This window comes from Balaenoptera borealis, assembly GCF_965194805.1.
Source record: "Balaenoptera borealis genome assembly, chromosome: X".
In the NCBI taxonomy this organism is placed as follows: Eukaryota; Metazoa; Chordata; class Mammalia; order Artiodactyla; family Balaenopteridae; genus Balaenoptera; species Balaenoptera borealis.
Window position 1 is genome coordinate 128,425,704 of NC_138881.1, and position 70,170 is coordinate 128,495,873.

General features: G+C 49.7%; 4 protein-coding genes and 3 long non-coding RNA genes across 8 annotated transcripts in view; 4 read left to right on the forward strand and 3 right to left on the reverse strand.

Annotated features, from left to right (window-relative positions):
- LOC309620191 (olfactory receptor 3A3-like) overlaps positions 1-4,421 on the reverse strand; it is a gene marked incomplete at its 5' end in the record, with an annotated part of 5,905 nt that extends 1,484 nt beyond the window's left edge. Inside the window, one exon of the mRNA XM_082376242.1 lies at positions 1-4,421. This exon is cut by the window's left edge and continues 1,484 nt beyond it. Coding sequence (XP_082232368.1) covers positions 3,495-4,421 — 927 coding nt within the window.
- Positions 4,422-10,697: 6,276 nt separating this feature from the next.
- Positions 10,698-11,721, forward strand: LOC309621236. 2 transcript variants are annotated; one of them, XR_014239843.1, is made up of 3 exons: positions 10,698-10,736; positions 11,057-11,185; positions 11,377-11,721. It is a non-coding gene; the product is annotated as an uncharacterized lncRNA (long non-coding RNA). The 2 variants fall into 2 exon arrangements; XR_014239842.1 differs by having other exon boundaries at positions 11,057-11,721.
- Positions 11,722-15,438: 3,717 nt separating this feature from the next.
- On the reverse strand, positions 15,439-20,362 carry LOC309621237. The gene is made up of 2 exons (XR_014239844.1): positions 17,554-20,362; positions 15,439-16,005 (listed from the first exon to the last, which is right to left on the reverse strand). It is a non-coding gene; the product is annotated as an uncharacterized lncRNA (long non-coding RNA).
- A 5,801-nt stretch (positions 20,363-26,163) lies between these two features.
- LOC309620192 (uncharacterized protein) lies at positions 26,164-29,021 on the forward strand (the record flags this gene model as incomplete). The annotated part of the gene is made up of 8 exons (XM_082376243.1): positions 26,164-26,167; positions 26,262-26,269; positions 26,621-26,771; positions 26,972-27,029; positions 27,135-27,195; positions 27,288-28,036; positions 28,357-28,485; positions 28,677-29,021. 8 exons carry the CDS (start codon positions 26,164-26,166, stop codon positions 28,786-28,788), a joined length of 1,272 nt encoding a protein of 423 aa, XP_082232369.1. The 3' UTR covers positions 28,789-29,021.
- A 10,570-nt stretch (positions 29,022-39,591) lies between these two features.
- Positions 39,592-46,306, forward strand: LOC309620193 (uncharacterized protein; the record flags this gene model as incomplete). Its single annotated transcript, XM_082376244.1, has 6 exons — positions 39,592-39,657; positions 43,547-43,554; positions 44,257-44,314; positions 44,573-45,321; positions 45,642-45,770; positions 45,962-46,306. 6 exons carry the CDS (start codon positions 39,592-39,594, stop codon positions 46,071-46,073), a joined length of 1,122 nt encoding a protein of 373 aa, XP_082232370.1. The 3' UTR covers positions 46,074-46,306.
- Positions 46,307-50,024: 3,718 nt separating this feature from the next.
- LOC309620141 lies at positions 50,025-54,948 on the reverse strand. The gene is made up of 2 exons (XR_014239443.1): positions 52,140-54,948; positions 50,025-50,591 (listed from the first exon to the last, which is right to left on the reverse strand). It is a non-coding gene; the product is annotated as an uncharacterized lncRNA (long non-coding RNA).
- Positions 54,949-56,892: 1,944 nt separating this feature from the next.
- On the forward strand, positions 56,893-61,730 carry LOC309620194 (uncharacterized protein; the record flags this gene model as incomplete). Its single annotated transcript, XM_082376245.1, has 6 exons — positions 56,893-56,958; positions 58,971-58,978; positions 59,681-59,738; positions 59,997-60,745; positions 61,066-61,194; positions 61,386-61,730. The coding sequence occupies 6 exons, from the start codon at positions 56,893-56,895 to the stop codon at positions 61,495-61,497; spliced, it is 1,122 nt and encodes a 373-aa protein (XP_082232371.1). The 3' UTR covers positions 61,498-61,730.
- Positions 61,731-70,170: the final 8,440 nt, after the last annotated feature.

Sequence of the window (70,170 nt, forward strand, 5' to 3'; positions counted from 1 at the left end):
GACAGACAGACATTTGATTGGTTCAGCTTAAGTTGCCTTCCCAAGAATGCAGGGAGAAACGTGAGGACAAGAAGGGGATGAGAGAGAGGAGATTAAAGCATCAATGGATTAGAGGACTGTTGAGTTGGGGATACTTGAACATTTGAGTTTTTCTATTTTTTACTATTATAAATAATGTTGCTGTGAATATTTTGTTTAAAAGGGTTGCATACACACATATGTGTAAATATACACAGTCCTAATTTTAGTGATGAGAGAGTTTTCAGGTTGAGTTCATAATTTTGCAAGAACTATGCATTCCCGCATGACATATTTATCCAGGTCTCTGTAATTATAGCATATTACCTGGTTAGGGAATGAGGGAACATTACTCTACCATGTAGTAGAGTGAAGGATATGTGGAGAAAGGCCAAGATATGTGTCTGCAAAATTGATGTGCAAAATAAAAAACAAGTTCCATATTCTCACGGAAAGGTAGGGTTTATCAGCCAGGATGCCAGCAGTTGTGTCTAAGGGACCAAGCCAGAGATGTGACTGGAGAGAAAATGTAAAATTAAGAGTCAGAAGTCAGAGTAAAACCGAAATTGAAAGAGTACATAAAGAACAATGGTGAAATTACTTGGATTACACAAGTCAGAAGAAAGCTGGTCTAGATTTTACTTTTTACAGAAAAATTAATTTCCAAAAGAATTAAACTTGAAATGGGAAAAAATGAAAGCATACAATTAAGTAGAAAATATGAAACCGTAAAAATGAAAGGAGAAAACATTGATGAAGACATTTATGCATGATACAAAACCCCAAAGCCATTCATGAATAAATATGAATCAATGTCTGAACACAAAGAAATGTGAAACGCATTTATGGCAGAAAACACCGTGAAAGCATCAAATTGGGAATCAATTGGGATAATTCTTTATAAATCAGATAGTAAAAAAAGCAGGATACAAAGTGCAGAAGGCAAAAAAATAAAATAAAATCAATGTCTAATTACACAAAAATGTTAAACTCTGTTATGGAACAAAACACCATAAATAAGATGAAAATACAAACAAGTTAGGAAAAAATCAGTGATACAAATAGTAAACTAAAGAAAATATCTTTAAAATGTAAAAAAAAAAAAACAAAAAACTCTTAGAAATCAGTACATAAAAGACAAACAATCCAATAGGGAATTGTACAAATGACAAGAACATGGCATTCATGGAATAAGAATTATAAACAGCCAAATTGGTACTTGATATGATCTTATTTATGTAAAAAAAATATTGTAAATGCAGGTTAGCATATCCTAGGAAAAAATCTAGAAGAATACACATAAAACTGCTCATAGTGGTTAGTGCAGAGACATTATGAGAAAAAAATTTTTAAAATATATTTATTATTTATTTATTTTTGGCTGCGTTTGGTCTTCATTGCTGTGCATTGCGCGAGCAGGGGCCACTCTTCGTTGTGGTGCACGGGCTTATTGCGGTGGCTTCTCTTGTTGCAGAGCATGGGCTCTAGGCACGCGGGCTCAGTAGTTGTGGCACACGGGCTCAGTAGTTGTGGCTCACAGGCTTCAGTAGTTGTGGCTCACGGGCTCTAGAGCGCAGGCTCAGCAGTTGTGGCACACGGGCTTAGTTGCTCCGCGGCATGTGGAATCTTCCCAGACCAGGGCTCAAAGCCGTGTCCCCTGCATTGGCAGGCAGACTCTCAACCATTGTGCCACCAGGGAAGCTCCCTATGAGAAATTTTAACTTTCTAATAATGCACCTTTATGTAAAGCATAAATGATTTTATTTCATTAAAATTTTTTTTAACCATTTAAAAAATTGAAGTATAGTTCGTTTACAGTGTTGTGTTAGTTTCAGGTGTATAGCAAAGTGATTCCATTACACACACACACACACATTGCTATATATATATATATATATATATATATATATATATATATATATATATATATATATTCTTTTCCAGATTCTTTTCCACTATAGGTTATTACAAGATATTGAATATAGTTCCCTGTACTATACAGTAGGTCCTTGTTTATCTACTTTATATATAGTAGTGTGTACAAGTTAATCCCAAACTCCTAATTTATCTCTCCCCCTCTCCCTCTGCTATCCTCTTTGGTAACCATAAGTTTGTCTTTTATGGCTGTGAGTCCATTTCTGTTTTGTAAATAAGTTCATTTATATCATTTTTTTAAAGACTCCACATACAATTGATATCATATGATATTTGTCTTTCTCTGTGTTACGTCACTTAGTATGCTAATCTGTAGGTCCATCCATGTTGCTGCAAATGGCATTATTTCATTTTTTTATGGCTGAGTAATATTCCATTGTATATATTACCACATCTTCTTTATCTGTCAATGGACAGTTAGGTCGTTTCCATGTCTTGGCTACTGTGAACAGTGCTGCTCTGAACATAGGGGTGCATGTATCTTTTTGAATCATAGTTTTGCCTGGACATATGCCCAGGAGTGGGATTGCTGGATCATATGGTAGTTCAATTTTTAGTTTTTTAAGGAACCTCCATACTGTTCTCCATAGTGGCTGCACCAATTTACATTCCCACCAACAGTGTAGGAGGGTTCCTTTTTCTCCACACCCTCTCCAGCATTTATTATTTGTAGACTTTTTTTGGCTGCATTGGGTCTCCATTGCTGTGCGTGGGCTTTCTCTAGTTGCGGTGAGCGGGGCTACTCTTCGCTGCAGCGCATGGGCTTCTCATTGAGGTGGCTTCTCTTGTTGCGGAGCACAGGCTCTAGGCGCACAGGCTTCAGTAGTTGTGGCACGCGGGCTCAGTAGTTGTGGTTCGCGGGCTTGGTTGCTCTGTGGCATGTGGGATCTTTCCGGACCAGTGATTGAACCCGTGTCCCCTGCATTGGCAGGCGGAGTCTCAACCACTGCGCCACTGGGGAAGTCTCTATTATTTGTAGACTTTTTAATGATGGCCATTCTGACCGGTGTGAGGTGATACCTCATTGTAGTTTTGATTTGCATTTCTCTAGTAATTAGCGATATTGAGCATCTTTTCATGTGCCTGTTGGCCATCTGCATGTCTTCTTTGGAGAAATGTCTACCTAAATGATTTTATAATAAGCATATATTGTAGTTGAAAAAAATAAAAAATCTCTAAATGTCCAAAACTGTAAATACACAGTGATTCCAGTTTTGTTTCCCTGCTTTAAATACACATGCACATACATTTGTAGTTCAAAAAGAAACCTGAAGGAAACCATGAAAATGTTCACAGTGGTTCTCTGTAGGTGGTGAGATTGTGAAGGGTATTTTTTTTTGTCATTTTATGAGCTTCTGTAACTGCACAACTTATCCAGTGACAGTGTTTTATTTCTATAAATACAAAAAACAATGTTTTAGAATAAAAAAATGCAACAGAAATATTTGATCTTTGCTAGAATGGAGGAAAACCTGGCACACAAAATAGGATTCACCAAATGGACCATCTACACTAAATTTCAGACTCCTATGTAGTTGGATTCACTCCCAAAGCATCAGGTATGTGCCAGCTGCACTGGAGGAGTGTGGCCTTGTTTCGCATATGCCGTAGACGATGGGGTTGAGCATGGGAGCGAGGACCACATACAGCACAGAAAGAACCCAGTCTCTCAAGCCAGAGTGTGCAGAGCTGGGAAGGATGCAGCGGAGGACTGAAGTGATGTAGAAAATACAGACCATGGTGATGTGAGCGCCACGGGTAGAAAAGGCTTTTCTTCGGCCCTCAGCAGAGTGAATCCTGAAAACCGCAGCGACAACATGTATATAGGAGATCACAACCAGGGCACAGGGTGCAAGAGCCACCAGAAAACTGAAGAAGAACAGGGCAAGTTCATTGGCCCACGTGGTGGAGCAAGAGAGTTTGAGCAGTGGAGGGAGGTCACAAAAGTAGTGGGTGATAAGGCAGGGTCCACAGAACTTGAGTAGAGCTGCAAGGATGGTGTGGGTGAGTGCATTGGTCAAAGCAAGCAGGCAGGAGATTGAAGGCAGTCCTGTCCGGGTCCTTTGGCCCATGAGGACTAGGTAGTGCAGTGGCTGGCAGATGGCTGCGTAGTGGTCATAGGCCATGGCTGTGAGCAGGAAGCACTCCCAGGGAGCCAGGAAGTGGAGAAAGAATATCCGGGTAAGACAAGCATGACAGGGCATGACCCGCACTGGTGCCAGCAGATGTACTAGAATCTGAGGCACCGTGTTGGACATATAGGCAGTATCCAGCAGTGAGAGGTTGGCCAGGAAGAAATACATGGGGGTGTGGAGTCGGAAGTTCCCAGCCACAGCCACTAGGTAGACCAGCAGAAAGATGGTGAAGAGCAAATGCCTCAACTCCTCAGTGTCCCATTCCCCAGCTGCATGAAACCACGCACAGAAACTTGCACCTGTAGAGTCCAACTCAGAGTCAGATGAGGGTTTAAGTTTGGAGTTTCAATTTACAAAAGGGAGTGGTGGTGAGGGACAGAGAAAAAGAAGGCAGGTTTCAGGCTTAAGGGAATAAAACTCAGAATTGGAAGAATGAAATTAGGCTCAGGAGACCAGTGGTAAAGTAGAGGCCAGGAGAATGGAAACCCCATCAGCCCTCACACCAAGAGGAGGTGCACAGACCTTGAAGTCACAGTGCATGCACATCCTATGAGAATATCAAAGTCAGTCCCTCAGAAACTTCTACCTGAATAAGTGGCCCTGCACCTTGTAATTACCTGAAATTGCCCCATCACCAACCCAACAGAACCCCTACTCAGGATCAGTGATGAGGTCAAGATCAGGTCCCTCCTTCTCTTGTGCTGAACCTTTCAGTGCCTCCCATCTCACTCAGAGTCAAAGCCAAAGTCCTCCTCATGGGCTAGCAGGCCCTCTGTGATATGCCCTCTCCTTTCCTCTCTGATCATCAGACAAGAGTTTCATCAGCATCTTGTCCCATGTCACATCTTCAGACCTACCTACAGCAGCAAACATCCTTACCTATTTCCTGCCTTGGCGGAAGAGGGCTCTGCCTTTCTATCCAAGGCTAACTTCTCCAGCTGCTCTTCATCTCAGTACTTGGCAATCCTTTTACATGTGAGTGTACTAAATGCCGCTAAATTGTTTACTTTAAAAGGGTTTATTTTATGGTATGTCAATTTTGCCACAATAAAGAAGAAAGCAAATTAAAGACTTTTTTCAGACATATAAAAGCTGAATTATTGTCAGCAGAAAACCTGCACTACAAGAAATGTTAAAGACAGTTCTCCTCAAGGAAGGATGACACCAGATGGAAATTTGGATCTACATGAATAAATGACGAGTTCCAGAAATGGAAAATATGTAGGTAAATATAAATTTTTCGCATTTTAATATCTCTTTCAATCATAGCAAACCGTTTAAGCAAAAATATTAACAGCATAATGTGCGGTTTATAACCAATGTAGAAATAAAATGTATGACAACAATAGTACAAAGGACATGAGTGGGTAATTGGAAGTATATTGTTGTAATGTTCTTACATGATATGTGGAATGATTTTAAACCATTTGAAGGTAGTCAATAATAAGGTAAAATGTGTATTAGAAACCCTAGATCTAAAAAAAGATATAGTGAGGATAAGATTGAATGCTAAAATTTATTCAATCTAAAAGAAGTCATGAAAAGATGGAACGAGGAATACAGAACACATGGGACAAACAGAAAATAAAGTGCAGGATGGTAGATTTAAACTGAACCATATCACTAATTACATTAATGGTAAATGGTCTTCAGTTAAAAAAATGCTTCAGTTAAAAAGCAGAGATTGTCAAAGTGGATAAAAAGGCAAAACAAAACATATGCTAAGCATAAGAAACCCACTTTAAACATAAAGATATACGTCTGGTAACAGTAAAAAGATGTCTGAAGACATACCATGCAAACTCAAATAATAAGAAAGTTTGAGTAGCTATATTAATAGCAGGCAGAGTAGACTTTACGATAAGGAATATGATGGGATGGAGGACATTTGCTAATGATAAAGGGATTATTTCATGAAGAAGTCATAATAACAAAGCTTCAAAATGTATGAAACAAAACTCACAGAAAAGAAAGGAGAAGTAAAGTAGCAATCAAGAGGAAACTTAAGTAACAGAACGATATTGCAGAAAATCAGACATAGAAGAGCAAATTTTAATTTTAAATTTAACCTAAATAAGCAGTAGGAAAGAAATAATGAAGAGCAGATATGAATAAAATGTAAAATGAACAAATAAATGATAGAGAAAAATCCATGAAACTGAAAGCTTTTAAAAATACCAATAAAACTGATAAAAACTGTAACCAGGGAATGTTAGGAAAAATATTTGTGAATAAATTTGCCAATTTAGATGAGATGGACAAATTCCTTGAATGACACAAATCACCAAAACTAACTCAAGAAGAAGTGGAAAACCTGAATATCCCTAAATCTATGAAAGAAATGGAACAGAAAACTCCAGGCCCCTATGACTTTACTAGTGGCACACAATCTTATACAAACTCTTTCAGAAAGTAGAGGAGGGGAAACACTTCTCAAATCATTTTATGAGGCCAGCATTACAAAATACCCAAACCAGATGAAGACATTGCAAGAAAAGAAAACCATAGACCAATATCCTTCATTAACTTACACACAAAAAACTTAATTAAATATTAGCAAGTTTAATCCAGCAATATATAAAGAGGACGATCCATTATGACCAAGTGAGATTTATCCCAAGAATGAAAGATTGGGTTTGCATTGAAAAATCAATCAAGAGTTATTCATCATATTAACAAAATAAAGGAGAAAAACCATGTGATCATTTCAATAGATGCAGAAAAAGCATTTGACAACATTCAACAACCACTATGATAAAAACTCTCAGAAAACTAGGACTAGAAAGAAACTTTCTTAATCTGATAAAGGCAATCTACAAAAATCCTACAGCTAAAATGGTAATGGAGGAAAATATAATTCCCCTCCCCTGAATTTGAGAATAAGGTATGGATGTTCACCACTTATATTAAGTATTGTCCTGGAAATCCTAGGCAGTGCACTAGACAAGAAAGAGAAATAAAAGTTATACAGATTGGAAAAAATAGAATTCTCTTTATTCAGAGATGACATGTTTGTGTATGTAGAAAATCCTAAGCAATCTACAAAGAAAGAAACGTGAAATTTAAAAATCACTATCATTTATAATAGTATCCTAAAACATGAAATACTTAGTGATGCATTTAATAAAATACATGCAAAACATTTACAGTGAAAACTAAAACCTATTAATAAGAGAACTTAAAACCTATATTAATGGAGAAATGTATCATGTTCATGGATTGGAAGACCCAGTATTTTTTTTTTTTTTTTTGCTCACAAAAATTTAACGTTTGAAGATTTCCATCAAAAAGCAAGATTACACATAGACAAAAATTAGGAAAGCAAACAAATAGAAAATTTGTGAGCAGAGGAAAGAAAAGTAGTACATATGGCAAAATATTCAATCCCACAAGTTACTTATAAAATGATAATTAAAATAGCAAGTAAATAAAATTTTATAACTAGTAAATTAGATGTACTAAAATTAACAGCCGGGCTTCCCTGGTGGCGCAGTGGTTGAGAGTCTGCCTGCTAATGCAGGGGAAACGGGTTCGAGCCCTGGTCCGGGAAGATCCCACATGCCGCGGAGCAACCAGGCCCGTGAGCCACAATTACTGAGCCTGCGCGTCTGGAGCCCGAGCTCCGCAACAAGAGAGGCCGCGATAGAGAGAGGCCCGCGCACCACGATGAAGAGTGGCCCCCACTTGCCGCAACTAGAGAAAGCCCTCGCACAGAAACAAAGACCCAACACAGTCATAAATAAATAAATAAATAAATAAATAAAAATTTTAAAAATGTACTGATAATATGCTTTAAAAGAAAAAAATTAACACCCAGTGCTGACTAGGTTGTAGTCAATGGGTATACTATATTGGTGACAGTGTGAACTGATGTAATTCTTTTTGGCAAAAAATTTGCAATACATTTGAAAAGAAACATACATCTATTGCATGGGATACTGGACATCCTGTAACTCAGCATCTACAGCTTTGTCTCCCTCTCCTCCGACACTGGACAGAAATAATTCCATATTCAATCTTTCCAGGGTGCCCCACAGTATCAGTTACCTGGGTGTTATCTGACATCCTCAGATACATATGAGGATGAAGGATGAGAAATATTAAACCCAGACCCAGGAAGTATGAGCATATGTTAGGAAAAGGATACTACAAAGGAACGAAGACTCAAGTATTAAGAAGAAATTTGGGGGCTTCCCTGGTGGCGCAGTGGTTAAGAAGCCGGCTGCCAATGCAGGGGACACGGGTTCGAGCCCTGGTCCGGGAAGATCCCACGTGCCGCGGAGCAACTAAGCCCGTGCGCCACAACTGCTGAGCCTGCGTGTCACAACTACTGAAGCCCGCGAGCCACAACTACTGAAGCCCTTGCGCCTAGAGCCCGTGCTCCGCAACAAGAGAAACCACCGCAATGAGAAGCCCGTGCACTGCAACGAAGAGTAGCCCCCGCTCGCCGCAACTAGAGAAAGCCCGCGCACAGCAACGAAGACCCAACGCAGCCAAAAAGAAATTAATTAATTTTTAAAAAGGAATATGTTTTTAAAATATCCTGCTGGTCATCAAGAAGATAACAGCAATACCAATGTTTTTGGAAATGGGCGAAGGATATGAATAGGCTAGTTACAGGAAAGGAAATCCCCAAAGGTCGCAAGAATATAGTAGGAGTGCAGAACGGGTACAGCCATAGCAGAGAGCAGCGTGGCGCGACTGAATCCAATGACGGCTGCCCATCCCTAAAGCCCAGCAATTCTGCTCCTGGGAACTTGCCACTGGTCCCCTTAATGGGTATGTATGAGGATGTCCATCAGGTATTTTTCGCGGAGGCGGGAGTCAGAGCCCCCTAGACGTCCCACTGACCCTCCTTCTGCCCTTATTTCAGACCCTCAGGTGGGTCTGGTTAATTCATGAGCTTCCTCTTGTGATATGGACGACAGCAGAAGCCAACATGCTAGACCCTTGCTCAGTACGTTCTCTGGGCTTTTCCCGCACACGTCCAACCAGTGTCCACGCCTACTCACTACCTACCCATGTGAGTCCGGTTCTGCACTGATGGTTTTTTTTTCTTTTTCCAGTGATGATGATTAAAACCTATTTGCTAAACCTAAAACTAAAAAACTATAAGAATGTCTGCTCATGGCTGCCCCTCTGCAACTCCCACAGGGGAACCTGGGACAGAGAGCTCATTGAGTCTTCCGTAAGTGACTGTGAGGCTTTAATTCCCACTTGGCTTTCGTACAGGACCGCGGCTCGGCCTCCCTAGTCAGTCGGCTGTGGTGGGAGTGGGTACAGCGTGGAGATCAGCAGATGCAGGGCCCCTGCTGCGTCTGGAGAGCCAGTGTTAAAGCTTCACCAGTGCAGCACTGGCAGCCCGGGCGAGGGCGCCTGCTGAGTGAGCGCCCACCTCGGGGCAGCCTCTGGGGCCGAGGGCAGGGCTGCGGAAGGACGGTGACCAGCCCAGCAGGTGGAGGAGTGGCCTGCAAACAGCCGAGAGGAAGCCAGACCGGCCCGTGTCACCTCCTGGCCCTGGGACGCGAGGGGCCGGGCCGGCCCAGGGGGGACCTGTGAGGCCTTGGCTGGCGCATCTCTCAGGACAGCTGACGTGGATCAGCTCTCCGGCAGGAAAGATGCTGTTTCTGGGTTCGGTCAGGTAAGTCAGTGGCTCCCCGCTAAGAGTACGCACGGGAACCTAGCCCGGGTTAGCTGAGCAGCGCTGGCCTATGGCCTGAGCGTCCAGTCCCTCCCCCTCCCCCAGCTCACCCATGGAAGCCCTAACCCCCCCCACGGGATGGACTCTGGAGGCGGGCCTTTGGGAGGTAATAGGGCCTGGACGAGGTCATGCGGGTGGCACCTCCATGATGGGGTCAGTGAAGACGCCCACCAGCCCTGACCTCCCCGCTCGGCGGAGACCCCGCTGCTTGGAGGTCCTACGCTTCCCTTGCTGTTTGCGGTTTACTCTGGGCTTTACCGGGGGGCAGGGTCGGAGGGCTATGGGGGTGCGTGGGTGGCCCTTATTGCCTGGAGCAGATGGTTTGGGAGACGGGGCAAGGCCTCGGGAACGGAAAGGCGGCGTTCCCGGCTCGGTGGTGACTCCGTGGGCACTCGGCGCCCGCCCCACGCCGCCCGGCCCCGGACAGGAGGGGCCGGTCTGCGCAGGCGCATCCGGGGCACCCGAAAGGAGCGGGGCTTCACGCCGGAGCTGAGTCTGTGCAGCCCGACGGGGCCTCCGGGGCGGCCTGCGGGGGGCAGGGTGGCAGCCAATCCGGAGCCGGGAGGCGTCGTCAGGGGTGTCTGCGCAGGCGCCCTGGGCGTCCCGGGGCCGAAGGGGCGGGGCCGCGTGAGGCGCGCAGGCTCTCCTCGGCTCTCAGAGGGACGCGCGGCGGCCATGCAGGCCCCGGGGGACGGCAGCGCGGCAGGCGCAGGGGGCCGAGGTGGCCAGCAAAGCTCCGGGACTCCTGGTTGCCAGAGAAGATCAGGTAGCCCTGAAGGCGAGGGTGGTCCCCGGCGCCCGGAAGCCCGGCGTGGGCCTGGCCGAGGAGGAGCAGCGATGAGAGGCCCTGCTGCAGGCCGTCAGGGTGGGCGGGCGTCACGTGCCCTAAGACGTGGTGGAGGTGCAGTGCTCGTGGCTGACAGGCCTGGAAGAAGACAGCTGGTGCTGTATCCTTTCCGTGGAGCCTCCCTGGGCTGGGGCAGCGCTGCGGTGGCCGGGTACGTGGCGGCCGCCTGCGGAGGGGGCGGAGGGGACGGAGGGGAGCGCAGGGCGCAGTCAGGGGCAGCAGGGGCGGGCAGCCTGGCAGGAAAGGGGATTGTCAATGCCTGAGGAGCCTGGAGCCTGGAGGGTGGGGAAGGACCGAAGGGTTAGGGAGGCGGCTCCGGGCGGTCTCATCCTGGGGTAAAAACGGGCCTCTGAGGTGTGGGCAAGCCCGAGATACCAGCAGATTCAGTAGCGGGTGGTGCCTTAACCACGTCTCCCCCAGCAACCTCACAGTGCCTTTCCGATCCCTCCTGGAGGCACACACGGCCCACAGAGCTCTGATCGCAGGTGCCCAGCGTGACCCAGGCGTGATTCGGGAGGAATATACAGTGGATGGCAGTGCCCTAACTATGTGAGTTCTAGAAGAGTCTGCCGTGGGCGGGGGTCGGTGGCAGGTGCTGGGATCTGATCTCTGTCTTAAGAGTGCTGTGATGGGGCCGCCCATATACGGGCTTGGTATAAGGAGGGGGCTGGGGGCTGGTGCCCTGGACCTACGTGAGCGATCTCCCCTTTAACCTGATTTCCCTTTTCCCTCACTTGTAGTAGATGGACTGCTGAAGACCTTGATCTCTTCCGAATTTCCATCGACTCCATCTTCGATCAGCTTTCCCGGGTGATTGGGAATATTCAGCACCTTTGGCTCCCGCCTCCCTAAAGGCTACGCGAAGGAAAGGGGGCTGAGGGCTAACCTTGTGTCCCCTACTAGGCAAGGCTTAGGGAATTCAAACTTGAGTAATCACCACTTTGTTATTTGGGTTTAATGTTTTGCCAGTACTGGCCCTTGGTATCTCTTGGTTCACTTGTTTGGTTTCCCTGCGGCTCGAGGAGTGGGATGCTTCAATGTGTATTACTGCAGAAAATAAAACTAGGCTACTGTTTTGTGTCACAGTTTCTTTTCAGCTGATGCATTTCTGGATTTTTTATCTTTGTCCTCGTGTTGGAGGGAAGGTTCTGGAATTCAGATATTCCAGTAGTACAAGGTAATTGAAGACAGTTTAGGAAAATGAAAATCAAGCCCGATGTTCAGCACTAACTACTGTCAACATTTTAGAACTATTTTTTGAGTTGTACTTGCACGCTAAATGTATAACGGTATGCGATGTAGAAGTCATCAAGTTTAGCATTCAATTTTTTCCTGACTTTTTTTCATTTAACATACTAGCTTCTCCACATTCTAAAAACTCTTCAAAAATATGTTATTGAGTGAAGGTATATAAGATGCATCATAATGTAATCATTGAACATTTACATTGTTTTCAGTTTTTTCATCGCTACGGTTAAGGATTCAATGGAATTCATGTATGTAATTCTTTCCATGAATGGTTATTTCCTTAAAGTATATTCCAAAAGTTAGAAATATTGATCTAAATGTTTACTTTTCTATTTCTTTTTTGAGACTCTTGATCACAGGGAATTCCCTGTCAGTCCAGTGGTTAGGACACCGTGCTTCCACTGCAGGGGGCACGGGTTCGATCCCTGGTTGGGGAACTAAGATCCTGTAAGCCACGCGGCATGGAAAAAAAAGAGAGAGAGAGAGAGAGAGAGAGAGAGAGAGAGAGAGGAAACAGACTGTCTTTAAAAAAAAAAACAAAGACTCTATCACAATTTCTCTTCAGAAAATACACCTACTACCAGATTTCTGGTTTCCTAACATCCTTGTCACAATTGGCTTGGTTTCCTACTAAAATTGAAAACTTGGTTTGCACAAGAATAGAAAAGCCCTAGGCACAGTAAAATAGCAGTGTTGTGGCTGACTGGACTTGTTTCAGATCAGTGCAGAAAAGTGCTGGTACAAGAACAATTAGTTGAGCGTTTGGGCAGGCGGAGTTAGCTCCCTCTGATATCCTTTACCCTGTGATCGTGCTAAACTCACTGACTGGTTCTCCTCACTCTTGTACATTGCATTCGGTTTTCTACATAGACAATCACGTTGTCTGCAGAGAAAATTTTGCTTCTTCCTTTCCGATTGGGATGTCTTTTATCAATTGATCTGTCTCCTCATAACGGGCTGGAGTTTTCTGAATCTTAGCATACCCTTTTCCTTGGGTGCTGGGTATTTTTTTTCCTAAGTATCTTCCAGAACTTCAAAAAAATCTAATATTGTTAACTTACTTGGAAACAGTTTGATCCTTTTGAGTCTTGCCTTGAGACTTTATGGGTGGGAGCAGAGCAGCTTTTAGTTTTCCACACTACTGAGACAAGATCCCTCTGAGTACTGTATATGATGTCACCCGAATTCGGAGTTTGGACTAGCGGACCCTCCGCCCTTGGGCACGGTTCTCCCCCTGTGCCGCTGTGTCCTCTCCGGTCCTCCACCCGCCAGCTCCGGCTGCCTGCGCTCTGCGATCCACCCCCGAGACCTGGGGAGGCGGCTGGACTCGGTCCGGACAGTCCGTGTAGACAGCAAGCTGGGGCAGCTGCACGGCTCACCTCTTCGGGGTCTCAGCTCCCAGAGGTCACTGAGGGTCCTCCCTCGCCTGAGGCCCAGTTTCTTCACAGCCTGTGTTTCATATCTTTTGGCTGCATTTAGGGGATTCTTGCCAGCCAGTGGCGGGGAGATCCGGTCCCTGTTCCTGCACGTGCGTGAGCGGAGTCTGCCGGGACAGAACCCAGAGAGCTCTGGCCGCGTGGGCTGGAGGGAGGGGGACGCTGGTGCTGGGGATGGTGGCGGTGGGCATGGCGATGACGGTGATGAAGGAGCATCTCCCCCGCCGGCACGCAGCAGCTCTGGTGGCTACAGTTATCCTGCCTTTCAAAATATAAGTCAGATCACGTCTCCCCTGCCTAAGTCCCGTCACGGGCTCCATTCTCACCCAGAACATAAGCCAGAGGCCCTTGTAACGGCCAGCAAGCCCCCACACTCTAATCTGTGAATCCCCCATCGCCCCTCTCACCTCCTCTGCTCTCTCTTGCTCACTCCACGCCAGCCACGCTGGCCTCTTGCCTGTGCCCTCAACATTCCGGGTTTTCTACTGACTTAGGGCTTCTGCACAGTCTGTTCTCCCTGCCTTGAATGTGCTCTCCAATACTGCGCCTGGCTGACTCTCTCATCTCCTGCGAGTCGGCCCGGGTCTCATCTTCTCACCCTACTTCTTCCTGCGGCCACCAACAGCGCAGCGTGCAGCCAATCCTCTTCATGCTGTTCTTTTCCACACCACTCATCACCTTCTCTAATACAGTAGAATTTACAAGTTGACTTTTTATTTCCTGCCTCTTCCCCATAGAGATAACCACTATTCTGACTCCTACCACCGTAGAGTATGAAAGTGAATTAAAAGTCTCATGTTGAAGACCTAAACAATGGAAATGATTTAACATTTCAAGACAGATATGAAACAGTTAGGATGCAATTGTTCATACAAAGGTAAGCAAAAGATAAAACTCATGGAAATGGAGGTTTCGACCATGAAACCAAGACCAAAACAACAGTGCTGGACAGAAGCCAAATGGCTCTGATAAGGCAGAGGGGACGCGTGCCATGGATCGTTCTGCCTTCCCCATGGAGCTCCCCCAGGAACCGATGTCTGTACGCGGCGGCAGAGTGGGGTCAGGTTCGTTCCCATCCCCGTGGAGCTCCAGTGACCTGGCAGCCTTGACTGTCCCCGCGGCTCTCCAGCCCCCCTCTGCCGTCGGTGAAGTGCCCGTGGCGGGGAGTGTGCGTCTCAGCTCTGCTGTCTCCCGTCGGGCCCCCTGCTCCAGCCTCCACCACTGCCACTCGCTCTCAGTTGCAGAAAATAAAAACTAAATTTATAACAACAAATGACAATTAAAATAAGGAAATGATAACGATAAATGCAATTTAAGATCAAGGAAAATAAAGAAGTAGAAAGCTGGCAACTTAGGGAGCTGTCTGCTGAAGTAAAGAGGCCAGAGCACGAGGGGCCTGGGGCTCAGAGACCTTTAGGTCAGGTTTCCCGGCCCCTGCTTCTGAGGTTAGCCCTGTGGGCCGACCTGCTCTCCTTTAGGTCAAGGGCTCGGTCTGGAGTGTGTGTCAGGAAAAAGCGTTCATGGTAATCAGCCTCGTACTTGACCAGGGGGAGGAATTTCACGTGGCTTCTCCTCCTTCCTCTCAGCACCAGGACTCCCGTTGGCTGTAGGGTCTCTGCTTTTGGCCTGTTTTCCCCAGACCTGAGCCCCTGCTATTCTGGTGGTCTCTGCCTCACATCGTGGCCTAGAGATGCTGCTGACCTGGCAGCCAGGGCAACTGGGAGTCTCAGCCATAGGGAAAAGGGAGGCGGTGGCACAAGAGACCCCCTCTGGGGAGAAGCAAGCTGGGCGCTGTTGCTTTTTAATGTCACTAATGACAAAGGTGGTGTTATACGTGGTATCTGGCAGAGCCGGTAACTTTACTGCCAATGATCGGAGCTAGTTGCTGACCCAGGTGTCAAGATGTGGTTTGGCTGAGCAGGAGCGGCGCTGCTTACAGCCACCCGCTCACCTGTTTGCAGCGAAGCAACATGGATGCAGGTCATGCCATGGGAGTCAGGTGAAGTCTGTTGTACTTGAAAATGGCAGTGAAGTCTACTTCCGCTTATTCAGGTTTCAGAATGCGTCCCGTAGTTTTTCAGATGTCGTCACTTAAATAAGAGGGCACTTAGGTCACGATTCCTCTCCTTGTAAGACTTTTATTAATGCCAGACATGAAATAGTAAAGGCATAGTGAATTGTGAAACATCTGCACGGTTGTGGATACAAAGGTGGTTTGAACGGGGCCCGAGGAGGAGGCCTTGAGAGGGGGGAGGCCAGGCCTAAGGGGAGCCATCAGTCTCGACCCGGACCCAACGGCCACGACTCAGCTGCTGTTTGCTGCGTGGTGAAGTGGCCTGGACACTGAGTCCCCAGGGTCACACCATGCGCTTGTAGCCAGGCTGTGTGCTGGGCCTCAGGGCTCCTCCCTCCCCGAGGAAAGCTTAACTCCCAACGTTCCTGGGCCTGTGGACTTAGGCTTGAGACCCTTCGGTCCCCCTTTCTGCATGACAAAACCCCTGATCTGGAAGTATTTCCTAATGAAAGGAGACGGAAGGAAACGGAGCAAAAAGGAGCTACAGAAAATAATGCGAGATTAATTGCTGCACTGTCCTGTTGATTCCCAGATCTTCTAGAAAGGTGTACTCTGCGCAGTGTACAGACATGCCATGTGTACTTGACTTGGAGTGGTATCTGGGATCATTTCTGGTAAAAAAAAAAAACACACAAAAATCCCTCAGACCCCATCAGAATCATAGCCCTCCATTACACGTGGATTACCTCTGCCGGAAAACAAGATTTGGCCGGCATCGTTGTGATTTTCGGTGCCTTTCCCAGGAGCATATGCTGCCGTCAGCTCAAAACTATCTGTATTTTGTGTCCCTGAATCATTATGCCTTTGTGTAGCTATCCATTGGCAGTGTTATCAAAGCAAGGCATAATCCCATACACCCTGGGAATCCCATACACCCAAGACATAATCCTATACGCCCTGGCGAAGTCATATTTTTTTAAATCCCTAATCACTTCCAAACAAGTCACACTGCTCGAGTGTCTATTGTTTCGTGCAGTAAGCATGTCCCTGGAAACGTTTTGTAGAAACAGATTTTTGTTTTTTGGTCAACTGGATGACATTTCACTGCCGACAAAATTTCAGCTGCCTTTACTATTCCAATCTATCCTCAATCTGCTGAGGTACTTGACACTTGGATGAACAGTTTTTCTGCACTGGCCTTTGTCAGGCAATCAGTGACCTAAACACAGGTGGCCCACACATAGGGAAGCCACCATCTATGGGAACTGGCAGTCCGTAGCCCTGGATTCCTGCCTGAGGCTCTGTGACTCCTTGCAAGTCACAGAAGGAAGAAGGCAGCTCCTTACAGGCTCTGGCCGGGGAGCAGGCCGTGGGCTCAGGGAGCCCTCTCGTGGCTCCATCCAGGCTCACTAAGGACTCTTAACTCAGTCCAAGCCCTTGGCAATTGCCCCCCGTCTTGCTCTGGGAAGAAAATGATGTCACCAGACCGTGCTGCTTTGAACACCAAAATTACTTCTTTTCTGGTCTGAAAAACCAAGATTTTGGCACTTACCTTCGGAGCAGTTCGAGACCCTGAAACCCTGCAGCAAAGCTTACAGTTGCCCTGCCTAACCCTGGCTGCCGCAGACCTGCCCGCCTACGTGATCCGTCCCCGTATATGAGACACCGTGGCCGAACAGTGGGCCAGAACCTGCCGACTACCCAGTTGTTCAGATTTGTCTTCTGGCTGCAGGTGCTCAGAAGGATCAGGTAGGGGCATTAAGTAAAACTCCGTGCCCAATCGAGCCTGTCGTCTGGGTCCCCTGAACCCCAGTGCCCCAGGAAGGAAGGGGTGACAAGATGCCCTCATTGCATGGTGGGAACGTGTGCACGCTCCAGAGCTAGTCACCACTAAAGCAGAAGGGAAACATTAGCCGGGAAACCCGAGACTTGAAGTCACCGGTTTTCGGTTGGTTGGTTTGTTGTTGTTGTTTGGGTCATAACAATCACTCAGAAGCTTGAGTCCAGCACAGTGTGGCCAGGGATAGCTTTCCCCGGGGTGGCAAAGGTTCTTCTGCCAGCACTAGCCAGCTCATGGGACACACATGGCAAGGGGACCACGTGAACCAAGCATGGATTTCACACTGATTGTCGGGAGGTGTCTCTAATGGTAACTGCTGATTACGCTAGAGTGCCCCGTTTGGACACCACACAAAGAAACCCTGGCTCGACAGGCATACCTTTCAAGTGGAAAAGCACCTGCTCAAAATCCTATGAAAGGGAGAGGAGATGATGAGTCATCCCGTGTCTGCACGTGTCTCCCACGCGTCTCCGAAGTTACCCTAAGTGACTGAGGCAGCAGTAGACGGCGGAAGGAGCCGGACTCGCTGTCTCACTCCATGAGTCATCCTGGGCCAAGCGTTCCCTTCTCTGGTTCTTGGTATTGTTTTCCTCGAAGTGGGAGCAGTGATCGCCGCCAAGCCTAGCTTCCGAGGTCTTTGAGGGGAAGAGATGAGACGGTGCGTGTGAAAGCATGCCGGGAAAAGGCCAACAGCAAAGGGACACCCGGCCACAGGCGGCTGCTTAAGCACAACGATGTCCCTAGAGCCACCGGGGGTCATCTGATCTGCTCATGCCGGACCTCGGGACTCAATGCTCCTGTCACTGGCATTGTCTTCCTGCCACCATCCCTAGGCTTGGTGTCTTGCACTGTGTCCTCAGGGGTGGGGACAAGATGGTGTCCAGGCGCGTCTCTCCTCGGATCATTCATGATTCCAGCGGAAGCACAGGACAGAGGTCGAGACTTCAGGCGCTGGAGTCAAAAGATGTCATCCCGTTGGCTCCAATCTGCACGTCAAAGGCTCCACTGGAGAAGATTTCTGACGCCTCTTTTGCTTTGGTGGCTCCCACCCTGCCGGGATGGAGCTGTCTACGTCCCGGCGCACCGGCCTGAGGCTCGGCAGGGGCGAGCGCGGCCGCTGACGAGGGCCGGCCCCGCTCAGAGCCCCTGCCCGCAGCCCAGCGCCGTCACGCTTTGGACTGCCTCTCGTCCGTCCACTCCTGCTTTGTGCTCTGCAGAGCTTGCGTCTTCTGCTCGTCCACTTGCACGTAGTCTACTCTCTGCTCCTCTGAGAAGAGGAGTTTCTGAAGGGGGAGAACAGAAAGCTTTCGTTACATCCAATTTAAAAATTCGGCACAATGTCAGTCAGTCTCTGGTGGCTTACAGTGTCGAGTATTGGCTGGCCCTCCCTCCTGGGTCGTCACTTGCAGAAGTGTCACGCTGCGTGTGAATGTGCGTGAATCTCTCCTCACCTCTGCTCCCTTCAACTTGGCCCTAGCCAGCTGACTCGCCTTGACCAGTATAACGTGAGTGGGGTGACGGGTGCCCCTCCTAAAGAGAAGAGAGGCGTCCTGCGATCCTGCACTCTCCCTTTTTCCCCTGCCAGGACGCCGGCCGGCATGCCTCACGTGGGGACCGTGACGGACTGTCCCACAGGCGACAACTGAGAAGCCTTTGCGGTCGAAAGCCGCAGAGATTCGGGGCTTGTCTTCACTGCACAGCCGACCAGAACTGGCTAATGCACCGTCTGTGCTTCTCTGTCTATCCCGCTGACCAGCTTTGCTGGACTATCATTTTAGGTTTGTGGAATGAAACGAAAGGTAAAGGGCAAGTGGGAGCTCATTCAGCAAAAGGGAAGGGAAGCCTCCCAGACTCTTCTTTTCTCCACACACACAAAATGAAATTACACTGTATATTCTGTTCAGCAAGTGATTTTTCTCATCAAACAATAATACACTGGTAGCGCAGTCTAGACTACGACCATCCCTTGCTAAGAAATATTTAGCCGTTGTCCACTGCTTACCAGCCACTCATTCCATGGCTTCCCCTGTGCAGTGAGTGACAACAGTCAATGGCTAAGGTCCCTTACACGTATTGACTCACTGAATCCTCACGACAGGCTTCAACGTAGGCGTTATTTCTGCTGACCACTCCACAGACAAGAATACTACTCAGAGGAGTCAAAACTGCCCAACCTGGCACTTGAGGCCCTTGACGGAGCTGTTTCAAAGCCAGCTGACAGCTCCCGTCACCACTCCCCAGAGTCTAGCCAAACGGGGCTGTTACTTCTTCCCTCAGCAGGCCCTTCCTATGCCTGGACTACACTTTACCCCACCCTCATCTCTGCCAGAGCAATTTCTCAACAAACCTTGTGGTCCGAATTTTGAAGAGCACGAAGACTACGTCCATTTACACATAGACGTGCAAAGAACGTTCCCCCCGAGGGAAATACACCAGGGCTTCTGGGCGGCAGAATTAGGGCTGATTTTAAGACTCTTCACTGTACGTGTCTGTATGTCTCAGACTTTGCAAAGAGAACATCCATGGTGGAATCATCGAAACAAAATCCAAACCGAAATGGAATCTCCTGGGAATTCTCAGACACAGAGTACTTCCTACCTGCTGCACAGGGGCTGGTGACGCTGAGTTGAAGTCCAGGGCTAAATAATCCAGGCTGAATTTCCTCGTCCACGTCAGGGCTCCACTGCTCAGCAAGTTGGCTTCTCCGTGCTCCTCCTAGAAACCAACGTCACAGGATGCGCGTTACCGATTTCGGGCCGGGCCGCCCAGGGGAAGAGCAGCTGCCATCGGACAACAGCGGCCCGACGAGTCCTGTGCAGCTCGCGGCCTGCACCTCGGAAGGAGAGCTGGCTTTGAAATACAGTACAGCCCATTTGGCCTTCACATGAAGCTATGCCTTCATTCACCATTGAAGCAGCTGGCCAAAATCTCCCCCAAGAAGAAATCATTTCACGGATCTGACAGGCCCACGATACCTTAGAGACTTGAAATCCTGAAAAGGTCAATCACACTTACGAAAGCTTTCGTAAAGACATCCCAAGTGCATTTAAAGATACTTTATACAATACAAACAGGGATAACGTGTGCAGCACACAGCCATGGCATCTCCATCCGGCTTCAGACTACACCACCGCTACACGACACACACGGCACATGCCGAGGGCCCCCTTCTACTGCTGCCTTCTTGCCCCCCAAGGGAGTGAGTGCTATCCTGAACTTGGTGTTTACCACTTTTGTTTTTAAAGATGGTTTTATGAATGTGTGAGTGTCCTTAAGTGACATACTGTTTTGTTTTGCCTGTTTTGAACTTTTATCAATAGAACCGTATTGTATGCATTTTTGGTGACTTCAATTTGCGCTCCATTTACATACTTCACATTCACCCATGTCAGTGCCCTATTTCATTCATTTTCATTAGCATACATGATTCCATCGCATAATTTATTTAACTGTTCCACCAACAACAGACATTTGAGTTGTTTCCAGTTTGGAGGCTCTTACAAGCAATGCTGCTGTGAGCATTCATGCACCTGTGGAAGAACTTCTAGGGCGTGTCCCTGGGATGGGGGCCCCTTCAACTTGACTATCACCAGCCTGATATGAGGAAAATGGTACTTTACTGTGATTTGATTTTCCACGCCCTTGAGAACTGAATTAATTGGCCATCCTTTCATATGTTTACGGGTCATTTCTTTTTTTCTCTTCTGTGAATTATCTGTTTTAGGTTTGTTTTTGTTTTGCTAATTTTTACACTGAAGTGTTTGTATTTTTCTGATTTTTCTCAGTACTCCCTCACATACCTAAGAGACTAATAATTTGTTGGTTATGTGTGTTGCTAATAGCCCATCACAGTCTACAGTGGGTTTTTCTTGGTGTTTTTTAAGTTAAGAATTGTTCTCGCTTTTAATGTAACATATCAAGATTTTCCTGAGTAGCTTCTTGCTCTTGTATTTTGTTTAAAGCGTTCTTCCTATGCTGAGGTTGTAATTTGTTTTCCCACACCTTCTTCTAAGTTATAACGTTTTTTCCTTTACATTTAAGTAATAATCTAGCCTCAACTGATTTTGACATGTGGTGGTGACACAGGGATACAATTAATTGCCTTTTGTTCTGTTTGTACCCCACGTGGGCAGCCCTCCTTTCCCCAGGAGTGCAGCCTCTGTTCACACATCACGTTCCCATATGTGACTGGCTGGTCAGTCCTGCTGACTGTTTTTGCTGCACCTGAGACACTCACATGGCTTTTCTCCTTTAACGTGTTAATGAGCTTGACTGACTTGATAAGATTCCTTTAATTTATGGCCCTGACAGCTCACCTCTCAGGGGGTATTTGTAACAATAAGAGACTTGAAAAAAAATGTTTCTCCTTCTGGCACAGTTTTTGTTTCTTCCAACCCGTTTGTTTGGTTTCTGTCTTTATGCTAGAGCTTCCCTGAGATGTCTGATAAAATCATTGGCTGTCTGCTCATATTTAAGAGTGAAAGGCCAAAACGCTGATCCGAAGCTCCGACTACATGGGTGGTGCTTGTCAGCTGTGGGGTTCACTGCAAGGTGACCTTGCCGGACGATTTTCTTGGGGTGCCCCTAATATTATGACCCATGTCTTGCCTCTTGGGCTGCTCAAATAGGTCAGAGAACTGTCTTCGAATCTCTAGACCCAATTGTAAAGGTCTGGTTGTCAACATTCTGGAAGAGAGCCGCTGGAAAAGGGCTCGGGAAAGGCTCGCGTATCTATTGTGCATATTTACTTACGTTGTTTTTAGCCTAGTATGCTCGGTCAGATGTGTCTAGCATCCCCCAGGGCAGAGACCCCTTGTTTTACTCTCTCCAGAGACTACACTTCATCTTTTGTGTGAAGCAGGAGAGGGGAAGTCACAGAGGCCAGCCTCCGGGGAGTGGGGGTCTTGCCTTCCCCCGCAGTGTATTTAGGATTCAACTCTCTTGGGTCTGATAAATCATTTACTACAAATCCACCTGCTTTCCAGTTTCCAATACGTTACTGTGTTGTCTTCTTCAGTTCTTCACAGCCGCGTGGGTTTATGCCTTTAACAAATCCTTCACTGTGATTTTAGAGGATGGTTTGGGACGCAGGGAAAACAGAAGTCCGTGGTCAATCTGCCGTCTTTACCGAGATGTCCATGAACAGGTTCTCAAATGTTAAACCCACTTTGCGTACCTGGAAAAATTCCGACTTGTTCGTGCGTATTTTTTAAATTAATTAATTAATTTATTTATCTTTGGCTGCGTTGGGTGTTCGTCGCTGCGTGCGGGCTTTGTCTAGTTGAGGCGAGCTGGGGCTACTCTTCGCTGCGCTGCACGGGCTTCTCATTGCGGTGGCTTCTCTTGTTGGGGAGCACGGGCTCTAGGAGCGTGGGCTTCAGTAGTTGTGGCACAGCGGCTCAGTAGTTGTGGCACGCGGGCTCAGTAGTTGTGGCGCACGGGCTTCGTTGCTCCGCGGCATGTGGGATCTTCCCCGACCAGGGCTCGAACCCGTGTCCCCTGCATTGGCAGGCGGATTCTTAACCACTGCGCCACCAGGGAAGCCCGTTCATGCACATTTTCAGTTTTATAAAGTGCTGAACTTATTTTACTAAAATCTTTAGGATTCCTTTTGTAAACAGCTTTACTGAGATAGAATTCCATACCATGCAATTCGCTCACTTAAAGTGTACAATTCGGTGGTGCTTAGGATATTCACATGTTTGTGCAATCATCACCTACCTCAATTTTAGAATATTTTCATCACCCCAAAACGAAATCCTGCACCCCTTAGCCGTCATCCCCTAGTCCCAGTCTCTCCCCAAGCTCTAGGCAACCACCACGAATCTAATTTCTGTCTCTATAGGTTTGCTATTCTAGACATGTCATACAAATGGAATCATACAATACGTGGTTGTGATACTGTGATTTACAAGAAATATATATTTGGTCGTTCAGATGACCAAATATTTATTTCTCATATATAGTTGGTCTTCAGTCCACAATTCCTGGGTCACAGCTCCCAAAACCCTTCGAATTTCCTACGTGTTGAGAATGACAGAGATGTCGCTTATGACAGGAACGAGGTGACTTTTAGGTGGCGCCTAACAACGTGCCTCCTACTCGCCAGGAGAACCAACCATGTGGTCGGAAGCTTGGAACTTTCAGCCCCACTCCCCGGCCCCACCTGATCTCCGGGGAGTGGGGAGGGGCTGGAGCTTGACTCCATCACCAACGGCCAATGATTTCACCAGTCACACTGTATCATGAAGCCTCCATAAAACCCAGGAGGACTGGGTCCAGAGGGCTCCCGGGTTGGTGAACATGTGGGGGTGCTGGGAGAGTGGCCCCTGGTGATGGCGTGGAAGCTCCGGGCCCTTTCCTCATGCCTCGCCCTGTGCCTCTCTTCCATCTGGATGTTCATCTGCATCCTTTATCATACCCTTTTAGAATAAACTGGTAAACGTAAGTAAGTGCTTCCCCGAATTCTGTGAGCTGCCCTAGCGAATGAGTCAAACCCAAGGAGGGGGACGTGGGGACCTCCCATCTGTAGCCAGCCAGTCAGAAGCACAGATAACAACCTGGGACGGTGACTAGCAGCTCAAGTTGGAAGGGGTGGGCGGTCCTGTAGGACTGAACCTGTAACCTGTGGAATCGGATGCTATCTCCCGGGAGAAAGGGTCAGAATGGAGTTGACTCCTCGGACACCCTGCCGGTGTCCGAGAATTGCTTGGTGTTATGTGGGAACCCACCCCAGCCGACACACACACATCCTGGAATTGGGTCCAGAAATCCAAAGGAGTGGTCTTTTGTGACTGGCTTCTTTCACTCAGCGTATTGTTTGCAAGGTTCATCCTTGTTGTTTCATGGATCTGATTTCATGGTATGGCTGCATAACACTCCATTGTGTAGCCATACCACATTTTATTCACCCGTTCAGCATTTGGTGAACACTTCGGTTGCTTTCGCTCGTTGGCCATTATGAAGAATGATGCTATGAACATTCACGTGCAAGATTTGGTTGGACTTATTCTTGCTTAGGAATTTTAACCTGCGTGAATGAGTGAGATTGATATATAATTTTCTACTTGTGTTAGTGCTCTTTGTTTTGGTATCAAGTTATTGTAGCCTTACGAAATAAGCTGTGTAGTATTTCCTCTTTTTGCCTTTCCCTGGAGGTGCTTGTGTAAGACTGCAATGATCGCTCCCTTTTGATAGAAGGTTTCTGTAAAGTTTTGGGGGCCTCGTGATCCTTTGTAGTAAAAACTTCCCTACGTATTCAGTTTCTCTAATAATTTGTGTTTTCTGTTTTTACTTGAGTCAGTTTTTAATAATATTTTTCTGAGAATTTGCCTGTTTTCACTAAAGTTTTCAAATTCACTCAATATGAAGTTGTTCATACTATCCTCACGTCATTAATCTCTGATGTATTTGCAATTATTACCTCCTTTGCATTCTTAATATTGTTTATTTGCATGCATTGCTTTCTCTTGATTGGTTGCGTTCAATTTTAATCTCTTAAAAGAGCAAATTAGGTCGGTGGTGATTCTAATTTTGCTGTTTATTTTGTTAATTTCTGTTCTCACTTTTATTCATTTTCCTTTCATGGGGTTTATTTCTTCAATTTATTATTATGAAAACTTTCTAATAATCAGCCAAATTGAAGAAGATATGCTATGAACACCCATATACCTACCATCCACATTCTACCACTAACATCTGACTACAGTGAACTATTTGTGAGTCTTTGGACTGAGGATTGGTGTCTTTCATGAACTGTGAGAAACTGACATTATCCCTTCACATACTGCTTCTCTATTTTTTCCCTACTATCTCCTTCTGTAAGGCCGACTGGACAAATGTTTGACCTTCTCATGCTATCTTCCATTTCTCAACTTTGTTTATGTTTTTATCTCCTCGTCCTGACTTATCAGTAACTTCAAAACTATATTCTGGTTCACTACATTACTCTTTGGGTTTAGTCTGTTTAACTCACCCATTGAGTTTCTAATTACATCCCTATTTTTATGTCTAGAAGTTCTAAATGGTCTTTTCTAATCCACCTGGTCATTTTTAAATAGTATCTTGTGACTCAGTCCAACTTTCAACTCCTCATCTTCTTTTTTAAATATATAAAACATAGTTATTTTATATGTGAAATCTAATATTTCTAATAACGACTTACTTCTATATGTGATTTTACTTTTTGTAATTCCTATTGATCCTCAGGATTCGCAATTTCTCAATACTTTTGGCCCGAGAGATCCCCTTTCCTTTCTTGGCAGTTGAGTTTTAGATTTAAAAAAATACATTTAAAACTATATTCTCTACCATTTTAAGATGATTTTTATATGGTGGTCATGTGGTTTTCACGGTACCCTGCCTACTGAAGTGCTTCATCAAATTTTAAAAAATAGAACAGGGACTTCCCTGGTGGCGCAGTGGTTAAGAATCCACCTGCCAATGCAGGGGACACGGGTTCGAGCCCTGGTCCGGGAAGATCCCACGTGCCGCGGAGCAACTAAGCCCGTGCGCCACAACTGCTGAGCCTGCGTGTCACAACTACTGAAGCCCGCGAGCCACAACTACTGAAGCCCTTGCGCCTAGAGCCCGTGCTCCGCAACAAGAGAAACCACCGCAATGAGAAGCCCGTGCACTGCAACGAAGAGTAGCCCCCGCTCGCCGCAACTAGAGAAAGCCCGCGCACAGCAACGAAGACCCAACGCAGCCAAAAAGAAATTAATTAATTTTTAAAAAGGAATATGTTTTTAAAATATCCTGCTGGTCATCAAGAAGATAACAGCAATACCAATGTTTTTGGAAATGGGCGAAGGATATGAATAGGCTAGTTACAGGAAAGGAAATCCCCAAAGGTCGCAAGAATATAGTAGGAGTGCAGAACGGGTACAGCCATAGCAGAGAGCAGCGTGGCACGACTGAATCCAATGACGGCTGCCCATCCCTAAAGCCCAGCAATTCTGCTCCTGGGAACTTGCCACTGGTCCCCTTAATGGGTATGTATGAGGATGTCCATCAGGTATTTTTCACGGAGGCGGGAGTCAGAGCCCCCTAGACGTCCCACTGACCCTCCTTCTGCCCTTATTTCAGACCCTCAGGTGGGTCTGGTTAATTCATGAGCTTCCTCTTGTGATATGGACGACAGCAGAAGCCAACATGCTAGACCCTTGCTCAGTACGTTCTCTGGGCTTTTCCCGCACACGTCCAACCAGTGTCCACGCCTACTCACTACCTACCCATGTGAGTCCGGTTCTGCACTGATGGTTTTTTTTTCTTTTTCCAGTGATGATGATTAAAACCTATTTGCTAAACCTAAAACTAAAAAACTATAAGAATGTCTGCTCATGGCTGCCCCTCTGCAACTCCCACAGGGGAACCTGGGACAGAGAGCTCATTGAGTCTTCCGTAAGTGACTGTGAGGCTTTAATTCCCACTTGGCTTTCGTACAGGACCGCGGCTCGGCCTCCCTAGTCAGTCGGCTGTGGTGGGAGTGGGTACAGCGTGGAGATCAGCAGATGCAGGGCCCCTGCTGCGTCTGGAGAGCCAGTGTTAAAGCTTCACCAGTGCAGCACTGGCAGCCCGGGCGAGGGCGCCTGCTGAGTGAGCGCCCACCTCGGGGCAGCCTCTGGGGCCGAGGGCAGGGCTGCGGAAGGACGGTGACCAGCCCAGCAGGTGGAGGAGTGGCCTGCAAACAGCCGAGAGGAAGCCAGACCGGCCCGTGTCACCTCCTGGCCCTGGGACGCGAGGGGCCGGGCCGGCCCAGGGGGGACCTGTGAGGCCTTGGCTGGCGCATCTCTCAGGACAGCTGACGTGGATCAGCTCTCCGGCAGGAAAGATGCTGTTTCTGGGTTCGGTCAGGTAAGTCAGTGGCTCCCCGCTAAGAGTACGCACGGGAACCTAGCCCGGGTTAGCTGAGCAGCGCTGGCCTATGGCCTGAGCGTCCAGTCCCTCCCCCTCCCCCAGCTCACCCATGGAAGCCCTAACCCCCCCCACGGGATGGACTCTGGAGGCGGGCCTTTGGGAGGTAATAGGGCCTGGACGAGGTCATGCGGGTGGCACCTCCATGATGGGGTCAGTGAAGACGCCCACCAGCCCTGACCTCCCCGCTCGGCGGAGACCCCGCTGCTTGGAGGTCCTACGCTTCCCTTGCTGTTTGCGGTTTACTCTGGGCTTTACCGGGGGGCAGGGTCGGAGGGCTATGGGGGTGCGTGGGTGGCCCTTATTGCCTGGAGCAGATGGTTTGGGAGACGGGGCAAGGCCTCGGGAACGGAAAGGCGGCGTTCCCGGCTCGGTGGTGACTCCGTGGGCACTCGGCGCCCGCCCCACGCCGCCCGGCCCCGGACAGGAGGGGCCGGTCTGCGCAGGCGCATCCGGGGCACCCGAAAGGAGCGGGGCTTCACGCCGGAGCTGAGTCTGTGCAGCCCGACGGGGCCTCCGGGGCGGCCTGCGGGGGGCAGGGTGGCAGCCAATCCGGAGCCGGGAGGCGTCGTCAGGGGTGTCTGCGCAGGCGCCCTGGGCGTCCCGGGGCCGAAGGGGCGGGGCCGCGTGAGGCGCGCAGGCTCTCCTCGGCTCTCAGAGGGACGCGCGGCGGCCATGCAGGCCCCGGGGGACGGCAGCGCGGCAGGCGCAGGGGGCCGAGGTGGCCAGCAAAGCTCCGGGACTCCTGGTTGCCAGAGAAGATCAGGTAGCCCTGAAGGCGAGGGTGGTCCCCGGCGCCCGGAAGCCCGGCGTGGGCCTGGCCGAGGAGGAGCAGCGATGAGAGGCCCTGCTGCAGGCCGTCAGGGTGGGCGGGCGTCACGTGCCCTAAGACGTGGTGGAGGTGCAGCGCTCGTGGCTGACAGGCCTGGAAGAAGACAGCTGGTGCTGTATCCTTTCCGTGGAGCCTCCCTGGGCTGGGGCAGCGCTGCGGTGGCCGGGTACGTGGCGGCCGCCTGCGGAGGGGGCGGAGGGGACGGAGGGGAGCGCAGGGCGCAGTCAGGGGCAGCAGGGGCGGGCAGCCTGGCAGGAAAGGGGATTGTCAATGCCTGAGGAGCCTGGAGCCTGGAGGGTGGGGAAGGACCGAAGGGTTAGGGAGGCGGCTCCGGGCGGTCTCATCCTGGGGTAAAAACGGGCCTCTGAGGTGTGGGCAAGCCCGAGATACCAGCAGATTCAGTAGCGGATGGTGCCTTAACCACGTCTCCCCCAGCAACCTCACAGTGCCTTTCCGATCCCTCCTGGAGGCACACACGGCCCACAGAGCTCTGATCGCAGGTGCCCAGCGTGACCCAGGCGTGATTCGGGAGGAATATACAGTGGATGGCAGTGCCCTAACTATGTGAGTTCTAGAAGAGTCTGCCGTGGGCGGGGGTCGGTGGCAGGTGCTGGGATCTGATCTCTGTCTTAAGAGTGCTGTGATGGGGCCGCCCATATACGGGCTTGGTATAAGGAGGGGGCTGGGGGCTGGTGCCCTGGACCTACGTGAGCGATCTCCCCTTTAACCTGATTTCCCTTTTCCCTCACTTGTAGTAGATGGACTGCTGAAGACCTTGATCTCTTCCGAATTTCCATCGACTCCATCTTCGATCAGCTTTCCCGGGTGATTGGGAATATTCAGCACCTTTGGCTCCCGCCTCCCTAAAGGCTACGCGAAGGAAAGGGGGCTGAGGGCTAACCTTGTGTCCCCTACTAGGCAAGGCTTAGGGAATTCAAACTTGAGTAATCACCACTTTGTTATTTGGGTTTAATGTTTTGCCAGTACTGGCCCTTGGTATCTCTTGGTTCACTTGTTTGGTTTCCCTGCGGCTCGAGGAGTGGGATGCTTCAATGTGTATTACTGCAGAAAATAAAACTAGGCTACTGTTTTGTGTCACAGTTTCTTTTCAGCTGATGCATTTCTGGATTTTTTATCTTTGTCCTCGTGTTGGAGGGAAGGTTCTGGAATTCAGATATTCCAGTAGTACAAGGTAATTGAAGACAGTTTAGGAAAATGAAAATCAAGCCCGATGTTCAGCACTAACTACTGTCAACATTTTAGAACTATTTTTTGAGTTGTACTTGCACGCTAAATGTATAACGGTATGCGATGTAGAAGTCATCAAGTTTAGCATTCAATTTTTTCCTGACTTTTTTTCATTTAACATACTAGCTTCTCCACATTCTAAAAACTCTTCAAAAATATGTTATTGAGTGAAGGTATATAAGATGCATCATAATGTAATCATTGAACATTTACGTTGTTTTCAGTTTTTTCATCGCTACGGTTAACGATTCAATGGAATTCATGTATGTAATTCTTTCCATGAATGGTTATTTCCTTAAAGTATATTCCAAAAGTTAGAAATATTGATCTAAATGTTTACTTTTCTATTTCTTTTTTGAGACTCTTGATCACAGGGAATTCCCTGTCAGTCCAGTGGTTAGGACACCGTGCTTCCACTGCAGGGGGCACGGGTTCGATCCCTGGTTGGGGAACTAAGATCCTGTAAGCCACGCGGCATGGAAAAAAAAGAGAGAGAGAGAGAGAGAGAGAGAGGAAACAGACTGTCTTTAAAAAAAAAAAAGACTCTATCACAATTTCTCTTCAGAAAATACACCTACTACCAGATTTCTGGTTTCCTAACATCCTTGTCACAATTGGCTTGGTTTCCTACTAAAATTGAAAACTTGGTTTGCACAAGAATAGAAAAGCCCTAGGCACAGTAAAATAGCAGTGTTGTGGCTGACTGGACTTGTTTCAGATCAGTGCAGAAAAGTGCTGGTACAAGAACAATTAGTTGAGCGTTTGGGTGGGCAGGCGGAGTTAGCTCCCTCTGATATCCTTTACCCTGTGATCGTGCTAAACTCACTGACTGGTTCTCCTCACTCTTGTACATTGCATTCGGTTTTCTACATAGACAATCACGTTGTCTGCAGAGAAAATTTTGCTTCTTCCTTTCCGATTGGGATGTCTTTTATCAATTGATCTGTCTCCTCATAACGGGCTGGAGTTTTCTGAATCTTAGCATACCCTTTTCCTTGGGTGCTGGGTATTTTTTTTCCTAAGTATCTTCCAGAACTTCAAAAAAATCTAATATTGTTAACTTACTTGGAAACAGTTTGATCCTTTTGAGTCTTGCCTTGAGACTTTATGGGTGGGAGCAGAGCAGCTTTTAGTTTTCCACACTACTGAGACAAGATCCCTCTGAGTACTGTATATGATGTCACCCGAATTCGGAGTTTGGACTAGCGGACCCTCCGCCCTTGGGCACGGTTCTCCCCCTGTGCCGCTGTGTCCTCTCCGGTCCTCCACCCGCCAGCTCCGGCTGCCTGCGCTCTGCGATCCACCCCCGAGACCTGGGGAGGCGGCTGGACTCGGTCCGGACAGTCCGTGTAGACAGCAAGCTGGGGCAGCTGCACGGCTCACCTCTTCGGGGTCTCAGCTCCCAGAGGTCACTGAGGGTCCTCCCTCGCCTGAGGCCCAGTTTCTTCACAGCCTGTGTTTCATATCTTTTGGCTGCATTTAGGGGATTCTTGCCAGCCAGTGGCGGGGAGATCCGGTCCCTGTTCCTGCACGTGCGTGAGCGGAGTCTGCCGGGACAGAACCCAGAGAGCTCTGGCCGCGTGGGCTGGAGGGAGGGGGACGCTGGTGCTGGGGATGGTGGCGGTGGGCATGGCGATGACGGTGATGAAGGAGCATCTCCCCCGCCGGCACGCAGCAGCTCTGGTGGCTACAGTTATCCTGCCTTTCAAAATATAAGTCAGATCACGTCTCCCCTGCCTAAGTCCCGTCACGGGCTCCATTCTCACCCAGAACATAAGCCAGAGGCCCTTGTAACGGCCAGCAAGCCCCCACACTCTAATCTGTGAATCCCCCATCGCCCCTCTCACCCTGCTCTCTCTTGCTCACTCCACGCCAGCCACGCTGGCCTCTTGCCTGTGCCCTCAACATTCCGGGTTTTCTACTGACTTAGGGCTTCTGCACAGTCTGTTCTCCCTGCCTTGAATGTGCTCTCCAATACTGCGCCTGGCTGACTCTCTCATCTCCTGCGAGTCGGCCCGGGTCTCATCTTCTCACCCTACTTCTTCCTGCGGCCACCAACAGCGCAGCGTGCAGCCAATCCTCTTCATGCTGTTCTTTTCCACACCACTCATCACCTTCTCTAATACAGTAGAATTTACAAGTTGACTTTTTATTTCCTGCCTCTTCCCCATAGAGATAACCACTATTCTGACTCCTACCACCGTAGAGTATGAAAGTGAATTAAAAGTCTCATGTTGAAGACCTAAACAATGGAAATGATTTAACATTTCAAGACAGATATGAAACAGTTAGGATGCAATTGTTCATACAAAGGTAAGCAAAAGATAAAACTCATGGAAATGGAGGTTTCGACCATGAAACCAAGACCAAAACAACAGTGCTGGACAGAAGCCAAATGGCTCTGATAAGGCAGAGGGGACGCGTGCCATGGATCGTTCTGCCTTCCCCATGGAGCTCCCCCAGGAACCGATGTCTGTACGCGGCGGCAGAGTGGGGTCAGGTTCGTTCCCATCCCCGTGGAGCTCCAGTGACCTGGCAGCCTTGACTGTCCCCGCGGCTCTCCAGCCCCCCTCTGCCGTCGGTGAAGTGCCCGTGGCGGGGAGTGTGCGTCTCGGCTCTGCTGTCTCCCGTCGGGCCCCCTGCTCCAGCCTCCACCACTGCCACTCGCTCTCAGTTGCAGAAAATAAAAACTAAATTTATAACAACAAATGACAATTAAAATAAGGAAATGATAACGATAAATGCAATTTAAGATCAAGGAAAATAAAGAAGTAGAAAGCTGGCAACTTAGGGAGCTGTCTGCTGAAGTAAAGAGGCCAGAGCACGAGGGGCCTGGGGCTCAGAGACCTTTAGGTCAGGTTTCCCGGCCCCTGCTTCTGAGGTTAGCCCTGTGGGCCGACCTGCTCTCCTTTAGGTCAAGGGCTCGGTCTGGAGTGTGTGTCAGGAAAAAGCGTTCATGGTAATCAGCCTCGTACTTGACCAGGGGGAGGAATTTCACGTGGCTTCTCCTCCTTCCTCTCAGCACCAGGACTCCCGTTGGCTGTAGGGTCTCTGCTTTTGGCCTGTTTTCCCCAGACCTGAGCCCCTGCTATTCTGGTGGTCTCTGCCTCACATCGTGGCCTAGAGATGCTGCTGACCTGGCAGCCAGGGCAACTGGGAGTCTCAGCCATAGGGAAAAGGGAGGCGGTGGCACAAGAGACCCCCTCTGGGGAGAAGCAAGCTGGGCGCTGTTGCTTTTTAATGTCACTAATGACAAAGGTGGTGTTATACGTGGTATCTGGCAGAGCCGGTAACTTTACTGCCAATGATCGGAGCTAGTTGCTGACCCAGGTGTCAAGATGTGGTTTGGCTGAGCAGGAGCGGCGCTGCTTACAGCCACCCGCTCACCTGTTTGCAGCGAAGCAACATGGATGCAGGTCATGCCATGGGAGTCAGGTGAAGTCTGTTGTACTTGAAAATGGCAGTGAAGTCTACTTCCGCTTATTCAGGTTTCAGAATGCGTCCCGTAGTTTTTCAGATGTCGTCACTTAAATAAGAGGGCACTTAGGTCACGATTCCTCTCCTTGTAAGACTTTTATTAATGCCAGACATGAAATAGTAAAGGCATAGTGAATTGTGAAACATCTGCACGGTTGTGGATACAAAGGTGGTTTGAACGGGGCCCGAGGAGGAGGCCTTGAGAGGGGGGAGGCCAGGCCTAAGGGGAGCCATCAGTCTCGACCCGGACCCAACGGCCACGACTCAGCTGCTGTTTGCTGCGTGGTGAAGTGGCCTGGACACTGAGTCCCCAGGGTCACACCATGCGCTTGTAGCCAGGCTGTGTGCTGGGCCTCAGGGCTCCTCCCTCCCCGAGGAAAGCTTAACTCCCAACGTTCCTGGGCCTGTGGACTTAGGCTTGAGACCCTTCGGTCCCCCTTTCTGCATGACAAAACCCCTGATCTGGAAGTATTTCCTAATGAAAGGAGACGGAAGGAAACGGAGCAAAAAGGAGCTACAGAAAATAATGCGAGATTAATTGCTGCACTGTCCTGTTGATTCCCAGATCTTCTAGAAAGGTGTACTCTGCGCAGTGTACAGACATGCCATGTGTACTTGACTTGGAGTGGTATCTGGGATCATTTCTGGTAAAAAAAAAAAAAACACAAAAATCCCTCAGACCCCATCAGAATCATAGCCCTCCATTACACGTGGATTACCTCTGCCGGAAAACAAGATTTGGCCGGCATCGTTGTGATTTACGGTGCCTTTCCCAGGAGCATATGCTGCCGTCAGCTCAAAACTATCTGTATTTTGTGTCCCTGAATCATTATGCCTTTGTGTAGCTATCCATTGGCAGTTTTATCAAAGCAAGGCATAATCCCATACACCCTGGGAATCCCATACACCCAAGACATAATCCTATACGCCCTGGCGAAGTCATATTTTTTTAAATCCCTAATCACTTCCAAACAAGTCACACTGCTCGAGTGTCTATTGTTTCGTGCAGTAAGCATGTCCCTGGAAACGTTTTGTAGAAACAGATTTTTGTTTTTTGGTCAACTGGATGACATTTCACTGCCGACAAAATTTCAGCTGCCTTTACTATTCCAATCTATCCTCAATCTGCTGAGGTACTTGACACTTGGACGAACAGTTTTTCTGCACTGGCCTTTGTCAGGCAATCAGTGACCTAAACACAGGTGGCCCACACATAGGGAAGCCACCATCTATGGGAACTGGCAGTCCGTAGCCCTGGATTCCTGCCTGAGGCTCTGTGACTCCTTGCAAGTCACAGAAGGAAGAAGGCAGCTCCTTACAGGCTCTGGCCGGGGAGCAGGCCGTGGGCTCAGGGAGCCCTCTCGTGGCTCCATCCAGGCTCACTAAGGACTCTTAACTCAGTCCAAGCCCTTGGCAATTGCCCCCCGTCTTGCTCTGGGAAGAAAATGATGTCACCAGACCGTGCTGCTTTGAACACCAAAATTACTTCTTTTCTGGTCTGAAAAACCAAGATTTTGGCACTTACCTTCGGAGCAGTTCGAGACCCTGAAACCCTGCAGCAAAGCTTACAGTTGCCCTGCCTAACCCTGGCTGCCGCAGACCTGCCCGCCTACGTGATCCGTCCCCGTATATGAGACACCGTGGCCGAACAGTGGGCCAGAACCTGCCGACTACCCAGTTGTTCAGATTTGTCTTCTGGCTGCAGGTGCTCAGAAGGATCAGGTAGGGGCATTAAGTAAAACTCCGTGCCCAATCGAGCCTGTCGTCTGGGTCCCCTGAACCCCAGTGCCCCAGGAAGGAAGGGGTGACAAGATGCCCTCATTGCATGGTGGGAACGTGTGCACGCTCCAGAGCTAGTCACCACTAAAGCAGAAGGGAAACATTAGCCGGGAAACCCGAGACTTGAAGTCACCGGTTTTCGGTTGGTTGGTTTGTTGTTGTTGTTTGGGTCATAACAATCACTCAGAAGCTTGAGTCCAGCACAGTGTGGCCAGGGATAGCTTTCCCCGGGGTGGCAAAGGTTCTTCTGCCAGCACTAGCCAGCTCATGGGACACACATGGCAAGGGGACCACGTGAACCAAGCATGGATTTCACACTGATTGTCGGGAGGTGTCTCTAATGGTAACTGCTGATTACGCTAGAGTGCCCCGTTTGGACACCACACAAAGAAACCCTGGCTCGACAGGCATACCTTTCAAGTGGAAAAGCACCTGCTCAAAATCCTATGAAAGGGAGAGGAGATGATGAGTCATCCCGTGTCTGCACGTGTCTCCCACGCGTCTCCGAAGTTACCCTAAGTGACTGAGGCAGCAGTAGACGGCGGAAGGAGCCGGACTCGCTGTCTCACTCCATGAGTCATCCTGGGCCAAGCGTTCCCTTCTCTGGTTCTTGGTATTGTTTTCCTCGAAGTGGGAGCAGTGATCGCCGCCAAGCCTAGCTTCCGAGGTCTTTGAGGGGAAGAGATGAGACGGTGCGTGTGAAAGCATGCCGGGAAAAGGCCAACAGCAAAGGGACACCCGGCCACAGGCGGCTGCTTAAGCACAACGATGTCCCTAGAGCCACCGGGGGTCATCTGATCTGCTCATGCCGGACCTCGGGACTCAATGCTCCTGTCACTGGCATTGTCTTCCTGCCACCATCCCTAGGCTTGGTGTCTTGCACTGTGTCCTCAGGGGTGGGGACAAGATGGTGTCCAGGCGCGTCTCTCCTCGGATCATTCATGATTCCAGCGGAAGCACAGGACAGAGGTCGAGACTTCAGGCGCTGGAGTCAAAAGATGTCATCCCGTTGGCTCCAATCTGCACGTCAAAGGCTCCACTGGAGAAGATTTCTGACGCCTCTTTTGCTTTGGTGGCTCCCACCCTGCCGGGATGGAGCTGTCTACGTCCCGGCGCACCGGCCTGAGGCTCGGCAGGGGCGAGCGCGGCCGCTGACGAGGGCCGGCCCCGCTCAGAGCCCCTGCCCGCAGCCCAGCGCCGTCACGCTTTGGACTGCCTCTCGTCCGTCCACTCCTGCTTTGTGCTCTGCAGAGCTTGCGTCTTCTGCTCGTCCACTTGCACGTAGTCTACTCTCTGCTCCTCTGAGAAGAGGAGTTTCTGAAGGGGGAGAACAGAAAGCTTTCGTTACATCCAATTTAAAAATTCGGCACAATGTCAGTCAGTCTCTGGTGGCTTACAGTGTCGAGTATTGGCTGGCCCTCCCTCCTGGGTCGTCACTTGCAGAAGTGTCACGCTGCGTGTGAATGTGCGTGAATCTCTCCTCACCTCTGCTCCCTTCAACTTGGCCCTAGCCAGCTGACTCGCCTTGACCAGTATAACGTGAGTGGGGTGACGGGTGCCCCTCCTAAAGAGAAGAGAGGCGTCCTGCGATCCTGCACTCTCCCTTTTTCCCCTGCCAGGACGCCGGCCGGCATGCCTCACGTGGGGACCGTGACGGACTGTCCCACAGGCGACAACTGAGAAGGCTTTGCGGTCGAAAGCCGCAGAGATTCGGGGCTTGTCTTCACTGCACAGCCGACCAGAACTGGCTAATGCACCGTCTGTGCTTCTCTGTCTATCCCGCTGACCAGCTTTGCTGGACTATCATTTTAGGTTTGTGGAATGAAACGAAAGGTAAAGGGCAAGTGGGAGCTCATTCAGCAAAAGGGAAGGGAAGCCTCCCAGACTCTTCTTTTCTCCACACACACAAAATGAAATTACACTGTATATTCTGTTCAGCAAGTGATTTTTCTCATCAAACAATAATACACTGGTAGCGCAGTCTAGACTACGACCATCCCTTGCTAAGAAATATTTAGCCGTTGTCCACTGCTTACCAGCCACTCATTCCATGGCTTCCCCTGTGCAGTGAGTGACAACAGTCAATGGCTAAGGTCCCTTACACGTATTGACTCACTGAATCCTCACGACAGGCTTCAACGTAGGCGTTATTTCTGCTGACCACTCCACAGACAAGAATACTACTCAGAGGAGTCAAAACTGCCCAACCTGGCACTTGAGGCCCTTGACGGAGCTGTTTCAAAGCCAGCTGACAGCTCCCGTCACCACTCCCCAGAGTCTAGCCAAACGGGGCTGTTACTTCTTCCCTCAGCAGGCCCTTCCTATGCCTGGACTACACTTTACCCCACCCTCATCTCTGCCAGAGCAATTTCTCAACAAACCTTGTGGTCCGAATTTTGAAGAGCACGAAGACTACGTCCATTTACACATAGACGTGCAAAGAACGTTCCCCCCGAGGGAAATACACCAGGGCTTCTGGGCGGCAGAATTAGGGCTGATTTTAAGACTCTTCACTGTACGTGTCTGTATGTCTCAGACTTTGCAAAGAGAACATCCATGGTGGAATCATCGAAACAAAATCCAAACCGAAATGGAATCTCCTGGGAATTCTCAGACACAGAGTACTTCCTACCTGCTGCACAGGGGCTGGTGACGCTGAGTTGAAGTCCAGGGCTAAATAATCCAGGCTGAATTTCCTCGTCCACGTCAGGGCTCCACTGCTCAGCAAGTTGGCTTCTCCGTGCTCCTCCTAGAAACCAACGTCACAGGATGCGCGTTACCGATTTCGGGCCGGGCCGCCCAGGGGAAGAGCAGCTGCCATCGGACAACAGCGGCCCGACGAGTCCTGTGCAGCTCGCGGCCTGCACCTCGGAAGGAGAGCTGGCTTTGAAATACAGTACAGCCCATTTGGCCTTCACATGAAGCTATGCCTTCATTCACCATTGAAGCAGCTGGCCAAAATCTCCCCCAAGAAGAAATCATTTCACGGATCTGACAGGCCCACGATACCTTAGAGACTTGAAATCCTGAAAAGGTCAATCACACTTACGAAAGCTTTCGTAAAGACATCCCAAGTGCATTTAAAGATACTTTATACAATACAAACAGGGATAACGTGTGCAGCACACAGCCATGGCATCTCCATCCGGCTTCAGACTACACCACCGCTACACGACACACACGGCACATGCCGAGGGCCCCCTTCTACTGCTGCCTTCTTGCCCCCCAAGGGAGTGAGTGCTATCCTGAACTTGGTGTTTACCACTTTTGTTTTTAAAGATGGTTTTATGAATGTGTGAGTGTCCTTAAGTGACATACTGTTTTGTTTTGCCTGTTTTGAACTTTTATCAATAGAACCGTATTGTATGCATTTTTGGTGACTTCAATTTGCGCTCCATTTACATACTTCACATTCACCCATGTCAGTGCCCTATTTCATTCATTTTCATTAGCATACATGATTCCATCGCATAATTTATTTAACTGTTCCACCAACAACAGACATTTGAGTTGTTTCCAGTTTGGAGGCTCTTACAAGCAATGCTGCTGTGAGCATTCATGCACCTGTGGAAGAACTTCTAGGGCGTGTCCCTGGGATGGGGGCCCCTTCAACTTGACTATCACCAGCCTGATATGAGGAAAATGGTACTTTACTGTGATTTGATTTTCCACGCCCTTGAGAACTGAATTAATTGGCCATCCTTTCATATGTTTACGGGTCATTTCTTTTTTTCTCTTCTGTGAATTATCTGTTTTAGGTTTGTTTTTGTTTTGCTAATTTTTACACTGAAGTGTTTGTATTTTTCTGATTTTTCTCAGTACTCCCTCACATACCTAAGAGACTAATAATTTGTTGGTTATGTGTGTTGCTAATAGCCCATCACAGTCTACAGTGGGTTTTTCTTGGTGTTTTTTAAGTTAAGAATTGTTCTCGCTTTTAATGTAACATATCAAGATTTTCCTGAGTAGCTTCTTGCTCTTGTATTTTGTTTAAAGCGTTCTTCCTATGCTGAGGTTGTAATTTGTTTTCCCACACCTTCTTCTAAGTTATAACGTTTTTTCCTTTACATTTAAGTAATAATCTAGCCTCAACTGATTTTGACATGTGGTGGTGACACAGGGATACAATTAATTGCCTTTTGTTCTGTTTGTACCCCACGTGGGCAGCCCTCCTTTCCCCAGGAGTGCAGCCTCTGTTCACACATCACGTTCCCATATGTGACTGGCTGGTCAGTCCTGCTGACTGTTTTTGCTGCACCTGAGACACTCACATGGCTTTTCTCCTTTAACGTGTTAATGAGCTTGACTGACTTGATAAGATTCCTTTAATTTATGGCCCTGACAGCTCACCTCTCAGGGGGTATTTGTAACAATAAGAGACTTGAAAAAAAATGTTTCTCCTTCTGGCACAGTTTTTGTTTCTTCCAACCCGTTTGTTTGGTTTCTGTCTTTATGCTAGAGCTTCCCTGAGATGTCTGATAAAATCATTGGCTGTCTGCTCATATTTAAGAGTGAAAGGCCAAAACGCTGATCCGAAGCTCCGACTACATGGGTGGTGCTTGTCAGCTGTGGGGTTCACTGCAAGGTGACCTTGCCGGACGATTTTCTTGGGGTGCCCCTAATATTATGACCCATGTCTTGCCTCTTGGGCTGCTCAAATAGGTCAGAGAACTGTCTTCGAATCTCTAGACCCAATTGTAAAGGTCTGGTTGTCAACATTCTGGAAGAGAGCCGCTGGAAAAGGGCTCGGGAAAGGCTCGCATATCTATTGTGCATATTTACTTACGTTGTTTTTAGCCTAGTATGCTCGGTCAGATGTGTCTAGCATCCCCCAGGGCAGAGACCCCTTGTTTTACTCTCTCCAGAGACTACACTTCATCTTTTGTGTGAAGCAGGAGAGGGGAAGTCACAGAGGCCAGCCTCCGGGGAGTGGGGGTCTTGCCTTCCCCCGCAGTGTATTTAGGATTCAACTCTCTTGGGTCTGATAAATCATTTACTACAAATCCACCTGCTTTCCAGTTTCCAATACGTTACTGTGTTGTCTTCTTCAGTTCTTCACAGCCGCGTGGGTTTATGCCTTTAACAAATCCTTCACTGTGATTTTAGAGGATGGTTTGGGACGCAGGGAAAACAGAAGTCCGTGGTCAATCTGCCGTCTTTACCGAGATGTCCATGAACAGGTTCTCAAATGTTAAACCCACTTTGCGTACCTGGAAAAATTCCGACTTGTTCGTGCGTATTTTTTAAATTAATTAATTAATTTATTTATCTTTGGCTGCGTTGGGTGTTCGTCGCTGCGTGCGGGCTTTGTCTAGTTGAGGCGAGCTGGGGCTACTCTTCGCTGCGCTGCACGGGCTTCTCATTGCGGTGGCTTCTCTTGTTGGGGAGCACGGGCTCTAGGAGCGTGGGCTTCAGTAGTTGTGGCACAGCGGCTCAGTAGTTGTGGCACGCGGGCTCAGTAGTTGTGGCGCACGGGCTTCGTTGCTCCGCGGCATGTGGGATCTTCCCCGACCAGGGCTCGAACCCGTGTCCCCTGCATTGGCAGGCGGATTCTTAACCACTGCGCCACCAGGGAAGCCCGTTCATGCACATTTTCAGTTTTATAAAGTGCTGAACTTATTTTACTAAAATCTTTAGGATTCCTTTTGTAAACAGCTTTACTGAGATAGAATTCCATACCATGCAATTCGCTCACTTAAAGTGTACAATTCGGTGGTGCTTAGGATATTCACATGTTTGTGCAATCATCACCTACCTCAATTTTAGAATATTTTCATCACCCCAAAACGAAATCCTGCACCCCTTAGCCGTCATCCCCTAGTCCCAGTCTCTCCCCAAGCTCTAGGCAACCACCACGAATCTAATTTCTGTCTCTATAGGTTTGCTATTCTAGACATGTCATACAAATGGAATCATACAATACGTGGTTGTGATACTGTGATTTACAAGAAATATATATTTGGTCGTTCAGATGACCAAATATTTATTTCTCATATATAGTTGGTCTTCAGTCCACAATTCCTGGGTCACAGCTCCCAAAACCCTTCGAATTTCCTACGTGTTGAGAATGACAGAGATGTCGCTTATGACAGGAACGAGGTGACTTTTAGGTGGCGCCTAACAACGTGCCTCCTACTCGCCAGGAGAACCAACCATGTGGTCGGAAGCTTGGAACTTTCAGCCCCACTCCCCGGCCCCACCCGATCTCCGGGGAGTGGGGAGGGGCTGGAGCTTGACTCCATCACCAACGGCCAATGATTTCACCAGTCACACTGTATCATGAAGCCTCCATAAAACCCAGGAGGACTGGGTCCAGAGGGCTCCCGGGTTGGTGAACACGTGGGGGTGCTGGGAGAGTGGCCCCTGGTGACGGCGTGGAAGCTCCGGGCCCTTTCCTCATGCCTCGCCCTGTGCCTCTCTTCCATCTGGATGTTCATCTGCATCCTTTATCATACCCTTTTAGAATAAACTGGTAAACGTAAGTAAGTGCTTCCCCGAATTCTGTGAGCTGCCCTAGCGAATGAGTCAAACCCAAGGAGGGGGACGTGGGGACCTCCCATCTGTAGCCAGCCAGTCAGAAGCACAGATAACAACCTGGGACGGTGACTAGCAGCTCAAGTTGGAAGGGGTGGGCGGTCCTGTAGGACTGAACCTGTAACCTGTGGAATCGGATGCTATCTCCCGGGAGAAAGGGTCAGAATGGAGTTGACTCCTCGGACACCCTGCCGGTGTCCGAGAATTGCTTGGTGTTATGTGGGAACCCACCCCAGCCGACACACACACATCCTGGAATTGGGTCCAGAAATCCAAAGGAGTGGTCTTTTGTGACTGGCTTCTTTCACTCAGCGTATTGTTTGCAAGGTTCATCCTTGTTGTTTCATGGATCTGATTTCATGGTATGGCTGCATAACACTCCATTGTGTAGCCATACCACATTTTATTCACCCGTTCAGCATTTGGTGAACACTTCGGTTGCTTTCGCTCGTTGGCCATTATGAAGAATGATGCTATGAACATTCACGTGCAAGATTTGGTTGGACTTATTCTTGCTTAGGAATTTTAACCTGCGTGAATGAGTGAGATTGATATATAATTTTCTACTTGTGTTAGTGCTCTTTGTTTTGGTATCAAGTTATTGTAGCCTTACGAAATAAGCTGTGTAGTATTTCCTCTTTTTGCCTTTCCCTGGAGGTGCTTGTGTAAGACTGCAATGATCGCTCCCTTTTGATAGAAGGTTTCTGTAAAGTTTTGGGGGCCTCGTGATCCTTTGTAGTAAAAACTTCCCTACGTATTCAGTTTCTCTAATAATTTGTGTTTTCTGTTTTTACTTGAGTCAGTTTTTAATAATATTTTTCTGAGAATTTGCCTGTTTTCACTAAAGTTTTCAAATTCACTCAATATGAAGTTGTTCATACTATCCTCACGTCATTAATCTCTGATGTATTTGCAATTATTACCTCCTTTGCATTCTTAATATTGTTTATTTGCATGCATTGCTTTCTCTTGATTGGTTGCATTCAATTTTAATCTCTTAAAAGAGCAAATTAGGTCGGTGGTGATTCTAATTTTGCTGTTTATTTTGTTAATTTCTGTTCTCACTTTTATTCATTTTCCTTTCATGGGGTTTATTTCTTCAATTTATTATTATGAAAACTTTCTAATAATCAGCCAAATTGAAGAAGATATGCTATGAACACCCATATACCTACCATCCACATTCTACCACTAACATCTGACTACAGTGAACTATTTGTGAGTCTTTGGACTGAGGATTGGTGTCTTTCATGAACTGTGAGAAACTGACATTATCCCTTCACATACTGCTTCTCTATTTTTTCCCTACTATCTCCTTCTGTAAGGCCGACTGGACAAATGTTTGACCTTCTCATGCTATCTTCCATTTCTCAACTTTGTTTATGTTTTTATCTCCTCGTCCTGACTTATCAGTAACTTCAAAACTATATTCTGGTTCACTACATTACTCTTTGGGTTTAGTCTGTTTAACTCACCCATTGAGTTTCTAATTACATCCCTATTTTTATGTCTAGAAGTTCTAAATGGTCTTTTCTAATCCACCTGGTCATTTTTAAATAGTATCTTGTGACTCAGTCCAACTTTCAACTCCTCATCTTCTTTTTTAAATATATAAAACATAGTTATTTTATATGTGAAATCTAATATTTCTAATAACGACTTACTTCTATATGTGATTTTACTTTTTGTAATTCCTATTGATCCTCAGGATTCGCAATTTCTCAATACTTTTGGCCCGAGAGATCCCCTTTCCTTTCTTGGCAGTTGAGTTTTAGATTTAAAAAAATACATTTAAAACTATATTCTCTACCATTTTAAGATGATTTTTATATGGTGGTCATGTGGTTTTCACGGTACCCTGCCTACTGAAGTGCTTCATCAAATTTTAAAAAATAGAACAGGGACTTCCCTGGTGGCGCAGTGGTTAAGAATCCACCTGCCAATGCAGGGGACACGGGTTCGAGCCCTGGTCCGGGAAGATCCCACGTGCCGCGGAGCAACTAAGCCCGTGCGCCACAACTGCTGAGCCTGCGTGTCACAACTACTGAAGCCCGCGAGCCACAACTACTGAAGCCCTTGCGCCTAGAGCCCGTGCTCCGCAACAAGAGAAACCACCGCAATGAGAAGCCCGTGCACTGCAACGAAGAGTAGCCCCCGCTCGCCGCAACTAGAGAAAGCCCGCGCACAGCAACGAAGACCCAACGCAGCCAAAAAGAAATTAATTAATTTTTAAAAAGGAATATGTTTTTAAAATATCCTGCTGGTCATCAAGAAGATAACAGCAATACCAATGTTTTTGGAAATGGGCGAAGGATATGAATAGGCTAGTTACAGGAAAGGAAATCCCCAAAGGTCGCAAGAATATAGTAGGAGTGCAGAACGGGTACAGCCATAGCAGAGAGCAGCGTGGCGCGACTGAATCCAATGACGGCTGCCCATCCCTAAAGCCCAGCAATTCTGCTCCTGGGAACTTGCCACTGGTCCCCTTAATGGGTATGTATGAGGATGTCCATCAGGTATTTTTCGCGGAGGCGGGAGTCAGAGCCCCCTAGACGTCCCACTGACCCTCCTTCTGCCCTTATTTCAGACCCTCAGGTGGGTCTGGTTAATTCATGAGCTTCCTCTTGTGATATGGACGACAGCAGAAGCCAACATGCTAGACCCTTGCTCAGTACGTTCTCTGGGCTTTTCCCGCACACGTCCAACCAGTGTCCACGCCTACTCACTACCTACCCATGTGAGTCCGGTTCTGCACTGATGGTTTTTTTTTCTTTTTCCAGTGATGATGATTAAAACCTATTTGCTAAACCTAAAACTAAAAAACTATAAGAATGTCTGCTCATGGCTGCCCCTCTGCAACTCCCACAGGGGAACCTGGGACAGAGAGCTCATTGAGTCTTCCGTAAGTGACTGTGAGGCTTTAATTCCCACTTGGCTTTCGTACAGGACCGCGGCTCGGCCTCCCTAGTCAGTCGGCTGTGGTGGGAGTGGGTACAGCGTGGAGATCAGCAGATGCAGGGCCCCTGCTGCGTCTGGAGAGCCAGTGTTAAAGCTTCACCAGTGCAGCACTGGCAGCCCGGGCGAGGGCGCCTGCTGAGTGAGCGCCCACCTCGGGGCAGCCTCTGGGGCCGAGGGCAGGGCTGCGGAAGGACGGTGACCAGCCCAGCAGGTGGAGGAGTGGCCTGCAAACAGCCGAGAGGAAGCCAGACCGGCCCGTGTCACCTCCTGGCCCTGGGACGCGAGGGGCCGGGCCGGCCCAGGGGGGACCTGTGAGGCCTTGGCTGGCGCATCTCTCAGGACAGCTGACGTGGATCAGCTCTCCGGCAGGAAAGATGCTGTTTCTGGGTTCGGTCAGGTAAGTCAGTGGCTCCCCGCTAAGAGTACGCACGGGAACCTAGCCCGGGTTAGCTGAGCAGCGCTGGCCTATGGCCTGAGCGTCCAGTCCCTCCCCCTCCCCCAGCTCACCCATGGAAGCCCTAACCCCCCCCACGGGATGGACTCTGGAGGCGGGCCTTTGGGAGGTAATAGGGCCTGGACGAGGTCATGCGGGTGGCACCTCCATGATGGGGTCAGTGAAGACGCCCACCAGCCCTGACCTCCCCGCTCGGCGGAGACCCCGCTGCTTGGAGGTCCTACGCTTCCCTTGCTGTTTGCGGTTTACTCTGGGCTTTACCGGGGGGCAGGGTCGGAGGGCTATGGGGGTGCGTGGGTGGCCCTTATTGCCTGGAGCAGATGGTTTGGGAGACGGGGCAAGGCCTCGGGAACGGAAAGGCGGCGTTCCCGGCTCGGTGGTGACTCCGTGGGCACTCGGCGCCCGCCCCACGCCGCCCGGCCCCGGACAGGAGGGGCCGGTCTGCGCAGGCGCATCCGGGGCACCCGAAAGGAGCGGGGCTTCACGCCGGAGCTGAGTCTGTGCAGCCCGACGGGGCCTCCGGGGCGGCCTGCGGGGGGCAGGGTGGCAGCCAATCCGGAGCCGGGAGGCGTCGTCAGGGGTGTCTGCGCAGGCGCCCTGGGCGTCCCGGGGCCGAAGGGGCGGGGCCGCGTGAGGCGCGCAGGCTCTCCTCGGCTCTCAGAGGGACGCGCGGCGGCCATGCAGGCCCCGGGGGACGGCAGCGCGGCAGGCGCAGGGGGCCGAGGTGGCCAGCAAAGCTCCGGGACTCCTGGTTGCCAGAGAAGATCAGGTAGCCCTGAAGGCGAGGGTGGTCCCCGGCGCCCGGAAGCCCGGCGTGGGCCTGGCCGAGGAGGAGCAGCGATGAGAGGCCCTGCTGCAGGCCGTCAGGGTGGGCGGGCGTCACGTGCCCTAAGACGTGGTGGAGGTGCAGCGCTCGTGGCTGACAGGCCTGGAAGAAGACAGCTGGTGCTGTATCCTTTCCGTGGAGCCTCCCTGGGCTGGGGCAGCGCTGCGGTGGCCGGGTACGTGGCGGCCGCCTGCGGAGGGGGCGGAGGGGACGGAGGGGAGCGCAGGGCGCAGTCAGGGGCAGCAGGGGCGGGCAGCCTGGCAGGAAAGGGGATTGTCAATGCCTGAGGAGCCTGGAGCCTGGAGGGTGGGGAAGGACCGAAGGGTTAGGGAGGCGGCTCCGGGCGGTCTCATCCTGGGGTAAAAACGGGCCTCTGAGGTGTGGGCAAGCCCGAGATACCAGCAGATTCAGTAGCGGATGGTGCCTTAACCACGTCTCCCCCAGCAACCTCACAGTGCCTTTCCGATCCCTCCTGGAGGCACACACGGCCCACAGAGCTCTGATCGCAGGTGCCCAGCGTGACCCAGGCGTGATTCGGGAGGAATATACAGTGGATGGCAGTGCCCTAACTATGTGAGTTCTAGAAGAGTCTGCCGTGGGCGGGGGTCGGTGGCAGGTGCTGGGATCTGATCTCTGTCTTAAGAGTGCTGTGATGGGGCCGCCCATATACGGGCTTGGTATAAGGAGGGGGCTGGGGGCTGGTGCCCTGGACCTACGTGAGCGATCTCCCCTTTAACCTGATTTCCCTTTTCCCTCACTTGTAGTAGATGGACTGCTGAAGACCTTGATCTCTTCCGAATTTCCATCGACTCCATCTTCGATCAGCTTTCCCGGGTGATTGGGAATATTCAGCACCTTTGGCTCCCGCCTCCCTAAAGGCTACGCGAAGGAAAGGGGGCTGAGGGCTAACCTTGTGTCCCCTACTAGGCAAGGCTTAGGGAATTCAAACTTGAGTAATCACCACTTTGTTATTTGGGTTTAATGTTTTGCCAGTACTGGCCCTTGGTATCTCTTGGTTCACTTGTTTGGTTTCCCTGCGGCTCGAGGAGTGGGATGCTTCAATGTGTATTACTGCAGAAAATAAAACTAGGCTACTGTTTTGTGTCACAGTTTCTTTTCAGCTGATGCATTTCTGGATTTTTTATCTTTGTCCTCGTGTTGGAGGGAAGGTTCTGGAATTCAGATATTCCAGTAGTACAAGGTAATTGAAGACAGTTTAGGAAAATGAAAATCAAGCCCGATGTTCAGCACTAACTACTGTCAACATTTTAGAACTATTTTTTGAGTTGTACTTGCACGCTAAATGTATAACGGTATGCGATGTAGAAGTCATCAAGTTTAGCATTCAATTTTTTCCTGACTTTTTTTCATTTAACATACTAGCTTCTCCACATTCTAAAAACTCTTCAAAAATATGTTATTGAGTGAAGGTATATAAGATGCATCATAATGTAATCATTGAACATTTACGTTGTTTTCAGTTTTTTCATCGCTACGGTTAACGATTCAATGGAATTCATGTATGTAATTCTTTCCATGAATGGTTATTTCCTTAAAGTATATTCCAAAAGTTAGAAATATTGATCTAAATGTTTACTTTTCTATTTCTTTTTTGAGACTCTTGATCACAGGGAATTCCCTGTCAGTCCAGTGGTTAGGACACCGTGCTTCCACTGCAGGGGGCACGGGTTCGATCCCTGGTTGGGGAACTAAGATCCTGTAAGCCACGCGGCATGGAAAAGAGAGAGAGAGAGAGAGAGAGAGAGAGAGAGAGAGAGAGAGGAAACAGACTGTCTTTAAAAAAAAAAAACAAAGACTCTATCACAATTTCTCTTCAGAAAATACACCTACTACCAGATTTCTGGTTTCCTAACATCCTTGTCACAATTGGCTTGGTTTCCTACTAAAATTGAAAACTTGGTTTGCACAAGAATAGAAAAGCCCTAGGCACAGTAAAATAGCAGTGTTGTGGCTGACTGGACTTGTTTCAGATCAGTGCAGAAAAGTGCTGGTACAAGAACAATTAGTTGAGCGTTTGGGCAGGCGGAGTTAGCTCCCTCTGATATCCTTTACCCTGTGATCGTGCTAAACTCACTGACTGGTTCTCCTCACTCTTGTACATTGCATTCGGTTTTCTACATAGACAATCACGTTGTCTGCAGAGAAAATTTTGCTTCTTCCTTTCCGATTGGGATGTCTTTTATCAATTGATCTGTCTCCTCATAACGGGCTGGAGTTTTCTGAATCTTAGCATACCCTTTTCCTTGGGTGCTGGGTATTTTTTTTCCTAAGTATCTTCCAGAACTTCAAAAAAATCTAATATTGTTAACTTACTTGGAAACAGTTTGATCCTTTTGAGTCTTGCCTTGAGACTTTATGGGTGGGAGCAGAGCAGCTTTTAGTTTTCCACACTACTGAGACAAGATCCCTCTGAGTACTGTATATGATGTCACCCGAATTCGGAGTTTGGACTAGCGGACCCTCCGCCCTTGGGCACGGTTCTCCCCCTGTGCCGCTGTGTCCTCTCCGGTCCTCCACCCGCCAGCTCCGGCTGCCTGCGCTCTGCGATCCACCCCCGAGACCTGGGGAGGCGGCTGGACTCGGTCCGGACAGTCCGTGTAGACAGCAAGCTGGGGCAGCTGCACGGCTCACCTCTTCGGGGTCTCAGCTCCCAGAGGTCACTGAGGGTCCTCCCTCGCCTGAGGCCCAGTTTCTTCACAGCCTGTGTTTCATATCTTTTGGCTGCATTTAGGGGATTCTTGCCAGCCAGTGGCGGGGAGATCCGGTCCCTGTTCCTGCACGTGCGTGAGCGGAGTCTGCCGGGACAGAACCCAGAGAGCTCTGGCCGCGTGGGCTGGAGGGAGGGGGACGCTGGTGCTGGGGATGGTGGCGGTGGGCATGGCGATGACGGTGATGAAGGAGCATCTCCCCCGCCGGCACGCAGCAGCTCTGGTGGCTACAGTTATCCTGCCTTTCAAAATATAAGTCAGATCACGTCTCCCCTGCCTAAGTCCCGTCACGGGCTCCATTCTCACCCAGAACATAAGCCAGAGGCCCTTGTAACGGCCAGCAAGCCCCCACACTCTAATCTGTGAATCCCCCATCGCCCCTCTCACCTCCTCTGCTCTCTCTTGCTCACTCCACGCCAGCCACGCTGGCCTCTTGCCTGTGCCCTCAACATTCCGGGTTTTCTACTGACTTAGGGCTTCTGCACAGTCTGTTCTCCCTGCCTTGAATGTGCTCTCCAATACTGCGCCTGGCTGACTCTCTCATCTCCTGCGAGTCGGCCCGGGTCTCATCTTCTCACCCTACTTCTTCCTGCGGCCACCAACAGCGCAGCGTGCAGCCAATCCTCTTCATGCTGTTCTTTTCCACACCACTCATCACCTTCTCTAATACAGTAGAATTTACAAGTTGACTTTTTATTTCCTGCCTCTTCCCCATAGAGATAACCACTATTCTGACTCCTACCACCGTAGAGTATGAAAGTGAATTAAAAGTCTCATGTTGAAGACCTAAACAATGGAAATGATTTAACATTTCAAGACAGATATGAAACAGTTAGGATGCAATTGTTCATACAAAGGTAAGCAAAAGATAAAACTCATGGAAATGGAGGTTTCGACCATGAAACCAAGACCAAAACAACAGTGCTGGACAGAAGCCAAATGGCTCTGATAAGGCAGAGGGGACGCGTGCCATGGATCGTTCTGCCTTCCCCATGGAGCTCCCCCAGGAACCGATGTCTGTACGCGGCGGCAGAGTGGGGTCAGGTTCGTTCCCATCCCCGTGGAGCTCCAGTGACCTGGCAGCCTTGACTGTCCCCGCGGCTCTCCAGCCCCCCTCTGCCGTCGGTGAAGTGCCCGTGGCGGGGAGTGTGCGTCTCGGCTCTGCTGTCTCCCGTCGGGCCCCCTGCTCCAGCCTCCACCACTGCCACTCGCTCTCAGTTGCAGAAAATAAAAACTAAATTTATAACAACAAATGACAATTAAAATAAGGAAATGATAACGATAAATGCAATTTAAGATCAAGGAAAATAAAGAAGTAGAAAGCTGGCAACTTAGGGAGCTGTCTGCTGAAGTAAAGAGGCCAGAGCACGAGGGGCCTGGGGCTCAGAGACCTTTAGGTCAGGTTTCCCGGCCCCTGCTTCTGAGGTTAGCCCTGTGGGCCGACCTGCTCTCCTTTAGGTCAAGGGCTCGGTCTGGAGTGTGTGTCAGGAAAAAGCGTTCATGGTAATCAGCCTCGTACTTGACCAGGGGGAGGAATTTCACGTGGCTTCTCCTCCTTCCTCTCAGCACCAGGACTCCCGTTGGCTGTAGGGTCTCTGCTTTTGGCCTGTTTTCCCCAGACCTGAGCCCCTGCTATTCTGGTGGTCTCTGCCTCACATCGTGGCCTAGAGATGCTGCTGACCTGGCAGCCAGGGCAACTGGGAGTCTCAGCCATAGGGAAAAGGGAGGCGGTGGCACAAGAGACCCCCTCTGGGGAGAAGCAAGCTGGGCGCTGTTGCTTTTTAATGTCACTAATGACAAAGGTGGTGTTATACGTGGTATCTGGCAGAGCCGGTAACTTTACTGCCAATGATCGGAGCTAGTTGCTGACCCAGGTGTCAAGATGTGGTTTGGCTGAGCAGGAGCGGCGCTGCTTACAGCCACCCGCTCACCTGTTTGCAGCGAAGCAACATGGATGCAGGTCATGCCATGGGAGTCAGGTGAAGTCTGTTGTACTTGAAAATGGCAGTGAAGTCTACTTCCGCTTATTCAGGTTTCAGAATGCGTCCCGTAGTTTTTCAGATGTCGTCACTTAAATAAGAGGGCACTTAGGTCACGATTCCTCTCCTTGTAAGACTTTTATTAATGCCAGACATGAAATAGTAAAGGCATAGTGAATTGTGAAACATCTGCACGGTTGTGGATACAAAGGTGGTTTGAACGGGGCCCGAGGAGGAGGCCTTGAGAGGGGGGAGGCCAGGCCTAAGGGGAGCCATCAGTCTCGACCCGGACCCAACGGCCACGACTCAGCTGCTGTTTGCTGCGTGGTGAAGTGGCCTGGACACTGAGTCCCCAGGGTCACACCATGCGCTTGTAGCCAGGCTGTGTGCTGGGCCTCAGGGCTCCTCCCTCCCCGAGGAAAGCTTAACTCCCAACGTTCCTGGGCCTGTGGACTTAGGCTTGAGACCCTTCGGTCCCCCTTTCTGCATGACAAAACCCCTGATCTGGAAGTATTTCCTAATGAAAGGAGACGGAAGGAAACGGAGCAAAAAGGAGCTACAGAAAATAATGCGAGATTAATTGCTGCACTGTCCTGTTGATTCCCAGATCTTCTAGAAAGGTGTACTCTGCGCAGTGTACAGACATGCCATGTGTACTTGACTTGGAGTGGTATCTGGGATCATTTCTGGTAAAAAAAAAAAACACACAAAAATCCCTCAGACCCCATCAGAATCATAGCCCTCCATTACACGTGGATTACCTCTGCCGGAAAACAAGATTTGGCCGGCATCGTTGTGATTTACGGTGCCTTTCCCAGGAGCATATGCTGCCGTCAGCTCAAAACTATCTGTATTTTGTGTCCCTGAATCATCATGCCTTTGTGTAGCTATCCATTGGCAGTGTTATCAAAGCAAGGCATAATCCCATACACCCTGGGAATCCCATACACCCAAGACATAATCCTATACGCCCTGGCGAAGTCATATTTTTTTAAATCCCTAATCACTTCCAAACAAGTCACACTGCTCGAGTGTCTATTGTTTCGTGCAGTAAGCATGTCCCTGGAAACGTTTTGTAGAAACAGATTTTTGTTTTTTGGTCAACTGGATGACATTTCACTGCCGACAAAATTTCAGCTGCCTTTACTATTCCAATCTATCCTCAATCTGCTGAGGTACTTGACACTTGGACGAACAGTTTTTCTGCACTGGCCTTTGTCAGGCAATCAGTGACCTAAACACAGGTGGCCCACACATAGGGAAGCCACCATCTATGGGAACTGGCAGTCCGTAGCCCTGGATTCCTGCCTGAGGCTCTGTGACTCCTTGCAAGTCACAGAAGGAAGAAGGCAGCTCCTTACAGGCTCTGGCCGGGGAGCAGGCCGTGGGCTCAGGGAGCCCTCTCGTGGCTCCATCCAGGCTCACTAAGGACTCTTAACTCAGTCCAAGCCCTTGGCAATTGCCCCCCGTCTTGCTCTGGGAAGAAAATGATGTCACCAGACCGTGCTGCTTTGAACACCAAAATTACTTCTTTTCTGGTCTGAAAAACCAAGATTTTGGCACTTACCTTCGGAGCAGTTCGAGACCCTGAAACCCTGCAGCAAAGCTTACAGTTGCCCTGCCTAACCCTGGCTGCCGCAGACCTGCCCGCCTACGTGATCCGTCCCCGTATATGAGACACCGTGGCCGAACAGTGGGCCAGAACCTGCCGACTACCCAGTTGTTCAGATTTGTCTTCTGGCTGCAGGTGCTCAGAAGGATCAGGTAGGGGCATTAAGTAAAACTCCGTGCCCAATCGAGCCTGTCGTCTGGGTCCCCTGAACCCCAGTGCCCCAGGAAGGAAGGGGTGACAAGATGCCCTCATTGCATGGTGGGAACGTGTGCACGCTCCAGAGCTAGTCACCACTAAAGCAGAAGGGAAACATTAGCCGGGAAACCCGAGACTTGAAGTCACCGGTTTTCGGTTGGTTGGTTTGTTGTTGTTGTTTGGGTCATAACAATCACTCAGAAGCTTGAGTCCAGCACAGTGTGGCCAGGGATAGCTTTCCCCGGGGTGGCAAAGGTTCTTCTGCCAGCACTAGCCAGCTCATGGGACACACATGGCAAGGGGACCACGTGAACCAAGCATGGATTTCACACTGATTGTCGGGAGGTGTCTCTAATGGTAACTGCTGATTACGCTAGAGTGCCCCGTTTGGACACCACACAAAGAAACCCTGGCTCGACAGGCATACCTTTCAAGTGGAAAAGCACCTGCTCAAAATCCTATGAAAGGGAGAGGAGATGATGAGTCATCCCGTGTCTGCACGTGTCTCCCACGCGTCTCCGAAGTTACCCTAAGTGACTGAGGCAGCAGTAGACGGCGGAAGGAGCCGGACTCGCTGTCTCACTCCATGAGTCATCCTGGGCCAAGCGTTCCCTTCTCTGGTTCTTGGTATTGTTTTCCTCGAAGTGGGAGCAGTGATCGCCGCCAAGCCTAGCTTCCGAGGTCTTTGAGGGGAAGAGATGAGACGGTGCGTGTGAAAGCATGCCGGGAAAAGGCCAACAGCAAAGGGACACCCGGCCACAGGCGGCTGCTTAAGCACAACGATGTCCCTAGAGCCACCGGGGGTCATCTGATCTGCTCATGCCGGACCTCGGGACTCAATGCTCCTGTCACTGGCATTGTCTTCCTGCCACCATCCCTAGGCTTGGTGTCTTGCACTGTGTCCTCAGGGGTGGGGACAAGATGGTGTCCAGGCGCGTCTCTCCTCGGATCATTCATGATTCCAGCGGAAGCACAGGACAGAGGTCGAGACTTCAGGCGCTGGAGTCAAAAGATGTCATCCCGTTGGCTCCAATCTGCACGTCAAAGGCTCCACTGGAGAAGATTTCTGACGCCTCTTTTGCTTTGGTGGCTCCCACCCTGCCGGGATGGAGCTGTCTACGTCCCGGCGCACCGGCCTGAGGCTCGGCAGGGGCGAGCGCGGCCGCTGACGAGGGCCGGCCCCGCTCAGAGCCCCTGCCCGCAGCCCAGCGCCGTCACGCTTTGGACTGCCTCTCGTCCGTCCACTCCTGCTTTGTGCTCTGCAGAGCTTGCGTCTTCTGCTCGTCCACTTGCACGTAGTCTACTCTCTGCTCCTCTGAGAAGAGGAGTTTCTGAAGGGGGAGAACAGAAAGCTTTCGTTACATCCAATTTAAAAATTCGGCACAATGTCAGTCAGTCTCTGGTGGCTTACAGTGTCGAGTATTGGCTGGCCCTCCCTCCTGGGTCGTCACTTGCAGAAGTGTCACGCTGCGTGTGAATGTGCGTGAATCTCTCCTCACCTCTGCTCCCTTCAACTTGGCCCTAGCCAGCTGACTCGCCTTGACCAGTATAACGTGAGTGGGGTGACGGGTGCCCCTCCTAAAGAGAAGAGAGGCGTCCTGCGATCCTGCACTCTCCCTTTTTCCCCTGCCAGGACGCCGGCCGGCATGCCTCACGTGGGGACCGTGACGGACTGTCCCACAGGCGACAACTGAGAAGCCTTTGCGGTCGAAAGCCGCAGAGATTCGGGGCTTGTCTTCACTGCACAGCCGACCAGAACTGGCTAATGCACCGTCTGTGCTTCTCTGTCTATCCCGCTGACCAGCTTTGCTGGACTATCATTTTAGGTTTGTGGAATGAAACGAAAGGTAAAGGGCAAGTGGGAGCTCATTCAGCAAAAGGGAAGGGAAGCCTCCCAGACTCTTCTTTTCTCCACACACACAAAATGAAATTACACTGTATATTCTGTTCAGCAAGTGATTTTTCTCATCAAACAATAATACACTGGTAGCGCAGTCTAGACTACGACCATCCCTTGCTAAGAAATATTTAGCCGTTGTCCACTGCTTACCAGCCACTCATTCCATGGCTTCCCCTGTGCAGTGAGTGACAACAGTCAATGGCTAAGGTCCCTTACACGTATTGACTCACTGAATCCTCACGACAGGCTTCAACGTAGGCGTTATTTCTGCTGACCACTCCACAGACAAGAATACTACTCAGAGGAGTCAAAACTGCCCAACCTGGCACTTGAGGCCCTTGACGGAGCTGTTTCAAAGCCAGCTGACAGCTCCCGTCACCACTCCCCAGAGTCTAGCCAAACGGGGCTGTTACTTCTTCCCTCAGCAGGCCCTTCCTATGCCTGGACTACACTTTACCCCACCCTCATCTCTGCCAGAGCAATTTCTCAACAAACCTTGTGGTCCGAATTTTGAAGAGCACGAAGACTACGTCCATTTACACATAGACGTGCAAAGAACGTTCCCCCCGAGGGAAATACACCAGGGCTTCTGGGCGGCAGAATTAGGGCTGATTTTAAGACTCTTCACTGTACGTGTCTGTATGTCTCAGACTTTGCAAAGAGAACATCCATGGTGGAATCATCGAAACAAAATCCAAACCGAAATGGAATCTCCTGGGAATTCTCAGACACAGAGTACTTCCTACCTGCTGCACAGGGGCTGGTGACGCTGAGTTGAAGTCCAGGGCTAAATAATCCAGGCTGAATTTCCTCGTCCACGTCAGGGCTCCACTGCTCAGCAAGTTGGCTTCTCCGTGCTCCTCCTAGAAACCAACGTCACAGGATGCGCGTTACCGATTTCGGGCCGGGCCGCCCAGGGGAAGAGCAGCTGCCATCGGACAACAGCGGCCCGACGAGTCCTGTGCAGCTCGCGGCCTGCACCTCGGAAGGAGAGCTGGCTTTGAAATACAGTACAGCCCATTTGGCCTTCACATGAAGCTATGCCTTCATTCACCATTGAAGCAGCTGGCCAAAATCTCCCCCAAGAAGAAATCATTTCACGGATCTGACAGGCCCACGATACCTTAGAGACTTGAAATCCTGAAAAGGTCAATCACACTTACGAAAGCTTTCGTAAAGACATCCCAAGTGCATTTAAAGATACTTTATACAATACAAACAGGGATAACGTGTGCAGCACACAGCCATGGCATCTCCATCCGGCTTCAGACTACACCACCGCTACACGACACACACGGCACATGCCGAGGGCCCCCTTCTACTGCTGCCTTCTTGCCCCCCAAGGGAGTGAGTGCTATCCTGAACTTGGTGTTTACCACTTTTGTTTTTAAAGATGGTTTTATGAATGTGTGAGTGTCCTTAAGTGACATACTGTTTTGTTTTGCCTGTTTTGAACTTTTATCAATAGAACCGTATTGTATGCATTTTTGGTGACTTCAATTTGCGCTCCATTTACATACTTCACATTCACCCATGTCAGTGCCCTATTTCATTCATTTTCATTAGCATACATGATTCCATCGCATAATTTATTTAACTGTTCCACCAACAACAGACATTTGAGTTGTTTCCAGTTTGGAGGCTCTTACAAGCAATGCTGCTGTGAGCATTCATGCACCTGTGGAAGAACTTCTAGGGCGTGTCCCTGGGATGGGGGCCCCTTCAACTTGACTATCACCAGCCTGATATGAGGAAAATGGTACTTTACTGTGATTTGATTTTCCACGCCCTTGAGAACTGAATTAATTGGCCATCCTTTCATATGTTTACGGGTCATTTCTTTTTTTCTCTTCTGTGAATTATCTGTTTTAGGTTTGTTTTTGTTTTGCTAATTTTTACACTGAAGTGTTTGTATTTTTCTGATTTTTCTCAGTACTCCCTCACATACCTAAGAGACTAATAATTTGTTGGTTATGTGTGTTGCTAATAGCCCATCACAGTCTACAGTGGGTTTTTCTTGGTGTTTTTTAAGTTAAGAATTGTTCTCGCTTTTAATGTAACATATCAAGATTTTCCTGAGTAGCTTCTTGCTCTTGTATTTTGTTTAAAGCGTTCTTCCTATGCTGAGGTTGTAATTTGTTTTCCCACACCTTCTTCTAAGTTATAACGTTTTTTCCTTTACATTTAAGTAATAATCTAGCCTCAACTGATTTTGACATGTGGTGGTGACACAGGGATACAATTAATTGCCTTTTGTTCTGTTTGTACCCCACGTGGGCAGCCCTCCTTTCCCCAGGAGTGCAGCCTCTGTTCACACATCACGTTCCCATATGTGACTGGCTGGTCAGTCCTGCTGACTGTTTTTGCTGCACCTGAGACACTCACATGGCTTTTCTCCTTTAACGTGTTAATGAGCTTGACTGACTTGATAAGATTCCTTTAATTTATGGCCCTGACAGCTCACCTCTCAGGGGGTATTTGTAACAATAAGAGACTTGAAAAAAAATGTTTCTCCTTCTGGCACAGTTTTTGTTTCTTCCAACCCGTTTGTTTGGTTTCTGTCTTTATGCTAGAGCTTCCCTGAGATGTCTGATAAAATCATTGGCTGTCTGCTCATATTTAAGAGTGAAAGGCCAAAACGCTGATCCGAAGCTCCGACTACATGGGTGGTGCTTGTCAGCTGTGGGGTTCACTGCAAGGTGACCTTGCCGGACGATTTTCTTGGGGTGCCCCTAATATTATGACCCATGTCTTGCCTCTTGGGCTGCTCAAATAGGTCAGAGAACTGTCTTCGAATCTCTAGACCCAATTGTAAAGGTCTGGTTGTCAACATTCTGGAAGAGAGCCGCTGGAAAAGGGCTCGGGAAAGGCTCGCGTATCTATTGTGCATATTTACTTACGTTGTTTTTAGCCTAGTATGCTCGGTCAGATGTGTCTAGCATCCCCCAGGGCAGAGACCCCTTGTTTTACTCTCTCCAGAGACTACACTTCATCTTTTGTGTGAAGCAGGAGAGGGGAAGTCACAGAGGCCAGCCTCCGGGGAGTGGGGGTCTTGCCTTCCCCCGCAGTGTATTTAGGATTCAACTCTCTTGGGTCTGATAAATCATTTACTACAAATCCACCTGCTTTCCAGTTTCCAATACGTTACTGTGTTGTCTTCTTCAGTTCTTCACAGCCGCGTGGGTTTATGCCTTTAACAAATCCTTCACTGTGATTTTAGAGGATGGTTTGGGACGCAGGGAAAACAGAAGTCCGTGGTCAATCTGCCGTCTTTACCGAGATGTCCATGAACAGGTTCTCAAATGTTAAACCCACTTTGCGTACCTGGAAAAATTCCGACTTGTTCGTGCGTATTTTTTAAATTAATTAATTAATTTATTTATCTTTGGCTGCGTTGGGTGTTCGTCGCTGCGTGCGGGCTTTGTCTAGTTGAGGCGAGCTGGGGCTACTCTTCGCTGCGCTGCACGGGCTTCTCATTGCGGTGGCTTCTCTTGTTGGGGAGCACGGGCTCTAGGAGCGTGGGCTTCAGTAGTTGTGGCACAGCGGCTCAGTAGTTGTGGCACGCGGGCTCAGTAGTTGTGGCGCACGGGCTTCGTTGCTCCGCGGCATGTGGGATCTTCCCCGACCAGGGCTCGGACCCGTGTCCCCTGCATTGGCAGGCGGATTCTCAACCACTACGCCACCAGGGAAGGCCCTCCTTTGCATTCTTAATACTGTTTATTTGCATGCATTGCTTTCTCTTGATTGGTTGCGTTCAATTTTAATCTCTTAAAAGAGCAAATTAGGTCGGTGGTGATTCTAATTTTGCTGTTTATTTTGTTAATTTCTGTTCTCACTTTTATTCATTTTCCTTTCATGGGGTTTATTTCTTCAATTTATTATTATGAAAACTTTCTAATAATCAGCCAAATTGAAGAAGATATGCTATGAACACCCATATACCTACCATCCACATTCTACCACTAACATCTGACTACAGTGAACTATTTGTGAGTCTTTGGACTGAGGATTGGTGTCTTTCATGAACTGTGAGAAACTGACATTATCCCTTCACATACTGCTTCTCTATTTTTTCCCTACTATCTCCTTCTGTAAGGCCGACTGGACAAATGTTTGACCTTCTCATGCTATCTTCCATTTCTCAACTTTGTTTATGTTTTTATCTCCTCGTCCTGACTTATCAGTAACTTCAAAACTATATTCTGGTTCACTACATTACTCTTTGGGTTTAGTCTGTTTAACTCACCCATTGAGTTTCTAATTACATCCCTATTTTTATGTCTAGAAGTTCTAAATGGTCTTTTCTAATCCACCTGGTCATTTTTAAATAGTATCTTGTGACTCAGTCCAACTTTCAACTCCTCATCTTCTTTTTTAAATATATAAAACATAGTTATTTTATATGTGAAATCTAATATTTCTAATAACGACTTACTTCTATATGTGATTTTACTTTTTGTAATTCCTATTGATCCTCAGGATTCGCAATTTCTCAATACTTTTGGCCCGAGAGATCCCCTTTCCTTTCTTGGCAGTTGAGTTTTAGATTTAAAAAAATACATTTAAAACTATATTCTCTACCATTTTAAGATGATTTTTATATGGTGGTCATGTGGTTTTCACGGTACCCTGCCTACTGAAGTGCTTCATCAAATTTTAAAAAATAGAACAGGGACTTCCCTGGTGGCGCAGTGGTTAAGAATCCACCTGCCAATGCAGGGGACACGGGTTCGAGCCCTGGTCCGGGAAGATCCCACGTGCCACGGAGCAACTAAGCCCGTGCGCCACAACTGCTGAGCCTGCGTGTCACAACTACTGAAGCCCGCGAGCCACAACTACTGAAGCCCTTGCGCCTAGAGCCCGTGCTCCGCAACAAGAGAAACCACCGCAATGAGAAGCCCGTGCACTGCAACGAAGAGTAGCCCCCGCTCGCCGCAACTAGAGAAAGCCCACGCACAGCAACGAAGACCCAACGCAGCCAAAAAGAAATTAATTAATTTTTAAAAAGGAATATGTTTTTAAAATATCCTGCTGGTCATCAAGAAGATAACAGCAATACCAATGTTTTTGGAAATGGGCGAAGGATATGAATAGGCTAGTTACAGGAAAGGAAATCCCCAAAGGTCGCAAGAATATAGTAGGAGTGCAGAACGGGTACAGCCATAGCAGAGAGCAGCGTGGCACGACTGAATCCAATGACGGCTGCCCATCCCTAAAGCCCAGCAATTCTGCTCCTGGGAACTTGCCACTGGTCCCCTTAATGGGTATGTATGAGGATGTCCATCAGGTATTTTTCGCGGAGGCGGGAGTCAGAGCCCCCTAGACGTCCCACTGACCCTCCTTCTGCCCTTATTTCAGACCCTCAGGTGGGTCTGGTTAATTCATGAGCTTCCTCTTGTGATATGGACGACAGCAGAAGCCAACATGCTAGACCCTTGCTCAGTACGTTCTCTGGGCTTTTCCCGCACACGTCCAACCAGTGTCCACGCCTACTCACTACCTACCCATGTGAGTCCGGTTCTGCACTGATGGTTTTTTTTTCTTTTTCCAGTGATGATGATTAAAACCTATTTGCTAAACCTAAAACTAAAAAACTATAAGAATGTCTGCTCATGGCTGCCCCTCTGCAACTCCCACAGGGGAACCTGGGACAGAGAGCTCATTGAGTCTTCCGTAAGTGACTGTGAGGCTTTAATTCCCACTTGGCTTTCGTACAGGACCGCGGCTCGGCCTCCCTAGTCAGTCGGCTGTGGTGGGAGTGGGTACAGCGTGGAGATCAGCAGATGCAGGGCCCCTGCTGCGTCTGGAGAGCCAGTGTTAAAGCTTCACCAGTGCAGCACTGGCAGCCCGGGCGAGGGCGCCTGCTGAGTGAGCGCCCACCTCGGGGCAGCCTCTGGGGCCGAGGGCAGGGCTGCGGAAGGACGGTGACCAGCCCAGCAGGTGGAGGAGTGGCCTGCAAACAGCCGAGAGGAAGCCAGACCGGCCCGTGTCACCTCCTGGCCCTGGGACGCGAGGGGCCGGGCCGGCCCAGGGGGGACCTGTGAGGCCTTGGCTGGCGCATCTCTCAGGACAGCTGACGTGGATCAGCTCTCCGGCAGGAAAGATGCTGTTTCTGGGTTCGGTCAGGTAAGTCAGTGGCTCCCCGCTAAGAGTACGCACGGGAACCTAGCCCGGGTTAGCTGAGCAGCGCTGGCCTATGGCCTGAGCGTCCAGTCCCTCCCCCTCCCCCAGCTCACCCATGGAAGCCCTAACCCCCCCCACGGGATGGACTCTGGAGGCGGGCCTTTGGGAGGTAATAGGGCCTGGACGAGGTCATGCGGGTGGCACCTCCATGATGGGGTCAGTGAAGACGCCCACCAGCCCTGACCTCCCCGCTCGGCGGAGACCCCGCTGCTTGGAGGTCCTACGCTTCCCTTGCTGTTTGCGGTTTACTCTGGGCTTTACCGGGGGGCAGGGTCGGAGGGCTATGGGGGTGCGTGGGTGGCCCTTATTGCCTGGAGCAGATGGTTTGGGAGACGGGGCAAGGCCTCGGGAACGGAAAGGCGGCGTTCCCGGCTCGGTGGTGACTCCGTGGGCACTCGGCGCCCGCCCCACGCCGCCCGGCCCCGGACAGGAGGGGCCGGTCTGCGCAGGCGCATCCGGGGCACCCGAAAGGAGCGGGGCTTCACGCCGGAGCTGAGTCTGTGCAGCCCGACGGGGCCTCCGGGGCGGCCTGCGGGGGGCAGGGTGGCAGCCAATCCGGAGCCGGGAGGCGTCGTCAGGGGTGTCTGCGCAGGCGCCCTGGGCGTCCCGGGGCCGAAGGGGCGGGGCCGCGTGAGGCGCGCAGGCTCTCCTCGGCTCTCAGAGGGACGCGCGGCGGCCATGCAGGCCCCGGGGGACGGCAGCGCGGCAGGCGCAGGGGGCCGAGGTGGCCAGCAAAGCTCCGGGACTCCTGGTTGCCAGAGAAGATCAGGTAGCCCTGAAGGCGAGGGTGGTCCCCGGCGCCCGGAAGCCCGGCGTGGGCCTGGCCGAGGAGGAGCAGCGATGAGAGGCCCTGCTGCAGGCCGTCAGGGTGGGCGGGCGTCACGTGCCCTAAGACGTGGTGGAGGTGCAGCGCTCGTGGCTGACAGGCCTGGAAGAAGACAGCTGGTGCTGTATCCTTTCCGTGGAGCCTCCCTGGGCTGGGGCAGCGCTGCGGTGGCCGGGTACGTGGCGGCCGCCTGCGGAGGGGGCGGAGGGGACGGAGGGGAGCGCAGGGCGCAGTCAGGGGCAGCAGGGGCGGGCAGCCTGGCAGGAAAGGGGATTGTCAATGCCTGAGGAGCCTGGAGCCTGGAGGGTGGGGAAGGACCGAAGGGTTAGGGAGGCGGCTCCGGGCGGTCTCATCCTGGGGTAAAAACGGGCCTCTGAGGTGTGGGCAAGCCCGAGATACCAGCAGATTCAGTAGCGGGTGGTGCCTTAACCACGTCTCCCCCAGCAACCTCACAGTGCCTTTCCGATCCCTCCTGGAGGCACACACGGCCCACAGAGCTCTGATCGCAGGTGCCCAGCGTGACCCAGGCGTGATTCGGGAGGAATATACAGTGGATGGCAGTGCCCTAACTATGTGAGTTCTAGAAGAGTCTGCCGTGGGCGGGGGTCGGTGGCAGGTGCTGGGATCTGATCTCTGTCTTAAGAGTGCTGTGATGGGGCCGCCCATATACGGGCTTGGTATAAGGAGGGGGCTGGGGGCTGGTGCCCTGGACCTACGTGAGCGATCTCCCCTTTAACCTGATTTCCCTTTTCCCTCACTTGTAGTAGATGGACTGCTGAAGACCTTGATCTCTTCCGAATTTCCATCGACTCCATCTTCGATCAGCTTTCCCGGGTGATTGGGAATATTCAGCACCTTTGGCTCCCGCCTCCCTAAAGGCTACGCGAAGGAAAGGGGGCTGAGGGCTAACCTTGTGTCCCCTACTAGGCAAGGCTTAGGGAATTCAAACTTGAGTAATCACCACTTTGTTATTTGGGTTTAATGTTTTGCCAGTACTGGCCCTTGGTATCTCTTGGTTCACTTGTTTGGTTTCCCTGCGGCTCGAGGAGTGGGATGCTTCAATGTGTATTACTGCAGAAAATAAAACTAGGCTACTGTTTTGTGTCACAGTTTCTTTTCAGCTGATGCATTTCTGGATTTTTTATCTTTGTCCTCGTGTTGGAGGGAAGGTTCTGGAATTCAGATATTCCAGTAGTACAAGGTAATTGAAGACAGTTTAGGAAAATGAAAATCAAGCCCGATGTTCAGCACTAACTACTGTCAACATTTTAGAACTATTTTTTGAGTTGTACTTGCACGCTAAATGTATAACGGTATGCGATGTAGAAGTCATCAAGTTTAGCATTCAATTTTTTCCTGACTTTTTTTCATTTAACATACTAGCTTCTCCACATTCTAAAAACTCTTCAAAAATATGTTATTGAGTGAAGGTATATAAGATGCATCATAATGTAATCATTGAACATTTACGTTGTTTTCAGTTTTTTCATCGCTACGGTTAACGATTCAATGGAATTCATGTATGTAATTCTTTCCATGAATGGTTATTTCCTTAAAGTATATTCCAAAAGTTAGAAATATTGATCTAAATGTTTACTTTTCTATTTCTTTTTTGAGACTCTTGATCACAGGGAATTCCCTGTCAGTCCAGTGGTTAGGACACCGTGCTTCCACTGCAGGGGGCACGGGTTCGATCCCTGGTTGGGGAACTAAGATCCTGTAAGCCACGCGGCATGGAAAAAAAAGAGAGAGAGAGAGAGAGAGAGAGAGAGAGGAAACAGACTGTCTTTAAAAAAAAAAAACAAAGACTCTATCACAATTTCTCTTCAGAAAATACACCTACTACCAGATTTCTGGTTTCCTAACATCCTTGTCACAATTGGCTTGGTTTCCTACTAAAATTGAAAACTTGGTTTGCACAAGAATAGAAAAGCCCTAGGCACAGTAAAATAGCAGTGTTGTGGCTGACTGGACTTGTTTCAGATCAGTGCAGAAAAGTGCTGGTACAAGAACAATTAGTTGAGCGTTTGGGCAGGCGGAGTTAGCTCCCTCTGATATCCTTTACCCTGTGATCGTGCTAAACTCACTGACTGGTTCTCCTCACTCTTGTACATTGCATTCGGTTTTCTACATAGACAATCATGTTGTCTGCAGAGAAAATTTTGCTTCTTCCTTTCCGATTGGGATGTCTTTTATCAATTGATCTGTCTCCTCATAACGGGCTGGAGTTTTCTGAATCTTAGCATACCCTTTTCCTTGGGTGCTGGGTATTTTTTTTCCTAAGTATCTTCCAGAACTTCAAAAAAATCTAATATTGTTAACTTACTTGGAAACAGTTTGATCCTTTTGAGTCTTGCCTTGAGACTTTATGGGTGGGAGCAGAGCAGCTTTTAGTTTTCCACACTACTGAGACAAGATCCCTCTGAGTACTGTATATGATGTCACCCGAATTCGGAGTTTGGACTAGCGGACCCTCCGCCCTTGGGCACGGTTCTCCCCCTGTGCCGCTGTGTCCTCTCCGGTCCTCCACCCGCCAGCTCCGGCTGCCTGCGCTCTGCGATCCACCCCCGAGACCTGGGGAGGCGGCTGGACTCGGTCCGGACAGTCCGTGTAGACAGCAAGCTGGGGCAGCTGCACGGCTCACCTCTTCGGGGTCTCAGCTCCCAGAGGTCACTGAGGGTCCTCCCTCGCCTGAGGCCCAGTTTCTTCACAGCCTGTGTTTCATATCTTTTGGCTGCATTTAGGGGATTCTTGCCAGCCAGTGGCGGGGAGATCCGGTCCCTGTTCCTGCACGTGCGTGAGCGGAGTCTGCCGGGACAGAACCCAGAGAGCTCTGGCCGCGTGGGCTGGAGGGAGGGGGACGCTGGTGCTGGGGATGGTGGCGGTGGGCATGGCGATGACGGTGATGAAGGAGCATCTCCCCCGCCGGCACGCAGCAGCTCTGGTGGCTACAGTTATCCTGCCTTTCAAAATATAAGTCAGATCACGTCTCCCCTGCCTAAGTCCCGTCACGGGCTCCATTCTCACCCAGAACATAAGCCAGAGGCCCTTGTAACGGCCAGCAAGCCCCCACACTCTAATCTGTGAATCCCCCATCGCCCCTCTCACCTCCTCTGCTCTCTCTTGCTCACTCCACGCCAGCCACGCTGGCCTCTTGCCTGTGCCCTCAACATTCCGGGTTTTCTACTGACTTAGGGCTTCTGCACAGTCTGTTCTCCCTGCCTTGAATGTGCTCTCCAATACTGCGCCTGGCTGACTCTCTCATCTCCTGCGAGTCGGCCCGGGTCTCATCTTCTCACCCTACTTCTTCCTGCGGCCACCAACAGCGCAGCGTGCAGCCAATCCTCTTCATGCTGTTCTTTTCCACACCACTCATCACCTTCTCTAATACAGTAGAATTTACAAGTTGACTTTTTATTTCCTGCCTCTTCCCCATAGAGATAACCACTATTCTGACTCCTACCACCGTAGAGTATGAAAGTGAATTAAAAGTCTCATGTTGAAGACCTAAACAATGGAAATGATTTAACATTTCAAGACAGATATGAAACAGGATGCAATTGTTCATACAAAGGTAAGCAAAAGATAAAACTCATGGAAATGGAGGTTTCGACCATGAAACCAAGACCAAAACAACAGTGCTGGACAGAAGCCAAATGGCTCTGATAAGGCAGAGGGGACGCGTGCCATGGATCGTTCTGCCTTCCCCATGGAGCTCCCCCAGGAACCGATGTCTGTACGCGGCGGCAGAGTGGGGTCAGGTTCGTTCCCATCCCCGTGGAGCTCCAGTGACCTGGCAGCCTTGACTGTCCCCGCGGCTCTCCAGCCCCCCTCTGCCGTCGGTGAAGTGCCCGTGGCGGGGAGTGTGCGTCTCGGCTCTGCTGTCTCCCGTCGGGCCCCCTGCTCCAGCCTCCACCACTGCCACTCGCTCTCAGTTGCAGAAAATAAAAACTAAATTTATAACAACAAATGACAATTAAAATAAGGAAATGATAACGATAAATGCAATTTAAGATCAAGGAAAATAAAGAAGTAGAAAGCTGGCAACTTAGGGAGCTGTCTGCTGAAGTAAAGAGGCCAGAGCACGAGGGGCCTGGGGCTCAGAGACCTTTAGGTCAGGTTTCCCGGCCCCTGCTTCTGAGGTTAGCCCTGTGGGCCGACCTGCTCTCCTTTAGGTCAAGGGCTCGGTCTGGAGTGTGTGTCAGGAAAAAGCGTTCATGGTAATCAGCCTCGTACTTGACCAGGGGGAGGAATTTCACGTGGCTTCTCCTCCTTCCTCTCAGCACCAGGACTCCCGTTGGCTGTAGGGTCTCTGCTTTTGGCCTGTTTTCCCCAGACCTGAGCCCCTGCTATTCTGGTGGTCTCTGCCTCACATCGTGGCCTAGAGATGCTGCTGACCTGGCAGCCAGGGCAACTGGGAGTCTCAGCCATAGGGAAAAGGGAGGCGGTGGCACAAGAGACCCCCTCTGGGGAGAAGCAAGCTGGGCGCTGTTGCTTTTTAATGTCACTAATGACAAAGGTGGTGTTATACGTGGTATCTGGCAGAGCCGGTAACTTTACTGCCAATGATCGGAGCTAGTTGCTGACCCAGGTGTCAAGATGTGGTTTGGCTGAGCAGGAGCGGCGCTGCTTACAGCCACCCGCTCACCTGTTTGCAGCGAAGCAACATGGATGCAGGTCATGCCATGGGAGTCAGGTGAAGTCTGTTGTACTTGAAAATGGCAGTGAAGTCTACTTCCGCTTATTCAGGTTTCAGAATGCGTCCCGTAGTTTTTCAGATGTCGTCACTTAAATAAGAGGGCACTTAGGTCACGATTCCTCTCCTTGTAAGACTTTTATTAATGCCAGACATGAAATAGTAAAGGCATAGTGAATTGTGAAACATCTGCACGGTTGTGGATACAAAGGTGGTTTGAACGGGGCCCGAGGAGGAGGCCTTGAGAGGGGGGAGGCCAGGCCTAAGGGGAGCCATCAGTCTCGACCCGGACCCAACGGCCACGACTCAGCTGCTGTTTGCTGCGTGGTGAAGTGGCCTGGACACTGAGTCCCCAGGGTCACACCATGCGCTTGTAGCCAGGCTGTGTGCTGGGCCTCAGGGCTCCTCCCTCCCCGAGGAAAGCTTAACTCCCAACGTTCCTGGGCCTGTGGACTTAGGCTTGAGACCCTTCGGTCCCCCTTTCTGCATGACAAAACCCCTGATCTGGAAGTATTTCCTAATGAAAGGAGACGGAAGGAAACGGAGCAAAAAGGAGCTACAGAAAATAATGCGAGATTAATTGCTGCACTGTCCTGTTGATTCCCAGATCTTCTAGAAAGGTGTACTCTGCGCAGTGTACAGACATGCCATGTGTACTTGACTTGGAGTGGTATCTGGGATCATTTCTGGTAAAAAAAAAAAACACACAAAAATCCCTCAGACCCCATCAGAATCATAGCCCTCCATTACACGTGGATTACCTCTGCCGGAAAACAAGATTTGGCCGGCATCGTTGTGATTTACGGTGCCTTTCCCAGGAGCATATGCTGCCGTCAGCTCAAAACTATCTGTATTTTGTGTCCCTGAATCATCATGCCTTTGTGTAGCTATCCATTGGCAGTTTTATCAAAGCAAGGCATAATCCCATACACCCTGGGAATCCCATACACCCAAGACATAATCCTATACGCCCTGGCGAAGTCATATTTTTTTAAATCCCTAATCACTTCCAAACAAGTCACACTGCTCGAGTGTCTATTGTTTCGTGCAGTAAGCATGTCCCTGGAAACGTTTTGTAGAAACAGATTTTTGTTTTTTGGTCAACTGGATGACATTTCACTGCCGACAAAATTTCAGCTGCCTTTACTATTCCAATCTATCCTCAATCTGCTGAGGTACTTGACACTTGGACGAACAGTTTTTCTGCACTGGCCTTTGTCAGGCAATCAGTGACCTAAACACAGGTGGCCCACACATAGGGAAGCCACCATCTATGGGAACTGGCAGTCCGTAGCCCTGGATTCCTGCCTGAGGCTCTGTGACTCCTTGCAAGTCACAGAAGGAAGAAGGCAGCTCCTTACAGGCTCTGGCCGGGGAGCAGGCCGTGGGCTCAGGGAGCCCTCTCGTGGCTCCATCCAGGCTCACTAAGGACTCTTAACTCAGTCCAAGCCCTTGGCAATTGCCCCCCGTCTTGCTCTGGGAAGAAAATGATGTCACCAGACCGTGCTGCTTTGAACACCAAAATTACTTCTTTTCTGGTCTGAAAAACCAAGATTTTGGCACTTACCTTCGGAGCAGTTCGAGACCCTGAAACCCTGCAGCAAAGCTTACAGTTGCCCTGCCTAACCCTGGCTGCCGCAGACCTGCCCGCCTACGTGATCCGTCCCCGTATATGAGACACCGTGGCCGAACAGTGGGCCAGAACCTGCCGACTACCCAGTTGTTCAGATTTGTCTTCTGGCTGCAGGTGCTCAGAAGGATCAGGTAGGGGCATTAAGTAAAACTCCGTGCCCAATCGAGCCTGTCGTCTGGGTCCCCTGAACCCCAGTGCCCCAGGAAGGAAGGGGTGACAAGATGCCCTCATTGCATGGTGGGAACGTGTGCACGCTCCAGAGCTAGTCACCACTAAAGCAGAAGGGAAACATTAGCCGGGAAACCCGAGACTTGAAGTCACCGGTTTTCGGTTGGTTGGTTTGTTGTTGTTGTTTGGGTCATAACAATCACTCAGAAGCTTGAGTCCAGCACAGTGTGGCCAGGGATAGCTTTCCCCGGGGTGGCAAAGGTTCTTCTGCCAGCACTAGCCAGCTCATGGGACACACATGGCAAGGGGACCACGTGAACCAAGCATGGATTTCACACTGATTGTCGGGAGGTGTCTCTAATGGTAACTGCTGATTACGCTAGAGTGCCCCGTTTGGACACCACACAAAGAAACCCTGGCTCGACAGGCATACCTTTCAAGTGGAAAAGCACCTGCTCAAAATCCTATGAAAGGGAGAGGAGATGATGAGTCATCCCGTGTCTGCACGTGTCTCCCACGCGTCTCCGAAGTTACCCTAAGTGACTGAGGCAGCAGTAGACGGCGGAAGGAGCCGGACTCGCTGTCTCACTCCATGAGTCATCCTGGGCCAAGCGTTCCCTTCTCTGGTTCTTGGTATTGTTTTCCTCGAAGTGGGAGCAGTGATCACCGCCAAGCCTAGCTTCCGAGGTCTTTGAGGGGAAGAGATGAGACGGTGCGTGTGAAAGCATGCCGGGAAAAGGCCAACAGCAAAGGGACACCCGGCCACAGGCGGCTGCTTAAGCACAACGATGTCCCTAGAGCCACCGGGGGTCATCTGATCTGCTCATGCCGGACCTCGGGACTCAATGCTCCTGTCACTGGCATTGTCTTCCTGCCACCATCCCTAGGCTTGGTGTCTTGCACTGTGTCCTCAGGGGTGGGGACAAGATGGTGTCCAGGCGCGTCTCTCCTCGGATCATTCATGATTCCAGCGGAAGCACAGGACAGAGGTCGAGACTTCAGGCGCTGGAGTCAAAAGATGTCATCCCGTTGGCTCCAATCTGCACGTCAAAGGCTCCACTGGAGAAGATTTCTGACGCCTCTTTTGCTTTGGTGGCTCCCACCCTGCCGGGATGGAGCTGTCTACGTCCCGGCGCACCGGCCTGAGGCTCGGCAGGGGCGAGCGCGGCCGCTGACGAGGGCCGGCCCCGCTCAGAGCCCCTGCCCGCAGCCCAGCGCCGTCACGCTTTGGACTGCCTCTCGTCCGTCCACTCCTGCTTTGTGCTCTGCAGAGCTTGCGTCTTCTGCTCGTCCACTTGCACGTAGTCTACTCTCTGCTCCTCTGAGAAGAGGAGTTTCTGAAGGGGGAGAACAGAAAGCTTTCGTTACATCCAATTTAAAAATTCGGCACAATGTCAGTCAGTCTCTGGTGGCTTACAGTGTCGAGTATTGGCTGGCCCTCCCTCCTGGGTCGTCACTTGCAGAAGTGTCACGCTGCGTGTGAATGTGCGTGAATCTCTCCTCACCTCTGCTCCCTTCAACTTGGCCCTAGCCAGCTGACTCGCCTTGACCAGTATAACGTGAGTGGGGTGACGGGTGCCCCTCCTAAAGAGAAGAGAGGCGTCCTGCGATCCTGCACTCTCCCTTTTTCCCCTGCCAGGACGCCGGCCGGCATGCCTCACGTGGGGACCGTGACGGACTGTCCCACAGGCGACAACTGAGAAGCCTTTGCGGTCGAAAGCCGCAGAGATTCGGGGCTTGTCTTCACTGCACAGCCGACCAGAACTGGCTAATGCACCGTCTGTGCTTCTCTGTCTATCCCGCTGACCAGCTTTGCTGGACTATCATTTTAGGTTTGTGGAATGAAACGAAAGGTAAAGGGCAAGTGGGAGCTCATTCAGCAAAAGGGAAGGGAAGCCTCCCAGACTCTTCTTTTCTCCACACACACAAAATGAAATTACACTGTATATTCTGTTCAGCAAGTGATTTTTCTCATCAAACAATAATACACTGGTAGCGCAGTCTAGACTACGACCATCCCTTGCTAAGAAATATTTAGCCGTTGCCCACTGCTTACCAGCCACTCATTCCATGGCTTCCCCTGTGCAGTGAGTGACAACAGTCAATGGCTAAGGTCCCTTACACGTATTGACTCACTGAATCCTCACGACAGGCTTCAACGTAGGCGTTATTTCTGCTGACCACTCCACAGACAAGAATACTACTCAGAGGAGTCAAAACTGCCCAACCTGGCACTTGAGGCCCTTGACGGAGCTGTTTCAAAGCCAGCTGACAGCTCCCGTCACCACTCCCCAGAGTCTAGCCAAACGGGGCTGTTACTTCTTCCCTCAGCAGGCCCTTCCTATGCCTGGACTACACTTTACCCCACCCTCATCTCTGCCAGAGCAATTTCTCAACAAACCTTGTGGTCCGAATTTTGAAGAGCACGAAGACTACGTCCATTTACACATAGACGTGCAAAGAACGTTCCCCCCGAGGGAAATACACCAGGGCTTCTGGGCGGCAGAATTAGGGCTGATTTTAAGACTCTTCACTGTACGTGTCTGTATGTCTCAGACTTTGCAAAGAGAACATCCATGGTGGAATCATCGAAACAAAATCCAAACCGAAATGGAATCTCCTGGGAATTCTCAGACACAGAGTACTTCCTACCTGCTGCACAGGGGCTGGTGACGCTGAGTTGAAGTCCAGGGCTAAATAATCCAGGCTGAATTTCCTCGTCCACGTCAGGGCTCCACTGCTCAGCAAGTTGGCTTCTCCGTGCTCCTCCTAGAAACCAACGTCACAGGATGCGCGTTACCGATTTCGGGCCGGGCCGCCCAGGGGAAGAGCAGCTGCCATCGGACAACAGCGGCCCGACGAGTCCTGTGCAGCTCGCGGCCTGCACCTCGGAAGGAGAGCTGGCTTTGAAATACAGTACAGCCCATTTGGCCTTCACATGAAGCTATGCCTTCATTCACCATTGAAGCAGCTGGCCAAAATCTCCCCCAAGAAGAAATCATTTCACGGATCTGACAGGCCCACGATACCTTAGAGACTTGAAATCCTGAAA